The 71,810-nt window shown below is 46.4% G+C and overlaps 1 protein-coding gene across 1 annotated transcript; it reads left to right on the forward strand.

The window, feature by feature from the left end:
- The first annotated feature begins 9,045 nt into the window (after window positions 1-9,045).
- Window positions 9,046-38,608, forward strand: LOC141578290 (uncharacterized). Its single transcript, XM_074367913.1, has 9 exons — window positions 9,046-9,085; window positions 11,171-11,309; window positions 12,677-12,775; window positions 13,461-13,521; window positions 13,634-13,669; window positions 13,745-13,878; window positions 13,996-14,090; window positions 36,251-36,404; window positions 38,548-38,608. The coding sequence occupies exons 1-9, from the start codon at window positions 9,046-9,048 to the stop codon at window positions 38,606-38,608; spliced, it is 819 nt and encodes a 272-aa protein (XP_074224014.1).
- Window positions 38,609-71,810: the final 33,202 nt, after the last annotated feature.

The following is a 71,810-nucleotide window of genomic DNA, read 5'->3' on the forward strand; positions in this document are numbered from 1 at the left end:
ACAAGATATTAAATAGAGTTCCCTGTGCTGTACAGTGTAAACTAGTTGTTGTCTACTTTATAGAGATTAGTATTCATGAATCTCAAACTTCCAATTTTTCCCTTCCCACTCCCTTTCCCTCTGGTAAACATAGTTTGTTTTCTATGCTCTAAGTCTGTTTCTGTTTTGTAAATAAGTTTGTCTTTTTTTTTTTTGATTCCAAATATAAGTGATATCATATGGTATTTTTCTTTTCCTTTATGACTACTTCACTTAGAATGACATTCTCCAGGTCCATCCATTCCCTGTTGCTGCAAATGGCATCATTTTATCATTTTTATGGCTGAGTAGTAGTCTATTCTGTAAAATATACCACAGCTTCTTTTTTTTTTTTTACATTTTTATTGAGTTATAGTCATTTTACAATAGTGTGTCAAATTCTAGTGTAGAGCACAGTTTTTCAGTTATATATGAACATACATATTTTCATTGTCAGAATTATTTCTCTGTGAACTAGCATAAGATCTTGTATATATTTCCCTGTGATATACAGTATAATCTTGATTATCTATTCTGCATATGCCTGTCAGTATCTACAAATTTCAAACTACCAATCTGTCCCTTCCCACCCCTCAGCACCTTGGCAACCGCAAGTTTGTATTCTATGTCTGTGAGTCTGTTTCTGTTTTGTATTTATGCTCTTTTTTATTTATTTTCTTTTGGATTCCACATGTGAGCAAACTCATATGGTATTTTTCTTTCTCTTTTTGGCTTACTTCACTTTGAATGACATTCTCTAGGGACATCCATGTTGCTGCAAATGGCATATTGGTTTTTTATGGCCAAATAGTATTTCATTGTATAAATATACCACCTCTTCTTTATCCAGTCATCTGTTGATGGACATTTAGGCTGTTTCCATGTCTTGGCTATTGTAAATAGTGCTGCTATGAACATTGGGGTGCAGGTGTCTTTTTGAATTAGGGTTCCTTCTGGACATATGCCCAGGAGTGGGATTATTAGGTCATATGGTAAGTCTATTCTTAGTCTTTTGAGGAATCTACAAACTTTTGCACAGTGGCTGCACCAACCTGCATTCCCACCAGCAGTGTAGGAGAGTTCCCTTTTCTCCACAGCCTCTCCAACATTTGTCATTTGTGGACTTTTGTATGATGGCCATTCTGACTTGTGTGAGGTGATACCTCATTGTAGTTTTGATTTGCAATTCTCTGATAATCAGTGATAATGAGCACTTTTTCATGTGCCTGTTAGCCATTTGTATGTCTTCACTGGACAATTGCTTGTTTAGGTCTTCTGCCCATTTTTGGATTGAGTTTTTTTTTTTTTTTCTTATTTAGTTGTATGATTTGTTTCTATATTCTGGCGATTAAGCCCTTGTCAGTTTCATGTTTTGCAAAAATTTTCTCCCATTCTGTAGGTTGTATTTTTGTTTTGCTTATGGTTTCCATTGCTATGCAAAAGCTTCCAAGTTTAATTAGGTCCCATTTGTTTATTTTTGCTTTTATTTTTATTGGACTTCTAGCAAATTCTTAGTTATCCCTTTCCTTTTTATCTTGGAGGCTGCCCCCAGGGACTCTGTGTCCAGCTAGGTTGGTGGGGGAGCCCTGAGAGCCGAGCTGATGTGAAAATCAGTGGCTGCAAACTGCTGTGATGTTTACAGTGAGGAAATGCTCAGGAGGGATGTGACCAGGAGGTGGACGAGTTGTCTTTTTTTTTAGTGACGTGTCCTTGTGAAGAATGTTGATTTCCCCAAAGCAGAAAGTGTCCTTCATGTCTTTAGAATTGTCTAAATATAAAGAAAATTCAGATACATGCTGTGAAATTTTTACTGTGTCAGGATAAATCACCTCCACACCCTAAAAAAGAAAGACTGAGAACACCTCATGGATTTAAGTGGTTTGTTCTGATAGGCTTCCACCAGATTCTTACGGACCTGGAAAAACCGAGTGTCAGGAACAATCTTTGCACTGAAGCAGAATCAATGCCACATGAACACTCCACCCAAAGAAGAGTCTGTTCTGTTTCTTTTGAGTCTACTAAGGAGGGCGTTTCTAGGTCATCTTTGTTGGGATTTTTTCCCTCAAAGGGAATGAGGCTGAGTTCTCACAGGTTAGTCAGCCCTCTTTCCCTACCACATCTTTGAGCATTTGGATAAACTAACTTGTCCTTCTCCACCGTTGTTCATGGCTGCTGACAGAACCTGAGTCCATCGGCCCTGATGGATAGACTTTAGGTAGGAGGCAGCTGCTGACATCAGCACTCAGACAGTGCCCTGTGTAACAAGCATGCCCATGGTGGAGGGGGTTTTACCAGTTAGCGACTAGATGGTGTTTGTTTTTGTGCCATTTATCTGCATGTCTCTCCTTTGTGCTGAGATCCACTGCTCTCTCAGATGGCAGCTATGCAAAGACAGTGCATGTTTTCCACCAGCACACATTTTACTGACCCCAACTGTGAGAGCTGACAATGACAGTGTTACTGATTTCAGAGGCTGCTTTCTAGAGGGGTTTTATTTGCACAAGACTGAAACTTGGTGTCTAGATAAAGTACAAATTACATTGTTCATTTATTCCCTCCTATAATACTTATAAATCTAGTTTTTACAAAACTATGTGTTTGGCTTTTGTTTTGTTGACTGTACATTCCAGAAATACAAATTAATTTTCTTGGTGGCTGTTAATGGACGTAGGTGCAGTACTGTGAAATATGCATGTAAATTATTTGTATTGATTATTTTGAGTTCTCTTTTTATGTAAATTCATTCTTTGAGTAATCTTGTATAATATGATTAAAACTCTATTAAACAAATCCCTATTTATTTCAGAAGTCTGACATTACATGCTCTGGTTCAGAACCAAAGTGAATATTGAAGAAAACCTCCATGGTTTTTAGATAGTTGGGCTAAAATATATCATTAATTTTTGCTGGAATAGTAATTTTGACATTATTCTAAGAGCTGGTCTGCTTTCTTACTCATGTCCAGTCTATAAATGTAGAAATACATCTCTGTACATCTCTCTGTATTTTAACACATACCTTCTTTGCTCTTTCCCCATACATGTTGGGTGTATTTTTGGAGACATTTCATAGGGGTTTGTCCAGGTACTTCATGAACATACAATAGAAGATGGAGGCATCCCATGCCCTGTAGGTTTGTGTTTGCTTATTTTCAATTTCAAGTTGGCTTCTACATTCATAAGTTAAGTTCTGTTAACTTTTTTAAAAATATTTGCAATGTGCCTGTCAGCAAAGTCAAATCTCTAACATTTTGTGTATCAGGTATTTGACGTATGTGTGCAGCAGTGAAACTATTACCAAATCAAGGCAGAAAACATGCCCACACTCCCAAGGGCTCCTTTGAACTCAAGTGTCCCTTCTCGCCTCTCTGTGGAGCTATCTGAGGATGTGGTTGACGGTTTCTAAAGATGATTCTCTGTGACATATACACTGGGAATGTCTTTGAGGTTCCTCATTATATCTAATATCTTTTCAGATCCTTGACACTCTGATTCTCCTTTTCCATCTTGCGTCTGATGTTTATGAACTTCTGTGGAAGCTTATTCTTCTTGCTGCCTCCTGGGGAGTTTCTATTTTTCTCTTGTTCGTCTGGAGGACCGTCCTTGCTGTGAGTATTACTAAAGTACCTGACAGTGTCCTTTTAATCACACCTAATAGGAATTTTTATAGTCACTGGACATTTTATTTGCCTGCCTGGGCCAGAATCCAGGAGTCTTTTCTTTGTTTCCTTTTAGATTATTAACTTGAACACAAATTAGTTTTGAAATGGAAATTTGTTGCAAAATCTTTATAGTAAGAACCCATTGAGCAAGACAACAGTATATTCTCAATGAGACAATGGCAATTTATAAACTCTTCTCTTCAATAACAAAACAGGAAGGTTAAGTATTTGGCGAGTCCATCTATCTCTCCACCTGCCCCTGCCTGTGTGTTGGGTGACAGGGGACAGGGAAGCTCAGTGTTCCTGAGCAAGTGTGAAGTTAAGGGAACATCTGTGGTTTTCTGTTTGCCCTCCGTGGATGCATTCTTCTATTGCCACATTATTGCCACTGGATCTTCGACACTGTGATGATTCTCCAATATCTTGGCAAGGTTAGGGGCTGGCCTCAGTCTCTGATCATCACTTAAAGTTTTGAATGAAGAAATATGTGTTAAGGGTCAGGGAAATGTGTCTTTACATGGTATTACAGTGGAGTCCTGCCTGGGTTTTTCTGGACTATTACTCTTCATACGATGACTTGTATCTGAGTCAAGAAGCACGTTCGCTTCTTGAAAATGGTCGCTGTCCGTCCTGCTGCTGTGTGTGCTTTTACTACAGCCATTACTCACTTTCATTCTCGTCTGATGTCTCATTTGATGTCCGTTTGTTTTTAGTGGTCTTGACAAATCTTACGACCTCATATGTTACAATTGCTTATCAATTCAACAGTCAACTCTGTATAAGATTTCAGAAAACCTTTCATTGAATGAAAGGGGTGCATCTTAATCTTAGTATAAAGATTTTGCCTTTATTTTTCTTTTAGTTTTCTCCTCTCTGTCTCTCTCTCTCTTTTGAAGGTTACACAACTATCCAGGTTCTGGACTTAAGTGTGGATGTTTGGTTTGACAAAAAAATTAGATAAATGATGCATTGCAACAACATATCATGAAAATAATATAGTTCAGTGTTGTTAAATATGAATATGCGTTATGAAAATTGAATAGAGTGATGTTTATTTAATAGAATGTAAGCAGATCTTTTGTTCTAAAATAAGTTATTTACCATTGTGCTATCAGAAATGGTGAGTGAAAGATCATGCCTTAAGTAGGAAATTCTGATTTTTCCTGATTTTTAATCATATTAATTGTTATGCTGAACCAAAGTGATAATTGTGATTTCAATGGATTACTGTTTTGATAGTTTATTAGAAATTATAGATTTACTAATTATATGTTTTGACTTCAAATTTAATGTTTCTTCCTCTCCTAGGTAAAGCCTCCAGTGTGTCAAGGTAAGGTATTAGGGTTTAGTTTCCTTTGTAATATTTTCTCAATACCAGGATTTGATGTGGATTTTAATTCAACTAAGAGTAAACACAATGACTTCTGATGTCTAACTGACTTCTCAACTCTTGAAAATTTTACTCCTGCAATGGTGTCTAAATGACATCGTAGAGGAAGTTGACATCTATTGAGCTAAGAGGCCAGGAGGGTCACAGGAGTAGGGAGACTAGGATGAGTTTAATTATGCATAGCAACCTTGAGGAAGCAGGTGATGAGAAGAGTCTAATGTTCGGAGTGTGTCCCTAATATGAGCTGGCTCTTGGTGAAAATTAAAGATGCTGAAACACTACTTGAGCCTGTCAGGACTCTCCAGGCTGAGGGAGGGATGCAGATGTAGCCAGGCAGTGTGTGTCACAGCAGAGGGGAATCCATGGGCTGTGACTCATAAGTGAAAGGAGCCATTCATGGCAGTGTGGACTTAATGGAAGTGATTCAGCTTGAGGATGATGCTTTCTATGCAGGCTTCACACTCTGCTGACCGAGTGGGGCTGTGCGTGATGGGCAGGGTGGCTGCCCAGCGCTCAGTAGGCCCTCAAGGGCTGCTGTTGGTGATAGTTGATGCAGAAGGGCTGGTGCTGAGAAGAGGGATCTCAGCATCAGAGCATCCCCACTGGGCAGACAGAAGACGCGTGTGCACTGTGTGGTCAGATGAGGGACTTAGATGCCTGAGAGAGGAGTCTGGTTCTGAGGGCTGCGTTCTAGAGCTTCACACGTGGAGTTGCCTGTGACTGGCTGTTTTACATGTGCTGCTATCCTGAAGCAGTGATGGTAACATTCTCATCCTGGCGATAGAAAAGCTTGTCATTTAGGGCCTGTGTGTTATCCAGGTCCTCCAGTGACTAGGTGGGGAAGCCCACATGGTACCAAAGTGTTTAATTCCAGCGACCTTGTCCTTCAGGGCCCCCAACATGGTTTTCATGAAAGACGATCTTCCAGGCAGCAGGAAGACACTGGAGGCCTGTGCAGGCCCAGTCAGGCAACGTTTTGAACTTGCCTTCTGTGGTGTTGCATATAGGGCCTGGCTGTGGGGTGAACCTGCATGGAATAAGGGTTCTATTTTTTTAAGCAGGGGCATGTTTACTTACCTTAGTAATTGAAGGAGAGAATGTTAAGGGGACAGGATGCTTGGTTTTTCTTTTTCATCTCTGGTGATGTCAGAAGTATTTGAATGATTGAATTTTCTAAGAATGGTGCTTATAGCTGGGAGAGAATTTAGGGGAAGACTTTTTATTGTGTTTCTGCATCTTTGAAAAAAATTAAACTAGGAATCTCAATGATCTCACATTTAGAATGCCACTAAGATTTTCTTCCTTTAGGCACAGTAGAAAAGCTAAAAGGCTAATTATACTCGTAGTGCCAGCCAGATATGTCTCTACTGCTAATAAATCATGATAATTCTATTCTACTGGGTTTTCTTGTCAATATGAGAAACTGCTTCATCTCCTTTTAGTTACTTTAAAGCAGATGACTGAGCAGAGCAAGAATTTGGAGAATGAAAACAGAGAACTTGCAGAAAATATATCTGCTTGGGTGCAGAAGGTATCCTTGTCCTATTGCTTTTTTTTTTTTGTGATTTTACCTTCAGTTCCTCCCCACTCTGGCAGTTCAGTTATTTGGCTCTCTTTTCCTTCATCCTACTGTCCTGTTCCATGTGTTCCATAAGAGGTCTAGGTTCAAAGCAAGTGTCCTAGATAAAAAAAAAAAAAACAAAAAAACCCAAAAAACAAATTTCTTCTGTAGAGCACAGGGAACACTACTTGATATCTTGTAATCTATAATGAAAAAGAATGTGAAGACAAACATAGGTGTATATATGTATGTGACTGAAACATGCTGTACACCAGAAAATTGACACATTGTAACTGACTATATATCAGTAAAAAAATAAACAAAACAAGTGTTGTAGATGTAAAGCACCACTTTCTGTATTAGTGGAAGGGGTCACACACAAGATAGGTTCAGCTAGCAGTGTAATTAGTATTTATAATTCTGTTTCCTTCATTATATTTTTGCATAGACCAACAACACAAAGAAATGCTTAGAGGAGGCCATCAGGCAAAAGAAGCTGCCCTCTGAGAAAGCACTGAAGTTTAAGGTACGAACCTCTTGTTAGATTACATTCTGAAAATAGAAATGAAAGTAATGAGTAATTGTTACTAATTCAATGTTTCATTGAATGAGAGCTTGAAAGCCATTGAGAAGGTGAATGAAAATTTGAATGACATCATTCAGATTGTTCGAGCTAAGCTGCAGGCAGTGAGGGACCAGAACGCCAAGAGCCCACACCTGGTAAGAGCTGCCACGTTGACCATAGCTGGGCTTCTGAGGCTTTTTGTGCCCTGGGCGAGCTGCGTGCACCTGCTCCTCCTGCCTTTGACCACAGCAGAGTGTGAGAGCCCAGGAGCGGAAACTCCCTGTGAACAATGACCCAGAATTTCATGGACTAAAACCTCTGTGACTTTTTCTATTTCAGAGACTAGGAAATATGTATTATTTTCACAACCTAGAGAGTTTTCTCACCACTCACACTGCCCTCCAAGATACACAGAAGATGCCAGGAAATACCTGAGAGGTTAAGGAAATTACTAGACTAGGTGCACAGTTCCTTGCCCTGTTGATGTTAAACAGAGAATTTTCCATGTGAATTTGGGTAAACTTTGTTTATATTTCACCAGCAACACTCATTTGTGAGCTCTTTGACATGAGCAGTTTCCCACCCTTTCTTCCTCTTGTCGTCCAGTCGTGCCCTCCATTGTCCAGGGAGGAGGAAGCCTGTGGAGGTGAGGAAAAATCTGTGCCTGGAGGTCTTTTTTCCACATTTCTTTATGGGCTTGACATTTGTCCTGGGCCCAGCCTGGATCAGCTGCCATCACAGGAAACTTAGGGGTAGTTGTGGGTACTGGCTGAGAAGGGACAGGATTCCAAAAGGGTTGAAGAGAAGCAACTGCCCATCAGAACAAACCAAGACTTTCTGGAAGAGATTGGCCGGCTGGCAGTGGAAGAGGACCAGCTGAAGAAGGAAATGCAAGATGCAAAGTGTCAGAATGAGCTGCTAGGATGCCCGGAGCTAGAACTTGAAGGAAGAGGCCCTGTCTGCTGTAAACTCTCAAATGGAGCACTGTCTTCAGCCCCAAACCGAAATTCAGGGAAAGTCTCAGATGCTTTCAAGCATAAGTAAGGGAACATATAACACTTGCTTTCCTTTCTTTATAAAATTTGTATGTTCAGAATCATTTCACTGCCTTAATATCTTCTGGAGAGAATGCTCACCAAAGTCTTTGGACATGTACCAGGGCTAATATATTTATTTTCTATGGTTTGTTTTGCAGTTAACAAAATACTTTGTTTCTGGGAAAAAAAATTACACTTTTTAAACATATCACCCTGAGTTTTCATTGAAATCTTAGTACATACTTTATTTCTGTCCTGTGTGAAGATACTGGAAAAAGGAACATCTCCAGAGAACTTGAAAGGTGCTGTTTCAATGAACACTTCAGGAATTTGAGGTAAATGCCACCAGTTGCAGCAGGATTTCCACTGTACACATTAGCTTTCACAAGGAACAACAATCTCATGTCTTAGAAGATTAAATGTTGATATCTACTCAAATTATTTTTCTTGGGAATTTAGTCACCAATGAGAATGTTTTAAGTTGAAATTGCTCTTAATAAATCTCATGTCTGTGAAGCCACAGTGAAATCTGAAGAAATGCATGTGCAGGAGGACGTTCAGCTCAGCAGCAAGAAGAGAGTAAGGATTGTTACTCACCCCCAGAGATGCTTACCTCAGAGAACCGAGCATCACTGTGTCAGTGTTTAATTGTGCTGTAACACACGGAAAGCAGATGGCCCATCTTAGCTGATTCCAAGCGTATGATTCCTCTCATGTTAAGTATGTGCACATTGCTGTGGATCAGTATTTCTTGAATGTCTTCTCATATCTATGTTACAGCCAGGTGTTTCAAAGACCAGATCTGAGGTTTCGATGCAGCGAGCTGTGACAACAGGGGACTGCAGCCTGCAAGGTATGTTGCTTGTTGGGAAGAACACCTTACATACAGGATTCCTGGGAGATGTTGTGGCTTCAGGTCTAGACCCCTAGAATAAAATAAATATAATAAAGAGAGTCAAATAACTTATTTTTGGGGTTTTTTTTTTTTTGGTTTTCCAGTGCAAAGAACTGTTAAGTTTACACTATACTGTAGTCTATTAAGTGAGCAATACCACTGTGTCTAAAAACCCCAATGTTCATAACTTAATGAAAATACTCTTTATTACTAAAAACTGCTAGCCATCATTGGAGCCTTTAGTGAGGTTTAATCTTTTTGTTGGTGGATGGTCTTTTTTTTTTAACTTTTTTTTTTATTGAGTTACAGTCATTTTGGTGGATGGTCTTGAATTAACATTGGTGGCTGCTGACTGGTCACTGTGGCAGTTGCTGAAGATCAGTGTGGCTTTTGCAATTTCTTAACATAAGACCACAATGAAGTTTGTGACAGGATTCTCTCTTCCTTTCAGGAACAAGTCCTCTTTCACAGGCAATTTGACACATTTTACACACAGTAGAAATTCTTTCCAAATTGGAGTCATTCCTCTCAAACCCTGTGGTAATTTATCAGCTAAGTTCATACGCTCCTCTAAGTCCTTTGTTATTTCAACCTTCTTCACAGCATCTTCACCAGTAGACTCCATCTCAAGAAACCAATTTCTTTGCTTGTCCATAAGAAGCAGCTCCTCATTCATGCACATTTTATCATGAGGTTGCAGCCAATCAATCATATCTTCAGGCTCCACTTGTAACTCTAGTTCTCCTGCTATTTTCAGCACATCTGCAGCTCCTTCCTGCACTGAATTCTTGAGCCCCTCAAAGTCACACATCAGGATTGGAATCAATTCCTTCCAAACCCCAGTTCATGTTGATATTTTGACTTCTTCCCATGAATCACGAATGTTCTTAATGGCATGTAAAATGGTGAATCCTTTCCAGAAAATTTTCCATTCATTTGCCCAGACCCATCATTGGTGTCACTGTCTATGGCAGCTAAAGACTTCCAAAATGTATTTCTTAAATAATAAGACTTGAAAGTCATAATTACTCCTGATTCATGGGCTGCAGAATAGATGTCATGTTAAGCATGGAAACAGCATTCATCTCATGCATCTCCATCAGAGCTCCTGGATGACTTGTGCATTGTCCATGAGCAGTAATATTTTGAAAGAATTTTTTTTGTGTGTTTTGTTTTGTTTTCTGAGCAGTAGGTCTCAACAATGGGCTAAAATATTCATGTTGTAAATAGATGTGCTGTCATTCAGGCTTTGTTCTATTTATAGAGCACAGAGTAGATTTCACTTGATTCTCATGGGACATAGGATTTTCATAATGTTAAATGAATATTGGCTTCGTTAGCCGCTAATGGGAAAATCAGCCTGTCCATTGAAGCCTTGATGCCAGGCACTGAATTCTCTCCAGCTGTGATGGTGCTGGGTGGCCTCCCCTTGCAGTTCTCTGCATTGAAAACCTGTTGTTTAGTGCAGCCACCTTCATTAGCTGCCTTAGCTTCATCTCCTGGAGCACTTGCAGCAGCCTCTGGGTCAGCTCTTCCCGCCTTACCTTGCACAGGTATGCAGTGGAGATGGAATCTTGCCTTAAACTTCATGGGCCAACCCCTGCTGGCTTCACACTTTTCTTCTGAAGCCTCTTCACCTCTCTCAGGGTTTATAGAATTGCTGAGAACTAGGGACTTCCGCTGGATTAGGCTTTGCCTTAAAGGAATGTCATGCCTGTTTTAATTAAAATGATAAAGAACCAAATATTTCAGAAACTACAAAAATGTGACACAGAGATAAGAAATGAGCAAATGCTGCCAGAAAAAAATGTCACCAATGGAATTGCTGTACTCAGGGTTGTTACAAATCTTCAATTGTTTAAAAATATGCATTACCAGGGAGGGCAATAAAATGAAACATGCCTGTAATAACAATGAATTTGCACTGGGAAGGTAAAAAGGGGATTCCTGCCTTCAGAATTCTCTCCTTTCTCCACTCCCCAGCACAGCCAAGCTCTTGAGTGCACATGTGCACACACAAAGCCAGTTGTTTTATGTTTATAGAGGGTAAAAAGAAAATGCAAGACCACCATGCTGCATCGGGATCTCTGAAAGAACGTGAGGAAGACGGTTTCCAAAGGCAGGTGAAGAAAGTACGCGTCCTTGATGAAATCAGTGGACAGAGATCTATGGACACTGAAGGGTAAGACATTCCCGTGTTAATTATGACAATGTGTGAATGAATGTGTGGAGTTATGTGGATATTGTAATACGTTTCAGAATACTTACCACCATATTTTCTTTACCATATTCAATCAGTACAGATGTGCATTTATTTTTCGACCTTGATTTCTGTAATCTGCTGCTTCTGTTCATTCTAACTGGTTACCAGAGTCTTGTTTGTATTTAGTTTGAGATTTTAGCGGGTTCTTGGACCAGATTTAGTCACTTCATTATCTGGATCCCCCTAGGTCCATTTTTATTGTCCTTAGGTTTCAACCACATCAAAGTGTCATGACCTGCCATGTGTCTATCATTTTTAATAAACTCTAGACATTGGGTAGAAAATAGAGAAAATTTGAGGCCTCGTGTGAGGTTAACTTGCTGCAGAGAAGGTGGGCATTACAGCTGGCAGGTGGTCAGGGCGCCAGCAGCGCTACATCCTGTTAACCCGGTTAGCAGCTGAGATCAGTCAGTGCAGCCAGCTTTCGTGAGGCCCGTGTGTCTCCTGTCCACCTTTGTTTCTGGCATGTAGCTCTCATGGATCCCAGCTAAGTCCTGTGGGTCTCTCTAGGGATCACCTTCGCTGACGGACAGTGAGCTCCAGCTGCCTGACTGCGGTGCCTGTGCATAGGGGGCACCGGCTGCCGGGCTGCTCTGCATCTCAGTGGTTTCCTCTGCAGTTACTGGATGACCCCCGGGGAAGGTGGGCCCAGTCCTGGGCTTTCTTCTTCTCCATCTTGGCCTCATGTCCCTTTCTGGCTTGTTAGCAATTTGGTACATTTGATCATGGATTTCATAATTTGTCCAGAGTTTCCTGTCATTCTCAGGGAGAGGTCATGGACATCACACCCATTAACCCGCTTTCAAAAACATTTCCTTATATTTCCTAAAGGATCAGGTTTTGCTCCAGGTTTTGACTGAAATCTGGGCTCTCTGTGGGAGAAATCAAACAAGTCATGAACGCTTGCTTTACCCTAATGTGTTTGGTTGTGATGACTTGGTCAGACCCTGATTCCCACGTTGAAACACAGTGAGCTCGCGCTGTCCCAGGCACAGGAGCCTAAGCCTGGTGGGGGGGGCGCAGAGCACACATCACGTGGGCTTTTCCTGTGTGTTTATGCATAAATGATTAGGGGTGGGGACGCTGAAGGGAAGCCCAGATACCAAACACTTGCCAGAGGCCTGAGTGTAGCTTTTTCATATTTATTAGTGGGGGTACTTTAATTCTTTCCTGTGTATTTATCAGCCTGAGCATTTATGGGGCAGGGCGAAAGGAACATGGAATTCTTCCCTTCCAGTTTCTGGGAGGGAAACTGGCAGAATTTCAGAGTTTCTTTCCCCTCTCAGGAAGGTGGACATGAATGGATGTGAGCTGGTGGGAAAGCAGCAGCTGTTGGCAGCAAAGGAGGAGGCAAAATTGGCTGAAGAGGAGACAAGATGGTACAAGTGAGTTCAGCTCCACTGCACCTGCGGCTCTGAAAACACCTGTTGGATTTTTTGAAAACTTTTCTAAAATGTTTAGACACAATATCATAAACTGACCCAAACAAAAGACATTTGTATACATGGCTTCACACAGGAGGAAAAGTGTTAAGTTTTACATATGTTAAGTTAAACGTTTAACTTTAAAAAGTATTAAGTTACTAAGAATTTCCTGGTCCCAGTGCTGGCCAGACTGAGAGGAGAGACGGTTCACAGAGATGTTTCTGAAGGTGCTATAAACCGTTCTCACCCTGAGGATAGCAGTTTAGTGTAGCGTCAGTCGGACCAATACACATTCCCGTGCTGCTGGGGAGACCCAGGTGTAAGAAGTAGGGTCAGGATGTAAGGAAAGGAAGAATCAAGCTTTGAGATGAAAGATGCTCAGCACAGGACACGTGAGGGAAATGCTGAGAACGGGAGGGGGAAATGTGTCAGCGCAGAACCGGGCAGGCGTTCAGTAACAGTGACGGAAGGAGTGGCTGCAGCGACAGCTTTGCAACTGCTGTGCTTCTGCAGCCGTGTGCAGTGTGTCTTGAGTGGTGAGATGATGTGTGTGAGTGTGCAATGCAGATAACATGGACTGGGGCAGATTATTTAACAGCATACCCAGCATTGTGTCTTCTCTGATGGAACAATTTGTAACTCATAGGATAAGACTTGAAGAATGTCACGGGCAAATGCGGGAAGCAGAGATCATTTGGAGACACCAGGTAACCTGCCTTCCTCCTGACACACCGAGTCCTCAGCACCTGATGCAGACAGTTATTGTGGCCCTGAGAACCCCTAGCCATGGGGTGTTTCTTGATGTGTTGACTTTTTCAGGTCACTCTTGCCGAGAAGAAGGCCCAAGACAGCTCGGTAAGAATTTGTTTCCTTCCTTCCCTTTGTGCACAGTCGGCCACAACTGAAAGTGGATGTGTTTTTCTCACACAGCTCAGGGCTCAGGAGCTGGAGAGGGAAATCTCTGAATTGAGAAGGGAAAACTCTGACCTGAGAAGGGAAAACTCTGACCTGAGAAGGGAAAAATCCTCTGAGCTGAGAAGGGAAGTTGCCCACCTGAAACAGAGGTACAGAATTTTGACACATTTTTACGGGTGTTCTGAGATTTTTAAGGACTGGTTGTTTTGTGCCTAGTAGAGGAATTGGTGGTGTAATTTGTATTGAAGCCATTCTTTATCTTTAAGATTGGATGCAATCTGCAGATGGAGGCAGGCAGAGGAATACATGAGGCAGGAGCCCACCCCAGGAGGACCGTACAGGCTGCAACCTCCCCTGAGAGGTAAGGAGCGCACTGTGAAGTGCGGCAGCTCCATTTCTGCAGCAGGAGCTGCCCAGTGGGCTGCTTTTCCCCATGGGTAGTTGTCGGGTTTCCTGGACACCACACCACACACTCACTGTGGGGAACAGTTTCACAGCTGGGTGACAAGATGCTGTTTTCTTTACATGCCATCAGCCCGCAGGGCTCTGTCCCCTGTGAGCGGCGGAGCTCATGCCCCTCCAGGGACTGCAGGCCGCCCCCCAGTCTCTTGGTTGCCTGGCGTGGCTGGCATGGCTGGTTTCTATGCACTAGAATACATGAGCATCAGCCCTCTCTTCCCGCCTGGACACGGTTTTGAAGGCTGAATTTTCTTCTTATTTCAGGAAAATAACATGGATGACATTTTAGAATGAAGGCAGTATGTCATAACGAGAAAAATATTTTTCTTCATTTGCCTTGGTGGATAAATATTCTATTCAAGATCTGCTTTAAGGCAGCAGGCATTTCTTCACTAATTTTGCAGGTCCCTTCGTTCTTATAAAAAAGCTTGCACAGTGACCTAGAGTAGCCAGTTAGAAAGTGACATGACTACATATCCTCCTTCTCCCAGAGTTAAAGTGTAACTCTAAAGTCTCCCACCAGCTACTCCATGTAACTCACCATTCTTTTGCCGATTATTACAACATGAGTCATTGAGGCTTCTTTCATAAATGTTTACGTGACATCTGGTCAATTATACAAGACATGCGCTGTCAGAGAGAAGTCTTTTAACAGTTTACCAACAGGCTGAGGAGGAAGAGGTGGAGCTCACAGTCAGGGGTTGTTGATACTCTTCCTATGAAAGACCCTTCTTACTTTAATGTATAATCTGTATACAGAATGATTTGCCCTGAAGTGTGATGTGAGTCCACTGTGTAAGTGTTGGTTGACAAGGATCTGGGCCCTGAGACCACATCCAGGGTGATTAGCTATGAAAACACCTGAAACAAGGCCCTGTGGTGTCCTCGTCATGGGACAGGGGTCCAGTCTCCCCTCGTCCTCGTGGACAACTGAGGTGAGAAGGAGACCTGCGGCCTCTGTGAAGAGACAAGGGCGTGGGCGGAAGAGAGAGCTCTTGGAGGAGGGCACGGAGGGCTCGGCTCGTGCTTCCCCCACACGGCATCTGTCAGATAGAATACGCCTTCAGTGCTGTTCTCCCTTTACAGCTTCACAGAGGGATGGCAACCCTGTTAGGAATGGAACCGCCTTTCAGGCTTAGGAGGCAGAGGAAACCAAAGTAAGTAATTTTACTCAGTTGTGTTGTGGTGGTCATTTTGTATTGAATAATCTCTGGAACTAGCATTTTCTTTTTGAACAAACAATTCCTGGCTTTGCCTGTGGATTGGGAATTAGGGGAAATGTATGCCCAGTCATCACAGTGAGGTTTGGTAAAACTATTTTATCGCCAAATTTTACTGAGCAGCCCAGGATGCAGGGAGGCCCAGGGCTGAAGGAGAGTATGCAGCGTAGCTGCCAATTGGGCACAAAGTGCAGGGGAGGGTGCAAGGTGCCGACGAATGCTGCGTTGGGTTTCGGCTATTGTCGGTGTTGGCGCTTTTGTCTGTCATTCAACCAAGCCATCCCTTCTGTCCTGCAGGTAACCCCATGGGCCGGAGGGCCCCAAATTTCCGAGGACCAGCCTGCGTGGCCTGCCCCGGGTGCGGCCCATCGTCACCAAACAGGGCACCTGCACCTGGTCCCCCTTGGTGCCCTGTGCAAACTTGCCCCCCACAGCCAGCTGCTCCGCTCGGTAAGAGGAAAGCATAGTCCTCTGTTTCTTCCTTGAGTCACTGCAGAAGAAGGGCAGATCGCTCTCCGGGGATTCCCCGTGCACGGGCGGCCGTGACTGGGCTCACGGCCGTGTCCCTCTGGTCCCTTAGCAGACGCAATTTATGGACCGCGTCTTCCCCGTCCTGACCTGGAGAGGGAGGTGTCTGTTGTAGAGGGAAAGAGGGTCCTCTGACACAGGGCAGAAGTGTCGGTTCTGCACACGGGCCTTCAACAGACACCACGTTCCGGGCTCCCTGGAGGACAAGCCCGCCCCTGTCACTGTCTGAAGCGAGTGGAGCCCTGGCCTTCCAAAGCCGATGATCGGTTATGGAAGAAACACCCGAACACGGGGCCTGTGGTCTCTCCAGTCAAGGGTCCTGAGACCTGTCTCCCACTCGGTCTGATGTGAGACTTAGTGTGATACGGGGAAGAAGGCCTCAAAGATCTTTTGCGCTTCAGCAAACTAAAATGTTTTGTAAGGCAGTGAACCGTGAAAGAGTGTTTTGTATTTTATTTTATCTATGCCGAAAAGCTAGTTTACTCGGGGAAGGACATAGGTTAGTGGTAAATAGAATGCTTGCTTAGCATGCCGAATTCCGTGTGCTCATTCCTGGTACCTCCATTTAAAATCAGAAGAAAAGAAAAAACAAAAACAAGAGCAAACTTCAAATGTTAGAAATTCATAGTGCGCAAACACAACTTCCATATCCATTCTTTTTACGTGTTTTCCTCTTACTACTTGGTTTGAAATATATCCCAACCGTGACTTAAGCTTTTTTTTCAGAAAATGCTCTAACTCTTTGAAAGTCTTTTCTGCCACTTTTGTTTTGACACACCCACGAACGGAGATAGACGCACATGGTGGTTTTAATATACATTCATGAATATTCTCATTAATGTACATGTAACTACATTTTCAGATGGTGTGTCAGTGCGCCACTTTACAGAAGAGAGAGGAAGAAAATCTTCCTGGGATGAGGTACAGTCTCTTGATGTTAATGTCCTTGTGTGACTATATAAGTCCCAGGGGATTCTGAGACATAAACCGGTGGTTGGTGTGAGTGTGCATTTTCACGTTTGCATCTGCTGATGAGAATTTTTGACTTATGCTTTTAACTTACAGTTTAGGATGTGATTCTGTGCTTAATGCCGTAGGACTGGATAATGCACTTGTGTTCATTTTCCAGACTCAACTAGTGAAATCAGTGTCTGTGTGGGCATTCTTTTTTCAGGGTCTTTCCCTTACAGTTTATTAGAGGATATTGAAAAGAAATACATCGTTGGGAAAGTTAGGTGTATCTTGGAGTTGGTTCTTGTTTTAGCCGTCCTCAATTGAAATTAATTAAGTGATGTTTCATTTTCAAGCCAGCATGTTTTGTCTTCCCATTCCACCGCCAGAAACAGTGGTCTAGTTTCCTTAATGCCTTACGCTGTTTCCCACCTGCTCTTTTACTCAGGCTGCCCTTCCCCAAAGCCCCTCCAAATCCCCCCTCTGCGCTGGAACTCTCTTTTATGAAACAGTGTGGTCTTCCCAGCATTTCCTGAGCTATCCACGTGCAGCGGACTCTCGTGTCCTTTGTGGCGTTATTGTACCCGTTCACCTCAGTTGTAGAGCTGTTGAAACTTTTCTGTGCTGATTTGTTTTCATGGATCCTGTGCCTCTGGCAGAACAGAGAGGAGAATCTGACTTTTACTTGTACCGCCAGCTTCTCCCAGGATAGGGCTTATGTTCTGATAGCTTCGGTAAATTACTGTTATCTACCTGACTGACTAAGCGTATGCACATGATCTGAAGTTCGGTTCTTGATTTATCTTGTTTTGTGTTCCTAGGAAGGGGCGACTAAGCCCGAAATTACAAAACCGGAGTATGCTACTGGGACTGTAGAAGTGGCTCCGCAGGAGCTGACGGATCATAAAACACTGAGCTCTGTTGGTGGAGCACACGGAGCTTATTATACACTGGGTAAGTTAGTGAACGTGGCTGGCATTTTTTTCCTATGTGCCTTGAAACTAGTGTGCTCTTGGGGGAAGGGTATATGTAGCTCAGCTGTAGAGAGAATGCGGGCTTAGCATGCAGGAATTCTGGGGTCAGTATCCAGTTCCTCCAAGAAACGAGTGTGATACGGGGAAGGAAGGAAGGAAGGAAGGCACAAAGGTTTTGTTTCGCTTTAGCAGTGTCTTCGCAGGAAAGCCTAATGCTCCATCCTTTTCTGTGGTTTTTAGCCGACGCGGGACGTGGCGCGGCTCCGGTGTGGCCCGGCAGCGCCCGCCCACATGCGGCGGCCCCGGAGGCCCAGGTAAGTGGGGTGTCAGGCTCTGTTGGACCTCGTCCTGGGAAAGGTGATCTTCCCGTTCTCCCGGCAGCCGTTCCTAGCCTCGTCTGCAGAATGTGTGTCCTGTGATGAGTCTGGCGTGGCGTGTCACTGCCATTTTCAGACTCAAACTCTTGCCCAGGAGCCAGTGGGCTGCTTCTCCCGGGAGGCCGTCGCCTTGGCTGGTGCCTGCAGGAGCCATGAGGGAGTGCTTTGGAGATGGGGCCCGCAGACTTTGACTGTGTGTTTCTCGAAACAGCGTGAGGAGGGTGAGCCCTCGCTCCACACTGACATCTCCTGGCTCGGCTGAATCCTTCCTGACCTCCTGCACCTGGGGTTGCTCCTGGGTCACTGAGACGGATTTCTGTGTCGTCGTTCTTTTGACGGGTTTCCCGGCTCAGGCCAGGTGATTCTCCTGTTTAGAATGTCCATTCAGATCCTGGTAACTGGAAAAGGGGCAAAGCCCTCCTTCCAGCTGTGTACGGTGTGCTTTGTGCAACTTTGAGTCTACCTGGGTGTGGTAAACTTCACAGCCGGTCACTGTCTTTTCTCAGGAGGTAATTGTGTCTTGGCCGCTGCCTCCAGTTGTACTCTGGGCAGAAAAGCCTGGCTCTCAGAGATGGTGCGTTTGTAGTAGGGAATAGAGGCTGGAAGGGTAAGAGCCCTCCGTGAAAATGCCTGCTTCCCTGTGGGGGAATTCCGATGCGCACCAGAGTGCGTACGTTGTGTTTGTCCCCCACCCTGCGCCGGGTCGGGCCTGCCCTGGAAGCTGTCAGAGCTGCTCGTCGGTCTCATGGCACACCGTGGGGTTTTGCACACGAGCTGGTACATTGCCTTTGGTGTCAGGTGTGGGGTTGAGACTCCCCACGTCACTCTCCCGTAGCACGCAGGTAGGGTGCATTCCGTAACGAATATAAAATCCAGACGTCCCTGAGGATAGGGATGATTGTAGCGGAGTCTGAGTCCCATCTGAGGACAGCTTTGTCCGCTCAGGAGACCTTGGCCAGCTCCGCCACTGGACTCCGGGATGCCCAGATCCCCAGGGCTCTTTGCACCCAAGGGCAGCCCCTCCGGGTCGGAGGAAGGCCCTTTGTGAGGAGGGGGCAGAGAGGGCCTGGCAGGGTCCTGCAGGCAGAGCCCTGCAGGCAGAGCGGTGACCCTAGTGCGGCTCTGCTTGCTCGTGTGGAGAATGAGCTCTTCACGTCCGTCCTGTCTCCGTGTTCCTGGTCAGCGCCGGGCAAGCTTGCGTGGAGCTGGGGAAGGTGGCGGGGAGGGCCGTCCCGCCCAGAGCGGCTGGCTTTTGGGAAGGCGCTAGTTTGCCCGTGTGCTGGAAGCTCTGTGTGCAGCCTCTCAGGCAGGACGACCCTTGGATTCCTCCAATTGGAGACAGCGGCTGCGGCGACGTGCGGCATCAGGGTCGTATCCCCGTGTCCCCCTGTGCGGCCCAGGCTGCAGGCAGGCCCCAGAGGGCTGGGCGGAGCCTGTGGCACCGTGCTGCTCTCTCAGCGCCCGGTTGAGGGGAGGGTGCCGGGTGCCGACGGCTGCTGCGCTGGGTTTCGGCTCTTGTCGGTGTTGGCGCTTTTGTCTGTCATCCAACCCAGCCCTCCCTTATGTCCTGCAGGTCACCCCATGGGCCGGAGGGCCCCAAACTTTCTGAGGACCAGCCTGCGTGGCCGGCCCCGGGTGCGGCCCGTCGTCGCCCAGCTGGGCACCTGCACCTGGTCCAACTTGGTGCCCTGTGCAACCTCGCCCCCCACCGCCAGCTGCTCCGCTCGGTAAGAGGAAAGCATAGTCCTCTGTTTCTTCCTTGAGTCACTGCAGAAGAAGGGCAGATCGCTCTTCGGGGCTTCCCCGTACACGGGCGGCCGTGACTGGTCTCACAGCCGTGTCCCTATGGTCCCTTAGCAGACGCACTTGATGGACCGCGTCTTCCCTGTCCTGCACTGGGAAGGGAGGTGTCTGTTGTAGATGGAAAGATGGTCCTCTTACGGAGGGCAGATGTGACGTTTCTGCACACGGGCCTTCAACAGACACCACGGTCCGGGCTCCCTGGAGGACAAGCCCGCCCCTGTCACTGTCTGCAGCGAGTGGAGCCCTGACCTTCCACAGCCGATGTTCGGTTATGGAAGAAACACCCGAACCCGGGGCCTGTGGTCTCTTCAGTCAAGGGTCCTGAGACCTGTCTCCCACTCGGTCTGATGTGAGACTTAGTGTGATACGGGGAAGAAGGCCTCAAAGATCTTTTGCGCTTCAGCAAACTAACATGTTTTGTAAGGCAGTGAACCGTGAAAGAGTGATTTGTATTTTATTTTATCTATGCCGAGAAGCAAGTTGACTCGGGGAAGGACATAGGTTAGTGGTAAATAGAATGCTTGCTTAGCATGCCGAATTCCGTGTGCTCATTCCCGGTACCTTCATTTAAAAACAGAAGAAAAGAAAAAATAAAAACAATAGCAAACTTCAAATGTTAGAAATACATAGTGCGCAAACCCAACTTCCATATCCATTCTTTTTACGTGTTTTCCTCTTACTACTTGGTTTGAAATATATCCCAACCTTGACTTAAGCTTTTTTTTCAGAAAATGGTCTAACTCTTTGAAAGTCTTTTCTGCCACTTTTGTTTTGACACATCCACGAACGGAGATAGACGCACATGGTTGTTTTAATATACATTCGTGAATATTCTCATTAATGTACCAGTAACTACATTTTACAGATGGTGTGTCACTGCGCCACTTTACAGAAGAGAGAGGAAGAGAATCTTCCTGGGATGAGGTACAGTGTCTTGTTTTTAATGACCTTGTGTGACTATATAAGTACCAGGGGATTCTGTGACATAAACCGGGGGTTGGTGTGAGTGTGCATTTTCACGTTTGCATCTGCTGATGAGAATTTTTGACTTATGCTTTTAACTTACAGTTTAGGATATGATTCTGTGCTTAATGCCGTAGGACTGGATAATGCACTTGTGTTCATTTTCCAGACTCACCAAGTGAAACCAGTGTCTGTGTGGGCATTCTTTTTTTCAGGGTCTTTTCCTTAGAGTTTATTAGAGGATATTGAAAAGAATTTCATCCCTAGGAAAGTTAGGTGTATCTTGTTGTTGGTTCTTGTTTTAGCTGTCCTCACTTGAAATTAATTAAGTGATGTTTCATTTCCAAGGCAGCATGTTTTGTTTTCCCATTCCACCGCCAGTAACAGTGGTCTAGTTACCTTAATGCCTTACGCTGTTTCCCACCTGCTCCTTTTACTCAGGCTGCCCTTCCCCAAAGCCCCTCCACATCCCCCCTCTGCGCTGGAACTCTCTTTTATGAAACAGTGTGGTCTTCCCAGCATTCCCTGAGCTATCCACGTGCAGCGGACTCTCCTGTCCTTTGTGGTGTTACTGTACCCGTTCACCTCAGTTGTAGAGCTGTTGAAACTTTTCTGTGCTGATTTGTTTTCATGGATCCTGTGCCTCTGGCAGAACAGAGAGGAGAATCTGCCTGTTATTGTACCGCCAGCTTCTCCCAGGATAGGGCTTATGTTCTGATAGCTTCGGTAAATAACTGTTGTCTACCTGACTGACTAAGCGTATGCACATTATCTGAAGTTCGGTTCCTGATTTGTCTTGTTTTGTGTTCCTAGGAAGGGGCGACTAAGCCCGAAATTGCAAAACCGGAGTATGCTACGGATACTGTAGAAGTGGCTCCGCAGGAGCTGACGGATCATAAAACACTGAGCTCTATTGGTGGAGCACACGGAGCTTATTATACACTGGGTAAGTTAGTGAACGTGGCTGGCATTTCTTGTCCTCTGTGCCTAGAAAAGAGTGTGCTCTGGGGGGAAGGGTATATGTAGCTCAGCAGTAGAGAGAATGCGGGCTTAGCATGCAGGAGTTCCTGGGGTCAGTATCCTGTTCCTCCAAGAAACGAGTGTGATACGTTGAAGGGAGGAAGGAAGGAAGGCGCAAAGGTTTTGTTTCGCTTCAGCAGTGTCTTCGCAGGAAAGCCTAATCCTCCATTCTTTTCTGTGGTTTTTAGCCGACGCGGGACCTGGTGTGGCACCCGTGTGGCCCGGCAGCGACCGCCCACCTGCGGCGGCCCCGGAGGCACAGGTAAGTGGGGTGGTCATGCTCTGTTTTACCTCGACCACGGAAAGGTGATATTCCCGTTCTCCCGGCAGCCGTTCCTGGCCTCGTCTGCAAATTGTGTGTCCTGTGATGAGTCTGGCGTGGCGTGTTGCTGCCTTTTTCAGACTCAAAACTCTTGCCCATGAGCCAGTGGGCTGCTTCTCCCGGGAGGCCGTCGCCTTGGCTGGTGCCTGCAGGAGCCATGAGGGAGTGCTTAGGAGCCGGGGCCCGCAGACTTTGACTGTGGTTTTCTCAAAACAGCATGAGGAGGGTGAGCCCTCGCTCCACACTGACTTCTCCTGGCTCGGCTGACTCCTTCCTGACCTCCTGCACCTGGGGTTGCTCCTGGGTCACTGAGACGGTTTTCTGTGTCGCCTACCTTTTGACGGGTTTCCCGGCTCAGGCCAGGTGATTCTCCTGTTTAGAATGTCCATTGAGATCCTGGTAACAGGAAAAGGGGCAAAGCCCTCCCTCCAGCTTTATACGGTCAGATTTGTGCAACTTTGAGTCTTCCTGGGTATGGTAAACGTCACAGCCGTTCACTGTCTTTTCTCGGGAGTTAATTGTGTCTTGGCCGCTGCCTCCAGTTGTACTCTGGGCAGAAAAGCCTGGCTCTCGGAGATGGTGCGTTTGTAGTAGGGAATAGAGGCTGGAAGGGAAAGAGCCCGCCGTGAAAATGCCTCCTTCACTGCGGGGGAATTCCGATGCTCACCAGAGTGCGTACGTTGTGTTTGTCCCCCACCCTGCGCCGGGTCGGGCCTGCCCTGGAAGCTGTCAGAGCTGCTCGTCGGTCTCATGGCACACCGTGGGGTTTTGCGCACGAGCTGGTACAGTCCCATTGTTGTCAGGTGTGAGGTTGAGATCCGCACGTCACTCTCCCGTAGCACGCAGGTAGGGTGCGTCCCGTAGCGAACGTAAACTCCAGACGTCCCTGAGGATAGGGATGATTGTAGCGGAGCCTGAGTCCCTTCTGAGGACAGCCTTGTCCCCTCAGGAGCCCTTGGCCAGATCCGCCTCTGGACTCCGTGATGCCCAGCTCCCCAGGGCTCTTTGCGCCCAGGGGCAGCCCCTGCGAGGTGGAGGAGGGCCCTTTGTGTGGAGGGGGCAGAGAGGGCCTGGCAGGTTCCTGCAGGCAGAGCCCTGCAGGCAGAGCGGTGACCCTGGTGCGGCTCTGCTTGATCGTGTGGAGAATGAGCTCTTCACGTCCGTCCCGTCTCAGTGTTCTTGGTCCGCGCCGGGCAAGCTTGCGTGGAGCTGGGGAAGGTGGCGGGGAGGGCCGTCCCGCCCAGAGCGGCTGGCTGTTGGGAAGGCGCTAGTTTCCCCGTGTGCTGGAAGCTCTGTGTGCAGCCTCTCGGGCAGGAGGACCCTTGGCTTCCTCCACTTGGAGACAGCGGCTGCGGCGACGTGCGGCATCAGGGTCGTATCCCCGTGTCCCCCTGTGCGGTCCAGGCTGCAGGCAGGCCCCAGAGGCCTGGGCGGAACGTGTTGCACCGTGCTGCTCTCTCTCGGCGCCCGGTAGAGGGGAGGGTGCCCGGTGCCGACAGCTGCTGCGTTGGGTTTCGTCTCTTGTCGGTGTTGGCGTTTTTGTCTGTCATCCAACCCAGCCCTCCCTTCTGTCCTGAAGGACACCCCGTGGGCCGGAGGGCCCCAACCTTTCTGAGGACCAGCCTGCGTGGCCGGCCCCGGGTGCGGCCCGTCGTCGCCCAGCTGGGCCCCTGCACCTGATCCAACTTGGTGCCCTGTGCAACCTCGCCCCCCAACTCGAGCTGCTCCGATCGGTAATAGGAAAGCATAGTCCTCTGTTTCTTCCTTGAGTCACTGCAGAAGAAGGGCAGATCGCTCTCCGGGGCTTCCCCGTACACGGGCGGCCGTGACTGGGCTCACAGCCGTGTCCCTCTGGTCCCTTAGCAGACGCACTTGATGGACCGCGTCTTCCCCGTCCTGCCCTGGGAAGGGAGGTGTCTGTTATAGAGGGAAAGTTGGTCCTCTGACGGAGGGAAGACGTGTCGGTTCTGCACACGGGCCTTCAACAGACACCACGGTCCGGGCTCCCTGGAGGACAAGCCCGCCCCTGTCACTGTCTGCAGCGAGTGGAGCCCTGACATTCCACAGCCGATGTTCGGTTATGGAAGAAACACCAGAACCCGGGGCCTGTGGTCCCTTCAGTTAAGGGACCTGAGACCTGTCTCCCACTCGGTCTGATGTGAGACTTAGTGTGATACGGGGAAGAAGGCCTCAAAGATCTTTTGCGCTTCAGCAAACTAACATGTTTTGTAAGGCAGTGAACCGTGAAAGAGTGATTTGTATTTTATTTTATCTATGCCGAGAAGCAAGTTGACTCGGGGAAGGACATAGTTTAGTGGTAAATAGAATGCTTGCTAAGCATGCCGAATTCCGTGTGCTCATTCCCGGTACCTCCATTTAAAAACAGAAGAAAAGAAAAAATAAAAACAAGAGCAAACTTCAAATGTTAGAAATTCATAGTGCGCAAACCCAACTTCCATATCCATTCTTTTTACGTGTTTTCCTCTTACTACTTGGTTTGAAATATATCCCAACCTTGACTTAAGCTTTTTTTTCAGAAAATGCTCTAACTCTTTGAAAGTCTTTTCTGCCACTTTTGTTTTGACACATCCACGAACGGAGATAGACGCACATGTTAGTTTTAATATACATTCGTGAATATTCTCATTAATGTAAGTGTAACTACATTTTACAGATGGTGTGTCAGTGCGCCAATTTACAGAAAAGAGAGGAAGGGAATCTTCCTGGGATGAGGTACAGTCTCTTGCTGTTAATGTCCTTGTGTGACTATATAAGTACCAGGGGATTCTGAGACATAAACCGGGGGTTGGTGTTTGTGTGCATTTTCATGTTTGCATCTGCTGATGAGAATTTTTGACTTATGCTTTTAACTTACAGTTTAGGATGTGATTCTGTGCTTAATGCCGTAGGACTGGATAATGCACTTGTGTTCATTTTCCAGACTCACCTATTGAAACCAGTGTCTGTGTGGGCATTCTTTTTTCAGGGTCTTTCCCTTAAAGTTTATTAGAGGATATTGAAAAGAAATTCATCCCTAGGAAAGTTAGGTGTATCTTGTTGTTGGTTCTTGTTTTAGCCGTCCTCACATGAAAATAATTAAGTGATGTTTCATTTCCAAGACAGCTAGTTTTGTCTTCCCATTCCACCGACAGTAACAGTGGTCTAGATCACTTAATGCCTTACGCTATTTCCCACCTGCTCCTTTTACTCAGGCTGCCCTTCCCCAAAGCCCCTCCACATCCCCCCTCTGCGCTGGATCTCTCTTTTACGAAACAGTGCGGTCTTCCCAGAATTCCCTGAGCTATCCAAGTGCAGCGGACTCTCCTGTCCTTTGTGGCATTACTGTACCCGTTCACCTCATTTGTAGAGCTGTTGAAACTTTCCTGTGCTGATTTATTTTCATGGATCCTGTTCCTCTGGCAGAACAGAGAGGAGAATCTGCCTTTTACTTGTACCGCCAGCTTCTCCCAGGATAGGGCTTATGTTCTGATAGCTTCGGTAAATAACTGTTGTCTACCTGACTGACTAAGCGTATGCACATGATCTGAAGTTCGGTTCCTGATTTATCTTGTTTTGTGTTCCTAGGAAGGGGCGACTAAGCCCGAAATTACAAAACCGGAGTATGCTACTGGGACTGTAGAAGTGGCTCCGCAGGAGCTGACGGATCATAAAACACTGAGCTCTTTTGGTGGAGCACTCGGAGCTTATTATACACTGGGTAAGTTAGTGAACGTGGCTGGCATTTCTTGTCCTCTGTTCCTAGAAACGAGTGTGCTCTGAGGGGAAGGGTATATGTAGCTCAGCAGTAGAGAGAATGCGGGCTTAGCATGCAGGAGTTCCTGGGGTCAGTATCCAGTTCCTCCAAGAAACGAGTGTGAAACGTGGAAGGTAGGAAGGAAGTAAGGCGCAAAGTTTTTGTTTCGCTTCAGCAGTGTCTTCGCAGGAAAGCCTAATCCTCCATTCTTTTCTGTGGTTTTTAGCCAACGCGGGACCTGGCGCTGCTCCGGTGTGGCCCGGCAGCGCCCGCCCACCTGCGGCGGCCCCGGAGGCCCAGGTAAGTGGGGTGGTCATGCTCTGTTGACCTCGTCCTGGGAAATGTGATACTCCTGTTCTCCCGGCAGCCGTTCCTGGCCTCGTCTGCAAACTGTGTGTCCTGTTATGAGTCTGGCGTGGCGTGTCGCTGCCTTTTTCAGACTCAAATCTCTTGCCCAGGAGCCAGTGGGCTGCTTCTCCCGGGAGCCCATCGCCTTGGCTGGTGCCTGCAGGAGCCATGAGGGAGTGCTTAGGAGCCGGGGCCCTCAGACTTTGACTGTGGGTTTCTCGAAACAGCGTGAGGAGGGTGAGCCCTCGCTCCACACTGACTTCTCCTGGCTCGGCTGACTCCTTCATGACCTCCTGAACCTGGGGTTGCTCCTGGGTCACAGAGACGGATTTCTGTGTCGTCGTTCTTTTGACGGGTTTCCCGGCTCAGGCCAGGTGATTCTCCAGTTTAGAATGGCCATTCAGATCCTGGTAACTAGAAAAGGGGCAAAGCCCTCCCTCCAGCTTTGTACTGTGTGCTTTGTGCAACTTTGAGTCTTCCTGGGTGTGGTAAACGTCACAGCCGGTCACTGTCTTTTCTCGGGAGGTAATTGTGCCTTGGCCGCTGCCTCCAGTTGTACTCTGGGCAGAAAAGCCTGGCTGTCGGAGATGGTGCGTTTGTAGTAGGGAATAGAGGCTGGAAGGGAAAGAGCCCGCCGTGAAAATGCCTCCTTCCCTGTGGGGGAATTCTGATGCGCACCAGAGTGCGTACGTTGTGTTTGTCCCCCAACCTGCGCCGGGTCGGGCCTGCCCTGGAAGCTGTCAGAGCTGCTCGTCGGTCTCATGGCACACCGTGGGGTTTTGCGCACGAGCTGGTACAGTCCCTTTGGTGTCAGGTGTGGGGTTGAGACTCCCCACGTCACTCTCCCGTAGCACGCAGGTAGGGTGCGTTACGTAGCGAAAGTAAACTCCAGAAGTCCCTGAGGATAGGGATGATTGTAGCGGAGCCTGAGTCCCTTCTGAGAACAGCCTTGTCCACTGAGGAGCCCTTGGCCAGCTCCGCCGCAGGACTCCGTGATGCCCAGCTCCCCAGGGCTCTTTGCGCCCAGGGGCAGCCCCTGCATGGCGGAGGAGGGCCCTTTGTGTGGAGGGGGCAGAGAGGGCCTGGCAGGGTTCTGCAGGCAGAGCCCTGCAGGCAGAGCGGTGACCCTGGTGTGGCTCTGATTGCTCGTGTGGAGCATGAGCTCTTCACGTCCGTCCCGTATCCGAGTTCCTGGTCCACGCCGGGCAAGCTTGCGTGGAGCTGGGGAAGGTGGCGTGGAGGGCCGTCCCACCCAGAGCTTCTGGCTGTTGGGAAGGTGCTAGTTTGCCCGGGTGCTGGAAGCTTTGTGTGCAGCCTATCGGACAGGAATATCCTTGGCTTCCTCCACTTGGAGACAGCGGCGGCGGCGACGTGCGGCTTCAGGGTCGTATCCCCGTGACCCCTGTGCGGCCCAGGCTTCAGGCAGGCCCCAGAGGGCTGGGCGTAGCGTGTGGCACCGTGCTGCTCTCTGGGCACCAGGTGGGGGGGGTGCCCGGTGCCGACGGCTGCTGCGTTGGGTTTCGGCTCTTGGTGTTGGCGCTTTTATCTGTCATCCAACCCAGCCCTCCCTTCTGTCCTGCAGGTCACCCCGTGGGCCAGAGGGCCCCAACCTTTCCGAGGACCAGCCTGCGTGGCCTGCCCCTGGTGCGGCCCGTCGTCGTCCAGCTGGGCACCTGCACCTGGTCCCCCTTGGTGCCCTGTGCAACCTCGCCCCCCAACGCCAGCTGCTCCTCTCGGTAAGAGGAAAGCATAGTCCTCTGTTTCTTCCTTGTGTCACTGCAGAAGATGAGCAGATCGCTCTCCGGGACTTCCCAGTGCACGGGCGGCCGTGACTGTGCTCACGGCCGTGTTCCTCTGGTCCCTTAGCAGACGCACTTGATGGACCGCGTCTTCCCCTTCCTGCCCTGGGGAGGGAGGTGTCTGTTGTAGAGGGAAAGAGGGCCCTCTGATGGAGGGCAGACGTGTCGGTTCTGCACACGGGCGTTCAACAAACACCACGTTCCGGGCTCCCTGGGAGACAAGCCCGCCCCTGTCACTGTCTGCAGCGAGTGGAGCCCTGAAATTCCACAGCCGATGTTCGGTTATGGAAGAAACACCTGAACCCGGGGCCTGTGGTCTCTTCAGTCAAGGGTCCTGAGACCTGTCTCCCACTCGGTCTGATGTGAGACTTAGTGTGGTACGGGGAAGAAGGCCTCAAAATTCTTTGGCTCTTGAGCAAACTAACATGTTTTGTAAGGCAGTGAACCGTGAAAGAGTGATTTGTATTTTATTTTATCTATGCCGAGAAGCTAGTTGACTCGGGGAAGGACATAGGTTAGTGGTAAATAGAATGCTTGCTTAGCATGCCGAATTCCGTGTGCTCATACCCGGTACCTCCATTTAAAAACAGAAGAAACGAAAAAAATAAAACAAGAGCAAACTTCAAATGTTAGAAATACATAGTGCGCAAACCCAAATTCCATATCCATTCTTTTTACGTGTTTTCCTCATACTACTTGGTTTGAAATTTATCCCAACCGTGACTTAAGCATTTTTTTTCAGAAAATGCTCTAACTCTTTGAAAGTCTTTTCTGCCACTTTTGTTTTGACACATCCACGAACGGAGATAGACGCACATGTTGGTTTTAATATACATTCGTGAATATTCTCATTAATGTACTTTAACTACATTTTACAGTTGGTGTGTCAGTGCGCCACTTTACAGAAGAGAGAGGAAGAGAATCTTCCTGGGATGAGGTACAGTCTCTTATTGTTAATGTCCTTGTGTGACTATATAAGTACCAGGGGATTCTGAGACATAAACCGGGGGTTGGTGTTTGTGTGCATTTTCACGTTTGCATCTGCTGATGAGAATTTTTGACTTATGCTTTTAACTTACAGTTTAGGATGTGATTCTGTGCTTAATGCCGTAGGACTGGATAATGCACTTTTGTTCATTTTCCAGACTCACTTAGTGAAACCAGTGTCTGTGTTGGCATTCTTTTTTTCAGGGTCTTTCCCTTACATTTTATTAGAGGATATTGAAAAGAAATTCATCCCTGGGAAAGTTAGGTGTTTCTTGGAGTTGGTTCTTGTTTTAGCCGTCCTCACTTGAAATTAATTAAGTGATGTTTCTTTAACAAGGCAGCATGTTTTGTCTTCCCTTTCCACCGCCAGTAACAGTGGTCTAGTTCCCTTAATGCCTTACGTTGTTTCCCACCTGCTCCTTTTACTCAGGCTGCCCTTCCCAAAAGCCCCTCCACATCCCCCCTCTGCACTGGATCTCTCTGTTACGAAACAGTGCGGTCTTCCCAGCATTCCCTGAGCTATCCACGTGCAGCGGACTCTCCTGTCCTTTGTGGCGTTACTGTACCCGTTCACCTCAGTTGTAGAGCTGTTGAAACTTTCCTGTGCTGATTTATTTTCATGGATCCTGTGCCTCTGGCAGAACAGAGAGGAGAATCTGACTTTTACTTGTACCGCCAGCTTCTCCCAGGATAGGGCTTATGTTCTGATAGCTTCGGTAAATAACTGTTGTCTACCTGACTGACTAAGCGTATGCACATGATCTGAAGTTCGGTTCCTGATTTATCTTGTTTTGTGTTCCTAGGAAGGGGCGACTAAGCCCGAAATTACAAAACCGGAGTATGCTACTGGGACTGTAGAAGTGGCTCCGCAGGAGCTGACGGATCATAAAACACTGAGCTCTGTTGGTGGAGCACACGGATCTTATTATACACTGGGTAAGTTAGTGAACGTGGCTGGCATTTCTTGTCCTCTGTTCCTAGAAACGAGTGTGCTCTGAGGGGAAGTGTATATGTAGCTCAGCAGTAGAGAGAATGCGGGCTTAGCATGCAGGAGTTCCTGGGGTCAGTATCCAGTTCCTCCAAGAAACGAGTGTGAAACGTGGAAGGTAGGAAGGAAGTAAGGCGCAAAGTTTTTGTTTCGCTTCAGCAGTGTCTTCGCAGGAAAGCCTAATCCTCCATTCTTTTCTGTGGTTTTTAGCCAACGCGGGACCTGGCGCTGCTCCGGTGTGGCCCGGCAGCGCCCGCCAACCTGCGGCGGCCCCGGAGGCCCAGGTAAGTGGGGTGGTCATGCTCTGTTGACCTCGTCCTGGGAAATGTGATACTCCTGTTCTCCCGGCAGCCGTTCCTGGCCTCGTCTGCAAACTGTGTGTCCTGTGATGAGTCTGGCGTGGCGTGTCGCTGCCTTTTTCAGACTCAAATCTCTTGCCCAGGAGCCAGTGGGCTGCTTCTCCCGGGAGCCCATCGCCTTGGCTGGTGCCTGCAGGAGCCATGAGGGAGTGCTTAGGAGCCGGGGCCCTCAGACTTTGACTGTGGGTTTCTCGAAACAGCGTGAGGAGGGTGAGCCCTCGCTCCACACTGACTTCTCCTGGCTCGGCTGACTCCTTCATGACCTCCTGAACCTGGGGTTGCTCCTGGGTCACAGAGACGGATTTCTGTGTCGTCGTTCTTTTGACGGGTTTCCCGGCTCAGGCCAGGTGATTCTCCAGTTTAGAATGGCCATTCAGATCCTGGTAACTAGAAAAGGGGCAAAGCCCTCCCTCCAGCTTTGTACTGTGTGCTTTGTGCAACTTTGAGTCTTCCTGGGTGTGGTAAACGTCACAGCCGGTCACTGTCTTTTCTCGGGAGGTAATTGTGCCTTGGCCGCTGCCTCCAGTTGTACTCTGGGCAGAAAAGCCTGGCTGTCGGAGATGGTGCGTTTGTAGTAGGGAATAGAGGCTGGAAGGGAAAGAGCCCGCCGTGAAAATGCCTCCTTCCCTGTGGGGGAATTCTGATGCGCACCAGAGTGCGTACGTTGTGTTTGTCCCCCAACCTGCGCCGGGTCGGGCCTGCCCTGGAAGCTGTCAGAGCTGCTCGTCGGTCTCATGGCACACCGTGGGGTTTTGCGCACGAGCTGGTACAGTCCCTTTGGTGTCAGGTGTGGGGTTGAGACTCCCCACGTCACTCTCCCGTAGCACGCAGGTAGGGTGCGTTACGTAGCGAAAGTAAACTCCAGAAGTCCCTGAGGATAGGGATGATTGTAGCGGAGCCTGAGTCCCTTCTGAGAACAGCCTTGTCCACTGAGGAGCCCTTGGCCAGCTCCGCCGCAGGACTCCGTGATGCCCAGCTCCCCAGGGCTCTTTGCGCCCAGGGGCAGCCCCTGCATGGCGGAGGAGGGCCCTTTGTGTGGAGGGGGCAGAGAGGGCCTGGCAGGGTTCTGCAGGCAGAGCCCTGCAGGCAGAGCGGTGACCCTGGTGTGGCTCTGATTGCTCGTGTGGAGCATGAGCTCTTCACGTCCGTCCCGTATCCGAGTTCCTGGTCCACGCCGGGCAAGCTTGCGTGGAGCTGGGGAAGGTGGCGTGGAGGGCCGTCCCACCCAGAGCTTCTGGCTGTTGGGAAGGTGCTAGTTTGCCCGGGTGCTGGAAGCTTTGTGTGCAGCCTATCGGACAGGAATATCCTTGGCTTCCTCCACTTGGAGACAGCGGCGGCGGCGACGTGCGGCTTCAGGGTCGTATCCCCGTGACCCCTGTGCGGCCCAGGCTTCAGGCAGGCCCCAGAGGGCTGGGCGTAGCGTGTGGCACCGTGCTGCTCTCTGGGCACCAGGTGGGGGGGGTGCCCGGTGCCGACGGCTGCTGCGTTGGGTTTCGGCTCTTGGTGTTGGCGCTTTTATCTGTCATCCAACCCAGCCCTCCCTTCTGTCCTGCAGGTCACCCCGTGGGCCAGAGGGCCCCAACCTTTCCGAGGACCAGCCTGCGTGGCCTGCCCCTGGTGCGGCCCGTCGTCGTCCAGCTGGGCACCTGCACCTGGTCCCCCTTGGTGCCCTGTGCAACCTCGCCCCCCAACGCCAGCTGCTCCTCTCGGTAAGAGGAAAGCATAGTCCTCTGTTTCTTCCTTGTGTCACTGCAGAAGATGAGCAGATCGCTCTCCGGGACTTCCCAGTGCACGGGCGGCCGTGACTGTGCTCACGGCCGTGTTCCTCTGGTCCCTTAGCAGACGCACTTGATGGACCGCGTCTTCCCCTTCCTGCCCTGGGGAGGGAGGTGTCTGTTGTAGAGGGAAAGAGGGCCCTCTGATGGAGGGCAGACGTGTCGGTTCTGCACACGGGCGTTCAACAAACACCACGTTCCGGGCTCCCTGGGAGACAAGCCCGCCCCTGTCACTGTCTGCAGCGAGTGGAGCCCTGAAATTCCACAGCCGATGTTCGGTTATGGAAGAAACACCTGAACCCGGGGCCTGTGGTCTCTTCAGTCAAGGGTCCTGAGACCTGTCTCCCACTCGGTCTGATGTGAGACTTAGTGTGGTACGGGGAAGAAGGCCTCAAAATTCTTTGGCTCTTGAGCAAACTAACATGTTTTGTAAGGCAGTGAACCGTGAAAGAGTGATTTGTATTTTATTTTATCTATGCCGAGAAGCTAGTTGACTCGGGGAAGGACATAGGTTAGTGGTAAATAGAATGCTTGCTTAGCATGCCGAATTCCGTGTGCTCATACCCGGTACCTCCATTTAAAAACAGAAGAAACGAAAAAAATAAAACAAGAGCAAACTTCAAATGTTAGAAATACATAGTGCGCAAACCCAAATTCCATATCCATTCTTTTTACGTGTTTTCCTCATACTACTTGGTTTGAAATTTATCCCAACCGTGACTTAAGCATTTTTTTTCAGAAAATGCTCTAACTCTTTGAAAGTCTTTTCTGCCACTTTTGTTTTGACACATCCACGAACGGAGATAGACGCACATGTTGGTTTTAATATACATTCGTGAATATTCTCATTAATGTACTTTAACTACATTTTACAGTTGGTGTGTCAGTGCGCCACTTTACAGAAGAGAGAGGAAGAGAATCTTCCTGGGATGAGGTACAGTCTCTTATTGTTAATGTCCTTGTGTGACTATATAAGTACCAGGGGATTCTGAGACATAAACCGGGGGTTGGTGTTTGTGTGCATTTTCACGTTTGCATCTGCTGATGAGAATTTTTGACTTATGCTTTTAACTTACAGTTTAGGATGTGATTCTGTGCTTAATGCCGTAGGACTGGATAATGCACTTTTGTTCATTTTCCAGACTCACCTATTGAAACCAGTGTCTGTGTGGGCATTCTTTTTTTCAGGGTCTTTCCCTTACATTTTATTAGAGGATATTGAAAAGAAATTCATCCCTGGGAAAGTTAGGTGTTTCTTGGAGTTGGTTCTTGTTTTAGCCGTCCTCACTTGAAATTAATTAAGTGATGTTTCTTTAACAAGGCAGCATGTTTTGTCTTCCCTTTCCACCGCCAGTAACAGTGGTCTAGTTCCCTTAATGCCTTACGTTGTTTCCCACCTGCTCCTTTTACTCAGGCTGCCCTTCCCAAAAGCCCCTCCACATCCCCCCTCTGCACTGGATCTCTCTGTTACGAAACAGTGCGGTCTTCCCAGCATTCCCTGAGCTATCCACGTGCAGCGGACTCTCCTGTCCTTTGTGGCGTTACTGTACCCGTTCACCTCAGTTGTAGAGCTGTTGAAACTTTCCTGTGCTGATTTATTTTCATGGATCCTGTGCCTCTGGCAGAACAGAGAGGAGAATCTGACTTTTACTTGTACCGCCAGCTTCTCCCAGGATAGGGCTTATGTTCTGATAGCTTCGGTAAATAACTGTTGTCTACCTGACTGACTAAGCGTATGCACATGATCTGAAGTTCGGTTCCTGATTTATCTTGTTTTGTGTTCCTAGGAAGGGGCGACTAAGCCCGAAATTACAAAACCGGAGTATGCTACTGGGACTGTAGAAGTGGCTCCGCAGGAGCTGACGGATCATAAAACACTGAGCTCTGTTGGTGGAGCACACGGATCTTATTATACACTGGGTAAGTTAGTGAACGTGGCTGGCATTTCTTGTCCTCTGTTCCTAGAAACGAGTGTGCTCTGAGGGGAAGTGTATATGTAGCTCAGCAGTAGAGAGAATGCGGGCTTAGCATGCAGGAGTTCCTGGGGTCAGTATCCAGTTCCTCCAAGAAACGAGTGTGATACGTGGAAGGAATGAAGGAAGGAAGGCGCAAAAGTTTTGTTTCGCTTCAGCAGTGTCTTCGCAGGAAAGCCTAATCCTCCATCCTTTTCTGTGGTTTTTAGCCGACGCGGGACCTGGCGCGGCTCCGGTGTTGCCCGGCAGCGCCCGCCCGCATGCGTCGGCCCCGGAGGCCCAGGTAAGTGGGGTGGTCATGCTCTGTTGGACCTCGTCCTTAGAATGGTGATATTCCCATTCTCCCGGCAGCCTTTCCTGGCCTCGTCTGCAGACTGTGTGTCCTGTGATGGGTCTGGCGTGGCCTGTCGCTGCCTTTTTCAGATTCAAAACTCTTGCCCAGGAGCCAGTGGGCTGCTTCTCCCGGGAGCCCGTCACCTTGGCTGGTGCCTGCAGGAGCCATGAGGGAGTGCTTAGGAGCCGGAGCCCGCAGATTTTGACTGTGGGTTTCTCGAAACAGCGTGAGAAGTGTGAGCCCTCGCTCCACACTGACTTCTCCTGGCTCGGCTGACTCATTCCTGACCTCATGCACCTGGGGTTGCTCCTGGGTCACTGAGACGGATTTCTGTGTCGTCTTTCTTTTGACGGGTTTCCCGGCTCAGGCCAGGTGATTCTCCTGTTTACAATGTCCATTCAGATCCTGGTAACCTGAAAAGGGGCAAAGACCTTCCTCCAGCTTTGTACGGTGTGCTTTGTGCAACTTTGAGTCTTCCTGGGTGTGGTAAACGTCACAGCCCGTCACTGTCTTTTCTCGGGAGGTAAGTGTGTCTTGGCCGCTGCCTCCAGTTGTACTCTGGGCAGAAAAGCCTGGCTCTTGGAGATGGTGCGATTGTAGTAGGGAATAGAGGCTGGAAGGGAAAGAGCCCGCCCTGAAAATGCCTCCTTCCCTGCGGGGGAATTCCGATGCGCACCAGATTGCGTACGTTGTGTATTTTCCCCAAACCTGTGCCGGGTCGGGCCTGCCCTGGAAGCTGTCAGAGCTGCTCGTCGGTCTCATGGCACACCGTGGGATTTTGCGCACGTGGTTGTACAGTCCCTTTGGTGTCAGGTGTGGGGTTGAGACTCCCCACGTCACTCTCCCATTGCACGCAGGTAGGGTGCGTTCCATAGCGAACGTAAAATCCATACGTCCCTGAGGATAGGGATGATTGTAGTGGAGCCTGAGTCCCTTCTGAGGAGAGCCTTGTCCCCTCAGGAGCCCTTGGCCAGCTCCGCCACAGGACTCCGGGATGCCCAGCTCCCCAGTGCTCTTTGAGCCCAGGGGAGCCCCTGCGGGGCGGAGGAGGGCCCTTTGTGAGGAGGGGGCATAGAGGGCCTGGCAGGGTCCTGCAGGCAGAGTCCTGCAGGCACAGCGGTGACCCTGGTTCGGCTCTGCTTGCTCGTGTGGAGAATGAGCTCTTCACGTTCTTCCCATCTCCGTGTTCCTGGTCCACGCCGGGCAAGCTTGCGTGTAGCTGGGGAAGGTGGCAGGGAGGGCCGTCCCACCCAGAGAGGCTGGCTGTTGGGAAGGCGCTAGTTTGCCCGTGTGCTGGAAGCTCTGTGTGCAGCCTCTCGTGCAGGAGGACCCTTGGCTTCCTCCACTTGGAGACAGCGGCGGCGGCGACGTGCGGCGTCAGGGTCATATCCCCGTGTCCCCCTGTGCGGCCCAGGCTGCAGGCAGGCCCCAGAGGGCTGGGTTGAGCGTGTGTCACCGTGCTGCTTTCTGGGCACCCGGTGGAGGGGAGGGTGCCCGGTGCCGACGGCTGCTGCTTTGTCTTTCGGCTCTTGTCGGTGTTGTCGCTTTTGTCTGTCATCCAACCCAGCCCTCCCTTCTGTCCTGCAGGTCACCCCGTGGGCCGGAGTGCCCCAACCTTTCCAATGACCAGCCGTTATGTCCTGCCCCTGGTGCGGCCCGTCGTCGCCCAGCTGGGCACCTGCATCTGGTCCCCCTTGTTGCCCTGTGCAACCTCGCCCCCCAACACCAGCTGCTCCGCTGGGTAAGAGGAAAGCATAGTCCTTTTTCTTCCTTGAGTCACTGCAGAAGAAGGGCAGATCGCTCTCCAGGGCTTCCCCGTGCACGGGCGGCCGTGACTGGGCTCACGGCCTTGTCCCTCTGGTCCCTTAGCAGACGCACTTGATGGACCGCGTCTTCCCCATCCTGCCCTGGGGATGGAGGTGTCTGTTGTAGAGGGAAAGAGGGTCCTCTGACGGAGGGCAGACTTGTCGGTTCTGCACACGGGCCTTCAACAGACACCACGTTCTGGGCTCCCTGGAGGACAAGCCCGCCCCTGTCACTGTCTGCAGTGAGTGGAGCCCTGACCTTCCACAGCCGATGATCGGTTATGGAAGGAACACCTGAACCTGGGGCCTGTGGTCTCTTCAGTCAAGGGTCCTGAGTCCTGTCTCCCACTCGGTGTGATATGAGAGTGATTGTCATATGGGAAAGAAGGCTCAAATTTTTTTTCCTTGAATATAGTCTGCTCTGATTAGCCTAATCCTCCATCCTTTCTGTGTTTTTTTTTCCGATTCAGTACGTCGTGTGTCTCCTGTGTTCCCCGGTAACTCCCACCCTCCTTAGGTGACCACGGAGGCCTAGATTAATTGGGAGGTCTTTTTCGGTGGATGTGTTTCTGGGATATTTATTCTTTTTGTTTTTTCAGCAGCCTCTTGTGGCCTCGTCTGTAGACTGTGTGTTCTGTTATGAGTCTGTCATGTCTTTTTTTTTCAAATTCAAACTCTTGCCCAGTTTCCATTGGCTTTTCCTCTCCCCCTGTCACCTTGAGTGTTACTTGCAGAAGCCATCAGCGAGGGAGTGCATGAGGGCTGAAGACCTCAATTTTTGACTCTGTTTTTCTTAAAATAGCATAAGAATGGTGAGCCCTTTCTCCATACTGACTTCTCCTGGCTCGGCTAATTCCTTTTTTCCTCCTTCTCTTGGGATTGCTCCTGTTTCACTGAGACCGGTTCCTGTTGTCATTCTTTGAATGCTTTCCAGTCTCAAACTGTGGGATTCTCCTTTGTATAATGCCCATTCAATTCCTTGTAACTGAAAACTGATCTAAGCCACCCCTCCAGCCTTACACCGTGGTGTTTGTGCAACTTTGAGTCTTCCTGTGTGTGGTAATATCACAGGCCATCACTGTCTCTTCTGGGGAGGTAAAGGTGCCTTCCCCGCTGCCTCCAGTTGTACTCTTGGGCAGAAAAGCCTGACTCTCAGAGATGGTGCATTTGTAGTAGGGAATTGAGGCTAGAAGGGCAAGTGCCCGCCATGAAAATGCCTACTTCCCTGCAGGACCAATTTGCACTACAGTCCTGGCATCATGTTCTCCATCCCGCGGTGGGTCGGTTCTGCCCTGGAAGCTGTCAGAGCTTCTTCTCTGTCTCATCACACACCGTGGGATTTTCCACCTGAGCTAAAATCCTGTTGGTGTTATTTGCAGGATTGAGACTTCCCCCTTCCCTTTCCCATATGACAAACGTATTGTGCTTTTCCTAGCGAACTTAAAATCCAGACATCCCTTTGAATAAGGATGTTTGTAGTGGAGACTGACTCCCTTCTGAGGACAGCCTTGTCCCCTCAGAATCACTTTGCCAGCTCCCCCACAGGACTGCAGGATGCCCAGCTCCTCAGAGCTCATTGCACCCAGGGGAAGCTCCTGCTGGTGGAGGAGGGCCCTTTGTGATCAGGGAGTAGAGAGGGTCTGGCAGGGTCCTGCAGATAGAGCAAGTACCCAGGTGCGGCTCTGATTCTATGTGGAAAACCAGGCCTTCACTTCCTTTCTTTCTCTGTGTTTCTGGTTCATGCAGACCATGCTTCTGTGGAGCTGGGGAAGGTGTCAGGGTGGGTTGTCCTGCACAGAGAGGCTTCCAGTTTGGGAGGTCCTACTTTATCAATTTGCTGGAACCTCTGTACATCATCTCAGGCAGGACTATCACCTTCCTCCACTTACAGACACCGGTGGTGTCATGTGGCAACAGTGTTTTATCCCCAAGGTCGAGTGTGTGGCCCTGTGCTGCTGTCTGGGCACCCGGTGGAGGGGAGGGTGCCCGGTGCTGATAGCTGCTGCATTGGGTTTCAGGTTCTGTAGGTGTTGTTCCTTTTGTCTGTCATCCAACACAGCTCTCTCTTCTGTTCTGCAGGTCACTGTGGATTCCCGATGTCCTGGTAATTGTGCAGGACCACTTGGTGTGCCTCACCTGATGGGACACCCAGCATCACTTCTCAGAGGCTATTCATCACCACCACCCCCACCTCTGTTGTGGCCTATGCGGTCTCACCCACTGCCACCCCCACCACCACCGGTTACAGCACTCGGTAAGATGAGAGCATGTGCTTCTGCTCCCTTGTCGAGTCTTTGCAGAAGGGGAGATGGCACTCCAGGGCCTTGCGATGCCTGAGGAAATCTGACTTGGGACATTGTGACGTCTGTCTAGCTTCCCAGCACACACATCTGATGGACTGTGTCATTTCCCCATCCTGACCTGGGAAGCAGATGTCTCTTGTATAGAACAGAATAGACTTTTGACAGAATATCAAATGAATTTGAAGTCCCAGTTTGGCAGATGTGCCTCTTGCATGGACCATGTGATGTGCTCTGTGAGGGGTGAAGCACACCCCTAACTTCAGGGGCTCATGGGGTTGCCTTGAGGGGTAAGGGAGCGAGTGAGGGAGAGAGACATTCACAGCAGACAGCTTGTCACCATAGCAGATGTGCCCGTGCAGGGCCTCAGAATGCAGAAGAGGGACACGTGAGCCACACAGGAGTGAATAAGAGGGTGTGGAGGGGAAGAAAGAAATTGAAGGGCTGCCCAGTGGGCATTTGTTGGGTTCACTCAGATGGAGCTGGAAGGTCACTCCTGGCAGGGCGGGCAGCTCAGGCGGGCCGTGTGAATGCAGTGTGAGGTCCACTCAGAGCCACTTGTGTGTGCAGGGGACTCAGTGCAGCCATGCACGTATCCCCTTCAGAACCCAGTGCCTTCAGAAGGCCCTCAGTTCACAACCTCATATAAAGATGATTGTTCTCTTGGGTTTATGAAAGTTCTGGGTCTGGATGAAATCTCTGGATATCAGAGAAACTGAAATTTAGCTTGTTTTTTTCAGGGTAATTTGTGTGGCTGAAGTTTTCTTTTGCCCCAGTGATTTGAAAAGTGCAGGCAGGATTTAGATCAGCTGAGCAGGTGCCTTGCCCTTCAGCATGAGGCAGGTTCTTTGGGGGAAGTCAGGGGTGATCAGGAGACACCCTGTAGGACCCCTGTCCCTACACCCCTGCTCCCTCCTGTCACCATGCCCACTGTCAGCTTGGCATCTCCACATTTATATCACAAGATCCAATTTCTGATTCTTTGAGTTCTTGCAGTTCATCCCCTAACACCAAGACTCAGTGGGGCCCCCACAGGGTCTCATTGTTGTTCTCTGTGAGCCGGGGGGTAATGCTGGTCCCTGACATCATTGTGAGGAGGGTTGGGTCAAGCACACACATTGTTTTGCAAAATGACTGGGACATATTTCTCACTCAGCATTCTCATAGTTTAAAAGAAAGTGTCTGCACACAGAATTATCAAAAGAGACCTTAGGAAGTACATTAAATTAAACTGAAGATATAAGAGCTCAGGCCCAGAGCTTACCATTCTCTGCTTTAAACATATGCAAAAGGTCCCTTTCTTCTATTAAATATTAGGTCTTACTAGTTAAAGAAGGAAATATAATAATGAGAATGTGCACATTTTGAGATCTGTGTCTGAGATGTGAAAATAATTATTTTCATTCTGTATAGACACGGAGATGCACACACAGACTACAGTGTCTGTCAGAGGCCATACATACATTAGAGAAGACAAAATCAGGAAAAAATAAGATCCTATTAAAATAAATAACTCCTTTTGCCTTACAGCACAGTCCATTTGCCAACTGAAGGGGCCCCTCAGCTGTGGCAATTATGTGTTTAGAGAAGATGTCAGAGGTGCATTACGGCCCGAATGTTTCCCTGCTCCAACCTGCCCCCTCTGCTGTTCTCTCCTATTGTCACCCCTAATGAAATTGTCACAGTTCTCTCTGTGTCAGTGTCTGCTTCCTGGAGGACTAGTGGTCACACCCTCTTGAGGGCATGCAGTGATTCACGGGCACACAACTCACAAACCAGCAGGAACTAAGATGACAGGGCAGATGCAAGGTTACCCCTTCAGGGCAGCAGTGACCACAGGGGCCCCGGGGCTCCTCCTGGGTGGTGGGTACAGCCTGTGTCTAGATCTAGTGATGGCTGTGCTGCTTCAGTCGGTAAACACTCACTGGGCATGTGGGGCCTGTCAGTCACAGGGGTGTCCGGTCATGAGCTAGATGACCAGAATGAAGTGGCCGTGTCTCATGGTGAGGAACGGATGAGGTGCAGGGAGGCCATGGGCATCCAGCGAGAGGCCCTGCACTGACCAGGCCCGTGCCCCCGCCCTGCATCAGCTGCACAGCAGCCCCGGCTCCAGGCAGACCCTGAGGGGGGCTGAGGGCGGTAGTGCTCTCAGTGGGCCCCATGAGAGCCCTTCATCCTCCCACAGCCTCACGACTCTGAGGTGGGAGGGGCAGGGTCAGTGGTTGGGGTGCCACCACTGCCAGGGAGAAGGTGTTGGGCATAAAAAGAGTCCACTCCACTCTGCACCAGCTGTCCCTGGAGCCCACGGGGCCCTCCCTCCTTCCAGGTGGGGGAGGCAGCCAGCCCTGCAGCAGCTCTGGGGTCCAGGCTGGGCCACAAACAGGTCAAGGTGAGACTGCTGCGCTGCCCGGGAAGTGGGGGGGATCAGCGATGCAGCAGCAAATGCCAGCAGGAGCAGCTCTGTAACCGGGCTCCTCCACTGTGAGCAGAGCTGGGGCTGGAACATCGCTGTGAGGGTGGGAGTGCTGGGAGAGATGTGGCCCTGTGGCTCTGTGGCCCTGGACAGGGCTAGACCTGAGCTCAGGGCCTGAGGGCCTGGGGGAGAGGCAGAGAAAGACACACGCAGGGAGAGACAGTGTGTGAGTGAGAGAGAGAAAGGTGGGGGTCAAGTCCTAGAGAGGGACAGGAGGTGACAAGAGAGGGACACCAGGTGGGGGGAAGCAGAGACAAGAGGAGGCAGGAAGGAAAGAGGGAGCCACCCCAGGGTGCATGGTGGGGGACGATGGGCCAGGGTGCCTGGGAAGGGGAGTTGGCCCATCCTTCACTAAGCCGTGTAGCTGCCACTGTCAGGGCCGCAGGGACCAGCAGCCTGCCCAGCTAGACAGGCACCATCGGCCCTCAGGAAGGGCCCTCCGGCCACTTCCAAGGTAAGGAGGACCAGGAGGGCTCTCCCCAGCACCACAGCAGCACCATCTCTAGCTTCACAGAGACCCTGTGAGCAGGCGCCGTCCCGTCCCCTGTTCCACAGAGGGGAAACTGAGGCTCGGCCAGCCAGCCAACTTGGCCCTGTCTGCAGGGTTATTCACTTACCCGATGCTTCTTTCCCAGGCAGGCCTGTGCCCCTTTCCTAAGAAGGGGGCCTGTGACAAGCCCGAAGTCCTGGGTCCCACCCGACTGCCCTCCTGTGCTGGGTGACCTGGGCAGGTCTCTTCCCCTCCTTGGGCCTCGACTGTATGACCAGCGGCCCTTCTCCCCATCTTCCTGGGTAGTGGGACCCCAGCAGGGCCATCACTCCAGTACTCCCAGGCCCCTGGGTGGGTGTGGGGTGAGCTCTGGCTCTCGGGGGAATTCCTTTCTGGGCGAGGCGATGGCTCATGTGCGCTCACCACTTTTTACGGGGTCACATCCTGCTATTTCAGTCTGGAATGGGACTTATCTACCATGGAGCCTGAAACTTGGTTTTCCACATTTTTTAAAAATTGGCCCTTGTGCAGAAGAGTGGCTCCCTTGGCCGGGGTGACAAACTCAGTCCTGGTGAGGAGGCCCTTCTTACTCCCCTCACCTCACTGCTGATGGTCACCCACAAACTCCAGAGCCATGCTCAACCCTTTGGATTCCCTGCTCCCCCCTCCCCATGCCAAGCCCAGCCACCTCCTCCTGCCCCAGAGACCCCTCCTCCTGAGGGAAGTTGTGGGGCCCTTAGGGTCAGGACTCCAAGCCCTGTGTCATGGCAAGGGACACCCCAGCTGATTGGTGACAGGCCTGGAAGCAAGGGTGGGGCCCTGGGCCCCAAGATGGGCTGTGTGGCCTTTGTCAGTTCACAGCCTCTCAGCCCAGCATCACAGCCTCGCACACCCCTCCAGGCCCACGTGCCTGAGATGTCAGTCACACACACAGGCTCCAGCCCCACTCCCCACCCCCATGCAGGCACATGGAGGGCACACATGTACACACAGGGACATGTACACACATACAGGAACATACACACATGCACAGGGACACACACACAGGCTCATCCCCCAGCCACCAGGATGCCACTTTTTCATTCTTACATGTTGCTGCTGCAATAAAATAATTAAAGCATGAATATTCAAATGGTAAATGCTAGAGAGGGTGTGGAAAACAGTGAACCCTTGTACACTGTCGGTGGGAATGTAGTTTGGTACAGCAGTTATGGAAAATGGTATGGAGAGTCCTCAAAAAACTAAAAATACACTTACTATAAGATACAATAATCCCAATCCTGGGCATATATCCAAAGGAAGCATTAATACAGAAAGATACCAGCACCCTAATGTTCATAGCACTATTTACAATAGCCAAGACATGGAGACAGCTTAAATGTCCAGCAACAGATGACTGGATACAGAAGCCGTGTCATGTATACAATGGAATACTACTCAGCCATAAAAAATAATATCATGCCATTTGGAGCAACATGGATGGCCCTGGAAAACATCATTCTAAGTGAAGTAAGCCAGAAAGAAAGAAAAACACCATATGACAACACTCATGTGGAATCTAAAATTAAACAGGCTTAGAAATCAAACTCATGGTTATCAGAGGGGAACAGGGTGGGAAAGGGTAGACTGGGAGTTCAAGATTTGCAGACAGTGAGTGGTAAATATAAAATAAAGCAACAAGTTTATACCACACAGCACAGGGAACCATAGTCAAAATCTTGTAGTAGCTCATGGTGAGAAAGGACATGAAAATGAATATACGAATGTTATTGTATGACTGAAGCATTGAGCTGTACACCAGAAATTGACACAAAATTGTAAACTGACTATAATTCCATAAAATAAAAATTTAAAAATCTGAATATTTAAAACGACCCTTGAGAGAAATGGCCCCATCTCACCAAAGGAAGGAAAACGCTGAGACACTATGGGGAGGAGGAGGGGAGATGGCGCTGAGAGGCCGGGAGAGCGGGAGGGCAGATATAGAGGGGCACCAGGCAGGGGGCAAACGCGGAGAAGAGGGGATAGATGTTCTACCCCAAGGAACGCTTGCCAGCCAGATGTATGACAGGGCCATATGGCATTTGGACAGGCCAGGGTGGAGCAGGGCTGAAAATGGGCCACAGGCTGACCTGGGCATCTTTCAGGCTTCCAGCTGAGCTGGGAAAGCAGGGAAAAGTGTGACCCAGCCTCCCCTAGCCTCAAAGCAGGAGTCTTCGGACAAAACCTCGGACCATGGCTGTATAGAAAACGGAGCAAAACAAACATCCAATTTCTGTGAATTATATGTGGAAAGTGTTGATTTACCGATGCCCAGTAGGCAGAGAACCAGTGCAAACTGCTCTCACTCGCTCCCATACACAGAGCATTGTAAACATCCACTCACCCAGCCCTTGGCACAGGACACTTGACGAAGAGTGGTCTGTTATTCCAAAGACAGGATGAGGCCTCAGAAAACCTGGAAGAAGGAGAAGGCAAAGTAGAGAATGGAAACCAGTGCAAGATCTGTCCTCTGGTAATGGAGCATCAAAGGTGAAACACTGTTTATCTTGGAAGCACACTCTCAAGAAGGCAGCAAGCATGGGAATGAAGGTGATGTGCTGAGTGTTAGAAGAGTGCACCGCAGATGCTTGGCTGACAGAAATCAAAAAATTAGCACAAAATATCCCCACAATTGAATCTGAGACCAAGATCCGAGCTGCAAAATCTGAGCTAGCAGAGGTAGCGGAAAAAAAGGGATAGGGCTACGGATGATGGCCCACGCAGAACTCAGGGATCTAGAGTGTGTTGTGGGTATTGGTGGGTACATTCAAGAGAGCAAATAGAACTGTGACCTCAGTGAGACAGCAACCACACTGGCGCGTGAGGTTGAGTTTATCGATATGTCCTATGGCCACATCCACTGCATCTGCAGGACCAGGGACCAATTTGATATTTTGCCAATACAGAACGTGTGGGAATCAATTAGAGATATCATGCATCTGGTCTTGGGGTTCCAGGGGGCGTTGGGTTTGAAATCAGTATTAAAAGATTTAGGATCTGCTATATTCGTAACCTAGACTTGGATAACGATCTGGTTTGAGGCAGAGGATACGGAACAGCTCTGTGTTTGCTTTCGTGAACCCATGACTCAAGGATGAGAGAACAAGGAAGAGTGGTCAAAGTCCACAGCATGAGAAGATGAAGCATTTCTTACAGCATTATCTCCCAAATGCAGATGCTAAATTTTGGACGACACTGACAGGGTACTGCACCGAGGACACATAGGTCGGTCTGCGGGATCATCCCAGCAGGCCCTGAAGTATGACATCCATACATATGCTTCCACTGGTGTTTCTGTAGACAGAGAAGCTCTGGGAAGAACTGGTAACATTGGGACATTCCCATGGCAGTAGAAAGTACAAGCGCACTCTCTGTAGGCACTTTTGGAGACACTCCAAAATGACATACAGAGGAATGCAGACCAGAAAACATATAGAAGCTTCATTTCCAGTAGAGGAAGTGCCTTGTGCCCTTTCAGAACTGTGAGATTAGCGTAATAAAAATGAGGTTCTACTAACTGAAATAGTATGGTGTGTTCATCACAACAAAGGGAACACCAGCAATTTGAGATATACCAGACAACACACACAGGAACAGGGCATGGCATCAAGGTCTAGGGAAAATTGTCCTCTCAGAAATGCCATGGAATTGCTTACACCAAATACACTAAAGTTTTCATAAATCCTATCCCTATAATTCTATACTACATACCTGCTAGTACTTGAAGTGTAGAGAAAAAGAAGTATAGAAAAAAACAACAGGAAGTGCCATTTTCTGTTCCAAAGTGATTGAAGGCCCAAAAAATAAGCTTTCAAACAACTAGACGGCAAAACGCTACCAGAGAAAGCACTGAAAATGGAAGTGAGGAAAACACTGATGAACAGCAGGGCCTCTGAATAACAAAAGGCAGAATACCAGAAAAGGGGAAGAGAAAGTCTAAAGAAGAACCCAATAATGACAGAAAACTCAATGGGTGAGATAATAACTTGGTTAAAGTCAGTCCTAAGCAGACTACAAAATGCAGAGGGACTCGTGAATGACTGTGATGACAGGGGAACAGAAATCAATCTATCAGAAGAAGACACAGAAAAGCAAGTGCAAACCAATGCAAACATCGCTGTTGAATCATGGGTTAAGACAAAGCAGGAAAGAATAGGACTCATAGAATTCCCAAATGGAAAAGCAAGAGAAAAAATAAAAATTCTGAAAAGGAATTTGTACAAAAATCAGAATGAAACTTGCTGAAAGCCAAGAAAGGATCATCTATACGAATTCAGGAAGTACACAGCGTCCAAATGATGTGGAATACATATAGACCAACAAGGAGCTGTAGAATTCAAATAAACAAATTTCATGATCATCCCAGTGATGTAAAATGCACCTCGAGGAAAGCAAATTAGTCACAACAGAACCTCCAGAGGGGTTTAAGCTGATATCTCGGCAGAAATTTTGCTGCACGGGGAGAAGTGCGAGGACATAGACCATATCCTGAATGAGAAAAAGCTGCAATCTAGGGTAGCCTATGCCAAATGACCGCCGTTTATAACAACGGCAGAGCTAGGGAATTTCACTGACCGTCAAACCTTAAAATAATTCAGCAGTTTGAGACTGATCCTAAAACAAAAATTGAGAATCCTTCCCCGAGTAGAAAAGTAGCATGATGAAATGGAAATAACAAAACCATTATTGCAAATGAAAGAAGAGCCTGAGTTGCAAAGAAGTAAGAAGAAGAAGGCAAGGAGGACATCAAAATCCTAAAGATGGGAGAGGGTAGCAGGAAATCATAGGTGATTTTAAGCACTATCTTAAGTGAATCAGCTTACATGACTGTCTGTCTGAAGCAAAAGGAGAGATGCATGGCCTAATGTGTTTGCAAAATAAACAAACAATCAGACAAACAAACAAACACCAAAACGTTACAGTTGGCTGACATATACCAAACAACCATGATTATTAAAAACAAAATACTCAAAGTGATGTCAAGGATCATTCAGCACGCAATGACCCAGTATCGCGGCTAGCATGTACTCAAAACACTTGTATTCAGAACACAGACGCATGCATTAGTATTCATAGATACTGATCCAGAAGTGCATATCTTGACCCAAACCAAATGACGGTTTTCAACAACAGTGGGTCATAGAAAGGGATATAGACTTTCAAGAATTCCAACAGGATGAATGAATGACATATTCTACGCTTCGTAGGGATGAAATGGCATAAGCCTTTAACAAAGATAAGTAGCTTTGCGAAATTGTACTAAGTGCAAAAGAGACAGACAGGAAAGTGCACGTTGGGATTGGTTAAAATTCTAGGAATTTCAGCCCCCATGAAACAAATGGATCCATGTTCTGAGAGTGTGGGTGTTTCAGCAGAAAGCAACAGACGGATATGTAATCTGGGTGAATGGATATTACACAAACATGAGTTTCCTTGAGTGAGTCTCTGTGTACTGTGAACTGTTAGAAAGTTTAAAGAGGTGTGAATCCATAAACTGAACATGGACACACTTCCCTCCATTTGTAATGTGTATACAGATCTGAACAAAAGGAAACAGGGAAGAGAAAAGGACCATGGGACCCTTCTGGATAGAATCACATTTCCCTTAGGAAACTCTCGTCTAATGCAGCATCACCCCCAACACGGACTTGATGCATCAAACCCTGGGGATGGCAGTTACCTGTTGGATTCCAGGTGGAATGTTGGTGTGAACCACAAGGCTTATTGCGGCTGGTGGATCCAAGGAAACTGGGCAGAATTCTGTGGGTGGATCAGTTTGATGGTGGGTCTGCTGCCCTATGTGGAGACTGGCTTAGCTCTTTTGTTCGGGTAGCTGAGTAAGTTCGAGATACTGCTGCTGCCCAAATACCTGAGTTCACGGGTCAGTTTCCAGAATCTGAAAGGGCAGACAGTGGAAGAACTGCCTGTCATCAGCTTACTGTTGAGGCTCCGAGGTGTTTTCAGAATTGCCCAGTCCTGTTGACGTCGACTTTATGGGAGACACGAAGAGAAGCTGGCAGAAAAAATGGCTGCATGGATTGAGGAGATGTGCGAACACATTGATGAGAGTTCTTCTGCTACAGTGGAGAATATCGGCATGCAGACATCTCTAGAGCATACCAGGCTCGAAAGACCTTCATGAGAGCTACTGAACCTCTGTGATACTGGCAGAACCATTCGGAGTGTCAACGTGCACTTTAGAAAGTCACTCAATTCTCTGCTCCAAGAACGGGTCCAAGATTCCTGACGTCTAAAAAAGAAGAGATGGCAGAGATGATAAAAGCGCTCATGTTCTTGGAAGAGGTCGTGAGAATCCACACATCCCAAGGGGCATTTACGAATCATTCAGACCGAAATGCACCTAGCCCAGGTAAGCATATTCCCACGTTTGTACCTAGCTATCAATCACATGCTCTTCCCTCCACTGCACTCAGGCATCCATTTCAAAGTATCAGAACCTGAGCTGCAATGAATCCAGTAGGAGGAGAGCAAGCCCCTACTAGAATCAGAGTTCCTCCTCCTTCACACTCGGTGAACAACAGGGAACTCATTAAAGGTCAAATACTCTCGACTAAAATAGATAGGAATTGAATACTTAGCTCACACAATGAAATGATTACCTTCCCCTAGATTCAGCCAATTCTGGTTTTATGTATTCTTAGGGCTGAAAGGAGTGTGGGAAGTTTGAGGAATCTTTGACTGAACTTGTATATGTATTAGGCCTCAGTTTCTCAAGACAGTACATGAAAATATTAGAAGTCAGATAGTGAACTGAACTGTAAAAGTCGCCAAACACATTAAAGACACAAGTTTTGTGGACCGTCTTTCCCTTCCTTCTAGCCCCGTGTTCAATATAACTTGGAGGTGCAGACATGGTTGTGTTAAATTGCTTTACCCAACATGATCGGATGATTAAGTCTTCTCAGCACTGATAGAAGAACACCTGGTTCTCAATAGCCTAGCATAGCTGCAGCAGGTTTCTCATAGTTAAATGCCTCTAGGTGCTTTTGGAATCAAGCCTAAATTTGTATATTCTATTTAGATATTCTTGTATAATCCTAGAGAATAATGTTACCCCTTGAAATGCCAACATTGCCTAGTATGTGTCATTGGGAATAAAGGGAACCACATGCACAAGGGAAACCCAGGTTGGGGGTTATTTCATGGTTCCAATAGTTATTTCATTGTTCCTTTTGTTGTTGGAGGCTTCAAGAGAAAAGTGTTGGCATGTCCCCTTCAAACTTTTGGACTGCTATTTTACATTGAATCTGTCTGTTTTCCCCTTAGAGCTGACAAAATGTAACAGATATTGTCAAGTCTGGCTTCTACATTGATTTGGTAATTTTCAAAAACTAACTTCAATTTCATATAAATCCCAAAACACATAAATCGATACTATTAATCTTCTTAAAGACTGCAACTGCCTTATCAACATAATGTCAATGCTGGTGTCTTCGGACAAACTTTCCGACCATGGCTGTAAAGAAAACGAAGCAATACAAATATCCAATTTCTGTGAATTATTTGTGAAAAGTGTTGATTTATCGGTGCCCATTAGGCAGAGAACCATTGCAAACAGTTCTCACTAGCTACCATATACAAACCATTGTAAACATTCAATCATCCTTCCCTTGGCACAGGACACTTTCCTAAGAGTGGTCTGTTACTTCCAAAGACAGGATGAGGCCTCAGAAAAACCGGAAGCAGGAAAAGGCAAAGTAGAGAATGGAAACCAGTGCAGGATCAGACCTCTGGTAATGGAGCATCAAAGGTGAAACTCTGTTTTACTTGGAAGCACACTCTCAAGCGGGCAGCAGGCATGGGATTGAAGGTGATGCGCTGAGTGTTAGAAGAGTGCACAGCAGATGCTAGGCTGACAGAACTCAAAGAAATCAGCTCAAAATATCCCCACAATTGAATCTGAGACCAAGATCCGAGCTGCCAAATCTGATCTAGCAAAGACAGCGGAAAAAGTGGGATAGGGCTACGGATGATGGCCCTCGCAGAACTTAGGGATCTAGAGTGTATTGTGGGTTTTGGTGGGTACTTTCAAGAGAGCAAAGAGAACTGTGACCTCAGGGAGACAGCAAAAGCACTGGCGCGTTAGGATGAGTTTATCGATATGTCCTATGGCCACATCCACTGCATCTGCAGGACCAGAGTCCAATTTGATATTTTGCCAATAGAGCACCTGTGGGGCTCAATCAGAGGTATCATTCATCTAGACTGAGTGTTCCAGGGGGTATTGGGTTTGAAATCTGTATTAGAAGATTTATAATCGGATATATTCAAAACCTGGATTGGGATTACAGTCTGGATTGAGGCAGAGGATGTGGAACAGTTCTGCGTTTGCCTTCGTGAACCCATTAATCAAGAATGAGAGAACCAAGAAGAGTGGTCAAAGTCCACAGCATGAGAAGATGAAGCATTTCTTACAGCATTATCACCCAAATGCAGATGCTAAATTTTGGACGGCACTGACAGGGTACTGCACCGACGACACATAGGTCGGTTTTCGGGATCATCCCAGCAGGCCCTGAAGTATGACATTAATACATATACTTCAACTGGTGTTTCTGTAGACAGAGAAGCTCTGGGAAGAACTGGTAACTTTGGGACATTCCCATGGCAGTAGAAAGTAAAAGCGCACTCTATGTTGGCTGTTTTGGAGACATTTCAAAATGTCATACAGAAGAATGCAGAGCTGAAAACCTATAGAAGCTTCATTTCCACTAGAGGAAGTGCCCTGTGCCCTTTCAGAATTGTGAGATTAGTGTAATAAAAATGAGGTTCTACTAACTGAAACACTATGGTGTGTTCATCACAACAAAGGCAACACCAGGATTTAGAGATATACCAGACAACACACATAGGAACAGGGCATGGCATCAAGGTCTAGGGAAAATTGTCTTCACAAAAATAACTTGGAATTGCGTACACCAAAGAGTCTAAAGTTTGCACTTAACCAAGCCCTATAAGTCTATATTAGATACATGATAGTACCTGAACTGTAGAGTAAAAGAAGTACAGTAAAAGAAACAGGAAGTACCATTTTCAGTTCCAAAGAGATTGAAGGCCCAAAAAATAAGCTTTCAAACAACTCGACGGCAAAATGTTACCACAGCAAGCTCTGAAAATGGAGATGAGGAAAACAATGATGAACCAGAGTGCCTCAGAATCACATAAGGCAGAATACCAGGAAAGGGGAAGAGAAACTCTAAAGAAGAACGCAATAGTATCAGAAAACTCAATGCATGAGATAATAACTGGGCTAAAGTCAATCCTAAGCAGACTACATAATGCAGAGGGACTCGTGAATGACTGTGAGGACAGGGGAACAGAAATCCCTCCATCAGAAGAAGACACAGAAAAGCAAGTGCAAACCAATGCAAACATCGCTGTTGAATCCTTTGTTAAGAAATAGCAGGTAAGAATAGGAATCATAGGATTCCCAAATGGAAAAGCAAGAGATAAAATAATAAATTCTGAAAAGGAATTTGTAGAAAAATCAGAATAAAACTTGCTGAGAGCCAAGAAAGTATCATCTATACGAATTCAGGAAGTACACAGCGTCCAAAAGGGGTGGAATACCAATAGACCAACAAGCAGCTGTAGAATTCAAATAAACAAATTTCATGAACATCCCAGTGATGTAAAATGCACCTTGAGGAAAGAAATTTAGTCACAACAGTACCTCCAGAGGTGTTTCAGCAGATATCTCGGCAGAAATTTTGCAGCACGAGGAGGAGTACCAGGACATAGACCATAACCTGAACGAGAAAAAGCTGCAATCTAGGGTAGCCTATGCCAAATGACCGCCGTTTATAACAACGGCAGAGACAGGGAAATTCACTGACTGGCAAACCTGAAAAGAATTCAGCAGTTTGAGACTGATCCTAAAACAAAAATTGAGAATCCTACCCTGAGTAGAAAAGTAGCAAGATGAAATGGAAATAACAAAACCATTATTGCAAATGCAAGAAGAGCCTGATTTGCAAAGAAGTAAGAAGGAGAAGGTAAGGAGGACATCAAAATCCTAATGAAGGGAGAGGGTAGCAGGAAATCATAGGTGATTTTAAGCACTATCTTATGTGAATCAGCTTACATGACTGTCTGCTTGAAGCAAAAGTATTGATGCATGGCCTAATGTGTTTGCAAAACAATCAGACAAACAAACAAAAACCAAAAGGTTACAGTTGGCTGACATATACCAAAAAACCATGATTATTCCAGACAAAATACTCAAAGTGATGTCAAGGATCATTCAGCACGCATCGACCCAGTATCGCTTTTAGCATGTACTCAACACACTTGTATTCAGAAAACAGACGCGTGCATTAATATTCATAGATACTGATCCAGAAGTACATATCGTGAGCCAAACCTAATGACGGTTTTGAAAAAGTGTGGGTCATAGAACGGTATATAGAATTACAAGTCTTCCAACAGGATGAACGAATGCCTAATTCTACCCTATGTAGAGAAGAATTGGCATAAGCCTATAACAAAGACAAGTTCCTCTGCAAAACTGAACTAAGTGCAAAAGAGACAGAAAGGAAATTGCACGTTGGGTTTGGTTCCATTTCTAGGAATTTCAGCCCCATGAAAAAAATGGATCCATGTTCTGAGAGGGTGGGTGTTTCAGCAGAAAGCAACAGACGGATATGTAATCTGGGTGAATGGATATTACACAAACATGAGATTCCTAGAGTGGGTCTCTGAGTTCTGTGAAATGTTAGAAAGTTTAAATAGGTGTGAATCCATAAACTGATCATGGACACTCTTCCCTCCGTTTTTACTGTGTGTACAGATCTGAACAAAAGGAAAGAGGGAAGAGAAAAGGAACATGGGACCCTTCTGGATAGAATCACATTTCCCTAAGGAAACTCTCGTCTAATGCAGCATCACCCCCAACATGGACTTGATGCATCAAACACTGGGGATGGCAGTTACCAGTTGGATTCCTGGTGGAATGTTGCTCTGTACCATGAGGCTTGTTGCGGCTGGTGGATCCAAGGAATCTGGGCAGAATTCTGTGGGTGGATCAGTTTGATGGTGGGTCTGCTGCCCTATGTGGAGATTGGCTTAGGTCTTTTGTTCGGGAAGCTGAGTAAGTTCGAGATACTGCTGCTGCCCAAAGACCTGTGTTCACGGGTCAGTTTCCAGAATCTGAAAGGGCAGACAGTGGAGGAACTGCCTGTCTTCAGCTTACTGGTGAGGCTCCAAGGTATTTTCAGACTTGCCCAATGCTATTGACGTCGACTTTATGGGAGACACGAATATAAGCTGGCAAGAAAACTGGCTGAATGGATTGAGGAGTTGTGCGAACACATTGATGAAAGTTGTTCCGCTAAAGTGGAGAATATCGGCATGGAGACATCTCTAGAGCATACCAGGCTAGAAAGACATTCATGAGACCTACTGAACCTCGTTGATCCTGGCAGAAACTTACGGAGAGTAAACGTGCCCTTGAGAAAGTTACACGATTCTCAGCTCCAAGAACGGGTCCAAGATTCCTGACGTCTAAAAGAGAAGAGATGGCAGAGATGATAAAAGCGCTCATGTTCTTGGAAGAGGTCGTAAGACTCCACACATTCCAAGGGGCATTTACGAATCATTCAGACCGAAATGAACCAAGCCCAGGTAAGCCTATTCCCACGTTTGTGCCTAGCTATCAATCACATGCTCTTCCCTCCACTCCACTCAGGCATCCATTTCAAAGGATCAGAACCTGAGCTGCAATGAATCCAGTAGGAGGAGAGCAAGCCCCTACTAGAATCAGAGTTCCTCCTCCTTCACACTCGGTGAACAACAGTGAAGTCCTTAAAGGTCAAATACTCTCGACTGAATTAGATAGTAATTGAATACTTAGCTCACACAAAGAAATGATGACCTTCCCCTAGATTAAGAAAATGCTGGGGTTATTTATTCTTTGGGCTGAAAGGAGTGTGGGAAGTGAGGGGAATATTTGAATGAAATTGAATATGTATTAGGCCTCAGATTTTCAAGACAATACAGGAAAATATTAGAAGTCAGATAGTGAACTGAACTGTAAAAGTCACCAAACACATTAAAGACACAGTTTATGTGGACAGTCATTCATTTCCGTCAAGCCCGGGGTGCACTATATCATGGAGGTGCAGACTGGGTTGTGTTGAATTGCTTTAACCAACATTATCGGATGATTAAGCCTTCTCAGCACTGATAGAAGAGCACCTGTTTCTCAATAGCCTAGCATAGCTGCAGCAGGTTTCTTATAGTTAAATGCCTCTAGGTGCTTTTGGAATCAAGCCTAAATGTGTATATTCTGTTTAGATTTTCTTGTATATTCCTAGAGAGGAATGTTACCCCTTGAAATGCCAACATTGCCTAGTATGTGTCATTGGGAATAAAGAGCACCAGGTGCAGAAGGGAAACCCAGGATGGGGGTTATTTCATGGTTCCAATAGTTATTTCATTGTTCCTTTTGTTGTTGGAGGCTTCAAGAGAAAAGAGTTGGCATGTCCCTTGAAATTTTTGCACTGCTATTTTACATTGAGTCTGTCTGTTTTTTCTTAGATCTGACAAAATCTTACAGAAATTGTCAAGTCTGGCTTCTAGGTTGATTTGGTAATTTTCAAAAACTAACTTCACTTTCATATAAATCCCAAAACATGTAAATCGATACTGTTAAATTTCTTAAAGACTGCAACTGCCTTGTCAACATAAATTCAATGCTGGAGTCTTCGGAAAAATAATCCGACCATGGCTGTAAAAAAACGGAGCGAAACAAATATCCAATTTCTGTGAATTATTTGTGAATAGTGTTGATTTGTCAATGCCCAGTAGGAAGAGAACAAGTGCAAACTGCTCTCACTAGCTACCATACACAAAACATTCTAAACACCCACTCAACCAGCCCTTGGCAACGACACTTTCCTAAGAGTGGTCTGTTACTTCCAAAGACAGGATGAGGCCTCAGAAAAACCGGAAGCAGGAAAAGGCAAAGTAGAAAATGGAAACCAGTGCAGGATATGACCTCTGGTAATGGAGCATCAAAGGTGAAACTCTGATTCCCTTGGAAGCACACTCTCAAGCGGGCAGCAGGCATGGGATTGAAGGTGATGCGCAGAGTATTAGCAGAGTGTACAGTAGATGCTTGGCTGACAGAACTCAAAGAAATCAGCTCAAAATATCCCCACAATTGAATCTGAGACCAAGATCCGAGCTGCCAAATCTGAGCTAGCAGAGGCAGCGGAAAAAGTGGGATAGGGCTACGGATGATGGCCCTCTCAGAACTCAGGGATCTAGAGTGTGTTGTGGGTTTTGGTGGGTACTTTCAAGAGAGCAAAGAGAACTGTGACCTCAGGGAGACAGCAACAGCACTGGCGCTTTAGGTTGAGTTTATCGATATGTCCAATTGCCACATCCACTGCATCTGCAGGACCAGGGTCCAATTTGACATTTTGCCAACAGAGCACATGTGGGGCTCAATCAGAGGTATCATGCAACTGGACTGAGGGTTCCTATGGCAGTTGGGTTTGAAATCAGTATTAAAAGTTTTAGGATATGCTACATTCATAAACAGGATTGGGATTACAGTCTGGTTTGAGGCAGACGATGCGGAACAGTTCTGTGATTGCCTTCGTGAACCCATTAATCGAGAATGAAAGAACTAGGAAGAGTGGTCAAAGTCCACAGCATGAGAAGATGAAGCATTTCTTACAGCATTATCACCCAAAAGCAGATGCTACATTTTGGACGGCACTGACATGTTACTGCACCGAGGAAAAATAGGTCGGTCTGCGGGATCATCCCAGCAAGCCCTGAAGTATGACATCCATACATAAGCTTCCACTGGTGTTTCTGTAGACAGAGAAGCTCTGGGAAGAACTGGTAACTTTGGGACATTCCCATGGCAGTAGAAAGTACAAGCGCACTCTATGTTGGCTGTTTCGGAGACACTTGAAAATGACATACAGAAGAATGCAGAGCTGAAAACCTATACAAGCTTCATTTCCACTAGAGGAAGTACCCTGTGCCCTTTCAGAATTGTGAGATTAGTGTAATAAAAATGAGGTTCTACTAACTGAAACAGTATGGTGTGTTCATCACATCAAAGGCAACACCAGGATTTAGAGATACACCAGACAACACACACAGGAACAGGGCATGGCATATAGGTCTAGGGAAAATTGTAATCACAGAAATACCATGGAATTGCATACACCAAAGTGTCTAAATTTGCACTTAACCAAGCCCTATAAGTCTATATTAGATACATGATAGTACCTGAAATGTAGAGTAAAAGAAGTATTGTAAAAGAAACAGGAAGTACCATTTTCAGTTCCAAGGAGATTGAAGGCCCAAAAAATAATCTATCAAACAACTAGACGGCAAAACGATACCAGAGCAAGCTCTGAAAATAGAGGTGAGGAAAACACTGAAGAACCACAGTGCCTCAGAATCACAAAAGGCTGAATACCACAAAAGGGGAAGAGAAACTCTAAAGAAAAACCCAATATTATCAGAAAACTCAATGGATGAGATAAAAACTGGGCTAAAGTCAATCCTAAGCAGACTACATAATGCAGAGGGACTCGTGAATGACTGTGAGGACAGGGGAACAGAAATCCCTCCATCAGAAGAAGACACAGAAAAGCAAGTGCAAACCAACGCTAACATAACTCTTGAATCCTTCGTTAAGGAAAAGCAGGTAAGAATAGGATTCATAGCAATCCCAAATGGAAAAGCAAGAGATAAAATAATAAATTCTTAAAAGGAATTTGTAGAAAAATCACAATGAAACTTGCTGAGAGCCAAGAAATTATCATCTATACGAATTCAGGAAGTACACAGTGTCCAAAAGAGGTGGAAAACAAAAAGACCAACAAGCAGCTGTAGAATTCAAATAAACAAAGTTCATGATCATCCCAGTGATGTAAAATGCACCTCGAGGAAAGCATCTTAGTCACAACAGTACCTCCAGAGGGGTTTCAGCTGATATCTCGGCAAAAATTTTCAGCACGGGGTAGAGTGCCCGGACATAGCCCATAACATGAATGAGAAAAAAATGAAATCTAGGGTAGCCTATGCCAAATGCCCGCCATTTATAACAACGGCAGAGCTAGGGAATTTCACTGACCGAAAAACCTGAAAAGAATTCAGCGGTTTGAGACTGATCCTAAAACAAAAATTGAGAATCCTACCCTGAGAAGAAAAGTAGCAAGATGAAATTGAAATAACAAAACCATTATTGCAAATGCAAAAAGAGCCTGATTTGCAAAGAAGTAAGAAGAAGAAGGCAAGGAGGACATCAAAATCCTAAAGATGGGAGAGGGTAGCAGGAAATCATAGGTGATTTTAAGCAGTGTCTTTAGTGAATCAGCTTACATTGTTGTCTGTCTGAAGCAAAAGGAGAGATGCATTGCCTAATGTGTTTGCAAAACAAACAATCAGACAAACAAACAAACACCAAAAGTTTACAGTTTGCTGACATATACCAAACAACCATGAATATCAAAACAATATACTCAAAGTGATGTCAAGGATCATTCAGCACACAGCAAACTATTATCGCTGTTAGCATGTACTCAACACACTTGTATTCAGAAAACAGACGCGTGCATTACTATTCATAGACACTGATCCAGAAGTGCATATCATGAGCCAACACAAATGACGGTTTTGAATAAGAGTGGGTCATAGAACGGGATATAGTATTATAAGTCTTCCAACAGGATGAACAAATGCCTTATTCTACCCTACGTAGAGAAGAAATGGCATAAGCCTATAACAAAGACAAATAGCTCTGCAAAACTGTACTAAGAGAAAAAGAGACAGACAGGAAAGTGCACGTTGGGATTGGTTTCATTTCTAGGGATTTCAGCACCCATGAAACAAATGGATCCATTTTCTGAAAGTGTGGGTGTTTCAGCAGAAAGCAACAGACGGATATGTAATCTGGGTGAATGGATACTACACAAACATGAGTTTCCTTGAGTGGGTCTCTGTGTACTGTGAACTGTTAGAAAGTTTAAATAAGTGTGAATCCATAAACTGAACATGGACATACTTCCCTCTGTTTTTTACTGTGTATACAGAACTGAACAAAAGGAAAGAGGGAAGAGAAAAGGACCATGGGACCCTTGTGGATAGAATCACATTTCCCTTAGGAAACTCTCGTCTAATGCAGCATCACCCCCAACAAGGAATTGATGCATAAACCACTGGGGATGGCAGTTACCGGTTGGATTCCAGGTGGAATGTTGGTGTGCACCACGAGGCTTGTTGCGGCTGGTGGATCCAAGGTAACTGGGCAGAATTCTGTGGGTGGATCACTTTGATGGTGGGTTTGATGCCCTATGTGGGGATTGGCTTAGGTCTTTTTTTCGGGAACATGAGTAAGTTCGAGATAATGCTGCTGCCCAAAAACCTGAGTTCACGGGTCAGTTTCCAGAATCTGAAAGGGCAGACAGTGGAAGATCTGCCTGTCATCAGCTTACTGGTGAGGCTCCGAGGTATTTTCAGACTTGCCCAGTCCTGTTGATGTCGACTTTATGGGAGACACGAAGAGAAGCTGGCAGAAAAACTGGCTGCATGGATTGAGGAGATGTGAGAACACATTGATGGGAGTTGTTCTGCTACAGTGGGGAATAAAGGCATGGAGACATCTATAGAGATTTCCAGGCTAGAAAGACATTCATGAAACCTACTGAACCTCGCTGAAACGGGCAGAAACATACGGAAAATAAAGGTTCCTTTGAGAAAGTTACTCGATTCCCTGCTCCAAGATCGGGTCCAAGATTCCTTACGTCTAAAAGAGAAGAGATGGCAGAGATGATAAAAGCGCTCATGTTCTTGGAAGACATCGTGAGAATCCACAAATCCCAAGGGGCATTTACGAATCATTCTGACCGAAATTCACCAAGCCCAGGTAAGCCTATTCCCAGGTTTGTGCCTAGCTATCAATCACATTCTCTTCTCTCCACTCCACTCAGGCATCCATTTCAAAGTATCAGAACCTGAGCTGCAAGGAATCCAGTAGGAGGAGAGCAAGCCCCTACTAGAATCAGAGTTCCTACACCTTAACAATCGGTGAACAGCAGTGAACTCCTAAAAGTTCAAATACTCTCGACTAAAATATATAGGAATTGTATACTTAGCTCACTCAATGAAATGATGACTTTCCCCTAGATTCAGGAAATTTTGGGGTTATGTATTCTTTGGACTGAAAGGAGTGTGGGAAGTAAGGGAAATATTTGAAGGAAATTGAATATGTATTAGGCCTCAGTTTTACAAGACAGTACAGGAAAATATTAAAAGTCAGATAGTGAACTGAACTGTAAAATTCGGCAAAAACATTAAAGACACACTTTATGTGGACAGTCATTCACTTCCGTCAAGCCCCGGGTGCACTATATCTTGGAGGTGCAGACTTGGTTGTTAAATTGCTTTCCCCAACATGATCGGATGATTAAGCCTTCTCAGCACTGATAGAAGAGCACCTGGTTCTCAATAGCCTAGCATAGCTGCAGCAGGTTTCTCATAGTTAAATGCCTCTAGGTGCTTTTGGAATCAAGCCTAAAATTATATATTCTGTTTAGATTTTCTTGTATATTCCTAGAGAGTATTGTTACACCTTGAAATGCCAACATTGCCTAGTATGTGTCATTGGGAGTAAAGGGCACCAGGTGCACAAGGGAAACACAGGATGGGGGTTATTTCATGGTTCCAATAAGTATTTCATGGTTCCTTTTGTTGTTGGAGGCTTCAAGAGAAAAGGGTTGGCATGTCCCCTTCAAAGTTTTGGACTGCTATTTTACATTGAGACTGTCTGTTTTTTCCTTAGAGCTGACAAAATCTTACTGAAATTGACAACTCTTGATTCTAGGTTGATTTGGTAATTTTCAAAAACTAACTTCACTTTCATATAAATCCCAAAACACGTAAATCGATACTGTTAACTTTCCTAAAGTCTGCAACTGCCTTGTCAACATAAGGTCAAAGCTGGAGTCTTCAGACAAACACTCCGACAATGGCTGTAAAAAATCAGAGTGAAACAAATATCCAATTTTTGTGAATTATATGTGGAAAATTTTGATTTATCAATGCCCAGTAGGAAGAGAAACAGTGCAAACTGCTCTCACTAGCTACCATACACAAAATATTGTAAACACACACTCACCCAGCCCTTGGCAAGGACACTTTCCTAAGAGTGGTCTGTTACTTCCAAAGACAGGATGAGGCCTCAGAAAACCTGGTAGCAGGAAATTGCAAATTAGAGAATGGAAACCAGTGCAGGATCTGACCTCTGGTAATGGAGCATCAAAGGTGAAAGTCTGTTTTCCTTGGAAGCACACTCTCAAGCCAGCAGCAGGCATGGGATTGAAGGTGATGCGCTGAGTGTTAGCAGAGAGAACAGCAGATGCTTGGCTGACAGAACTCAAAGAAATCAGCTCAAAATATCCCCAAAATTGAATCTGAGACCAAGATCCGAGCTGCCAAATCTGAGCTAGCAGAGGCAGCGGAAAAGAGGGGTAGGGCTACGGATGATGGCTCTCGCAGGACTCAGGGATCTAGAGTGCGTTGTGGGTTTTGGTGGGTACTTTCAAGAGAGCAAAGAGAACTGTGACCTCAGTGAGACAGCAACCGCACTGGCGTGTGAGATTTAGTTTATCGATATGTCCTATGGCCACATCCACTGCATCTACAGGACCAGGTTCCAATTTGATATTTTGCCATTAGAGCACGTGTGGGGCTCAATCAGAGGTATCATGCAACTGGACTGAGGGTTCCTGGGGGCGTTGGGTTTGAAATCAGTATTAAAAGATTTAGGATCTGCTACATTCATAACCTGGATTGGGATTACAGTCTGGTTTGAGGCAGAGGATGCGGAACACCTCTGTGGTTGCCTTCGTGAACCCATTAATCAAGAATGAGAGAACTAGGAAGAGTGGTCAATGTCCACAGCATGAGAAGATGAAGCATTTCTTACAGCATTATCACCCAAATGCAGATGCTACATATTGGATGGCACTGACAGGGTACTGCACCGAGGACACATAGGTCTGTCGGTGGGATCATCCCAGCAGGCGCTGAAGTATGACATCCATACATATGCTTCCACTGGTGTTTCTGTAGACAGAGAAGCTCTGGGAAGGACTGGTAACATTGGGACATTACCATGGCAGTAGAAAGTACAAGCACACTCTATGTTGGCTGTTTCGGAGACACTTCAAAATGACATACAGAAGAATGCAGAGCTGAAAACCTATAGAAGCTTCATTTCCACTAGAGGAAGTGCCCTGTGCCCTTTCAGAATTGTGAGATTAGTGTAATAAAAATGAGGTTCTACTAACTGAAACACTATGGTGTGTTCATCACAACAAAGGCAACACCAGGATTTAGAGATATACCAGACAACACACACAGGAACAGGGCATGGCATCAACGTCTAGGGAAAATTGTCTTCACAGAAATAACTTGGAATTGCGTACACCAAAGAGTCTAAAGTTTGCACTTAACTAAGCCCTATAAGTCTATATTAGATACATGATAGTACCTGAAATGTAGAGTAAAAGAAGTATAGAAAAAGAAACAGGAAGTACCATTTTCAGTTCCAAAGAGATTGAAGGCCCAAAAAATAAGCTTTCAAACAACTAGACGGCAAAACGATAACAGAGCAAGCTCTGAAAATGGAGGTGAGGAAAACACTGATGAACCACAGTGCCTCAGAATCACAAAAGGCTGAATACCACAAAAGGGGAAGAGAAACTCTAAAGAAGAACACAATAGTATCAGAAAACTCATTGGATGAGATAAAAACTGGGCTAAAGTCAATCCTAAGCAGACTACATAATGCAGAGGGACTCGTGAATGACTGTGAGGACAGGGGAACAGAAATCCCTCCATCAGAAAAAGACACAGAAAAGCAAGTGCAAAACAACGCTAACATCACTGTTGAATCCTTCGTTAAGGAAAAGCAGGTAAGAATAGGACTCATAGGATTCCCAAATGGAAAAGCAAGAGATAAAATAATAAATTCTTCAAAGGAATTTGTAGAAAAATCAGAATGAAACTTGCTGAGAGCCAAGAAAATATCATCTATACGAATTCAGGGAGTACACAGTGTCCAAAAGAGGTGGAAAACAAAAAGACCAACAAGCAGCTGTAGAATTCAAATAAACAAAGTTCATGATCATCCCAGTGATGTAAAATGCACCTCGAGGAAAGCAACTTAGTCACAACAGTACCTCCAGAGGGGTTTCAGCTGATATCTCGGCAGAAATTTTCAGCACGGGGAAGAGTGCCCGGACATAGCCCATAACATGAATGAGAAAAAAATGAAATCTAGGGTAGCCTATGCCAAATACCCGCCATTTATAACAACGGCAGAGCTAGGGAATTTCACTGACCGGCAAACCTGAAAAGAATTCAGCGGTTTGAGACTGATCCTAAAACAAAAATTGAGAATCCTACCCTGAGAAGAAAAGTAGCAAGATGAAATTGAAATAACAAAACCATTATTGCAAATGCAAAAACAGCCTGATTTGCAAAGAAGTAAGAAGAAGAAGGCAAGGAGGACATCAAAATCCTAAAGATGGGAGAGGGTAGCAGGAAATCATAGGTGATTTTAAGCAGTGTCTTAAGTGAATCAGCTTACATTGTTGTCTGTCTGAAGCAAAAGGAGAGATGCATTGCCTAATGTGTTTGCAAAACAAACAATCAGACAAACAAACAAACACCAAAAGTTTACACTTTGCTGACATATACCAAACAACCATGAATATTCAAGACAATATACTCAAAGTGATGTCAAGGATCATTCAGCACGCAGCAACCTATTATCGCTGTTAGCATGTACTCAACACACTTGTATTCAGAAAACAGACGCGTGCATTACTATTCATAGACACTGATCCAGAAGTGCATATCATGAGCCAACACAAATGACGGTTTTGAATAAGAGTGGGTCATAGAACGGGATATAGTATTATAAGTCTTCCAACAGGATGAACAAATGCCTTATTCTACCCTACATAGAGAAGAAATGGCATAAGTCTATAACAAAGACAAGTAGCTCTGCAAAACTGTACTAAGAGCAAAAGAGACAGACAGGAAAGTGCACGTTGGGATTGGTTTCATTTCTAGGGATTTCAGCACCCATGAAACAAATGGATCCATTTTCTGAAAGTGTGGGTGTTTCAGCAGAAAGCAACAGACGGATATGTAATCTGGGTGAATGGATACTACATACTACACAAACATGAGTTTCCTTGAGTGGGTCTCTGTGTACTGTGAACTGTTAGAAAGTTTAAATAAGTGTGAATCCATAAACTGAACATGGACATACTTCCCTCTGTTTTTTACTGTGTATACAGATCTGAACAAAAGGAAAGAGGGAAGAGAAAAGGAACATGGGACCCTTGTGAATAGAATCACATTTCCCTTAGGAAACTCTCGTCTAATGCAGCATCACCCCCAAAAATAATTGATGCATCAACCACTGGGGATGGCAGTTACCGGTTGGATTCCAGGTGGAATGTTGGTGTGCACCACGAGGCTTGTTGCGGCTGGTGGATCCAAGGTAACTGGGCAGAATTCTGTGGGTGGATCAGTTTGATGATGGGTCTGCTGCCCTATGTGGGGATTGGCTTAGGTCTTTTTTTCAGGAACCTGAGTAAGTTCGAGATACTGCTGCTGCCCAAAGACCTGAGTTCACGGGTCAGTTTCCAGAATCTGAAAGGGCAGACAGTGGAAGATCTGCCTGTCATCAGCTTACTGGTGAGGCTCCGAGGTATTTTCAGACTTACCCAGTCCTGTTGACGTCGACTTTATGGGAGACACGAAGAGAAGCTGGCAGAAAAACTGGCTGCATGGATTGAGGAGATGTGCGAACACATTGATGGGAGTTGTTCTGCTACAGTGGGGAATAAAGGCATGGAGACATCTCTAGAGAATACCAGGCTAGAAAGACATTCATGAGACCTACTGATCCTCGCTGAAACGAGCAGAAACATACGGAAAGTCAAGGTTCCCTTGAGAAAGTTACTCGATTCCCTGCTCCAAGAACGGGTCCAAGATTCCTGACGCTTAAAAGAGAAGAGATGGCAGAGATGATAAAAGCGCTCATGTTCTTGGAAGACGTCGTGAGAATCCACACATCCCAAGGGACATTTATGAATCATTCAGACCGAAATTCACCAAGCCCAGGTAAGCCTATTCCCAGGTTTGTGCCTAGCTATCAATCACATGCTCTTCTCTCCACTCCACTCAGGCATGCATTTCAAAGTATCAGAACCTGAGCTGCAAGGAATCCAGTAGGAGGAGAGCAAGCCCCTACTAGAATCAGAGTTCCTACTCCTTCACAATCGGTGAACAACAGTGAACTCCTTAAAGTTCAAATACTCTCGACTAAAATATATAGGAATTGAATACTTAGCTCACTCAATGAAATGATGACTTTCCCCTAGATTCAGGAAATTATGGGGTTATGTATTCTTTGGACTGAAAGGAGTGTGGGAAGTGAGGGAAATATTTGAAGGAAATTGAATATGTATTAGGCCTCAGTTTTACAAGACAGTACAGGAAAATATTAAAAGTCAGATAGTGAACTGAACTGTAAAATTCGGCAAACACATTAAAGACACACTTTATGTGGACAGTCATTCACTTCCGTCAAGCCCCGGGTGCACTATATCTTGGAGGTGCAGACTTGGTTGTTAAATTGCTTTCCCCAACATGATCGGATGATTAAGCCTTCTCAGCACTGATAGAAGAGCACCTGGTTCTCAATAGCCTAGCATAGCTGCAGCAGGTTTCTCATAGTTAAATGCCTCTAGGTGCTTTTGGAATCAAACCTAAAAGTATATATTCTGTTTAGATTTTCTTGTATATACCTAGAGAGGATTGTTACACCTTGAAATGCCAACATTGCCTAGTATGTGTCATTGGGAGTAAAGGGCACCAGGTGCACAAGGGAAACACAGGATGGGGGTTATTTCATGGTTCCAATAAGTATTTCATGGTTCCTTTTGTTGTTGGAGGCTTCAAGAGAAAAGGGTTGGCATGTCCCCTTCAAAGTTTTGGACTGCTATTTTACATTGAGACTGTCTGTTTTTTCCTTAGAGCTGACAAAATCTTACTGAAATTGACAACTCTTGATTCTAGGTTGATTTGGTAATTTTCAAAAACTAACTTCACTTTCATATAAATCCCAAAACACGTAAATCGATACTGTTAACTTTCCTAAAGTCTGCAACTGCCTTGTCAACATAAGGTCAAAGCTGGAGTCTTCGGACAAACACTCCGACGATGGCTGTAAAAAATCAGAGTGAAACAAATATCCAATTTTTGTGAATTATATGTGGAAAATGTTGATTTATCAATGCCCAGTAGGAAGAGAAACAGTGCAAACTGCTCTCACTAGCTACCATACACAAAATATTGTAAACACACACTCACCCAGCGCTTGGCAAGGACACTTTCCTAAGAGTGGTCTGTTACTTCCAAAGACAGGATGAGGCCTCAGAAAACCTGGTAGCAGGAAAATGCAAATTAGAGAATGGAAACCAGTGCAGGATCTGACCTCTGGTAATGGAGCATCAAAAGTGAAAGTCTGTTTTCCTTGGAAGCACACTCTCAAGCCGGCAGCAGGCATGGGATTGAAGGTGATGCGCTGAGTGTTAGCAGAGAGAACAGCAGATGCTTGGCTGACAGAACTCAAAGAAATCAGCTCAAAATATCCCCAAAATTGAATCTGAGACCAAGATCCGAGCTGCCAAATCTGAGCTAGCAGAGGCAGCGGAAAAGAGGGGTAGGGCTACGGATGATGGCTCTCGCAGGACTCAGGGATCTAGAGTGCGTTGTGGGTTTTGGTGGGTACTTTCAAGAGAGCAAAGAGAACTGTGACCTCAGTGAGACAGCAACCGCACTGGCGTGTGAGATTTAGTTTATCGATATGTCCTATGGCCACATCCACTGCATATACAGGACCAGGGTCCAATTTGACATTTTGCCATTAGAGCACGTGTGGGGCTCAATCAGAGGTATCATGCAACTGGACTGAGGGTTCCTGGGGGCGTTGGGTTTGAAATCAGTATTAAAAGATTTAGGATCTGCTACATTCATAACCTGGATTGGGATTACAGTCTGGTTTGAGGCAGAGGATGCGGAACACCTCTGTGGTTGCCTTCGTGAACCCATTACTCAAGAATGAGAGAACTAGGAAGAGTGGTCAATGTCCACAGCATGAGAAGATGAAGCATTTCTTACAGCATTATCACCCAAATGCAGATGCTACATATTGGATGGCACTGACAGGGTACTGCACCGAGGACACATAGGTCTGTCGGCGGGATCATCCCAGCAGGCGCTGAAGTATGACATCCATACATATGCTTCCACTGGTGTTTCTGTAGACAGAGAAGCTCTGGGAAGGACTGGTAACATTGGGACATTACCATGGCAGTAGAAAGTACAAGCACACTCTATGTTGGCTGTTTCGGAGACACTTCAAAATGACATACAGAAGAATGCAGAGCTGAAAACCTATAGAAGCTTCATTTCCACTAGAGGAAGTGCCCTGTGCCCTTTCAGAATTGTGAGATTAGTGTAATAAAAATGAGGTTCTACTAACTGAAACACTATGGTGTGTTCATCACAACAAAGGCAACACCAGGATTTAGAGATATACCAGACAACACACACAGGAACAGGGCATGGCATCAACGTCTAGGGAAAATTGTCTTCACAGAAATAACTTGGAATTGCGTACACCAAAGAGTCTAACGTTTGCACTTAACTAAGCCCTATAAGTCTATATTAGATACATGATAGTACCTGAAATGTAGAGTAAAAGAAGTATAGAAAAAGAAACAGGAAGTACCATTTTCAGTTCCAAAGAGATTGAAGGCCCCAAAAATAAGCTTTCAAACAACTAGACGGCAAAACGATACCAGAGCAAGCTCTGAAAATGGAGGTGAGGAAAACACTGATGAACCACAGTGCCTCAGAATCACAAAAGGCTGAATACCACAAAAGGGGAAGAGAAACTCTAAAGAAGAACACAATAGTATCAGAAAACTCAATGGATGAGATAAAAACTGGGCTAAAGTCAATCCTAAGCAGACTACATAATGCAGAGGGACTCGTGAATGACTGTGAGGACAGGGGAACAGAAATCCCTCCATCAGAAAAAGACACAGAAAAGCAAGTGCAAAACAACGCTAACATCACTGTTGAATCCTTCGTTAAGGAAAAGCAGGTAAGAATAGGACTCATAGGATTCCCAAATGGAAAAGCAAGAGATAAAATAATAAATTCTTCAAAGGAATTTGTAGAAAAATCAGAATGAAACTTGCTGAGAGCCAAGAAAATATCATCTATACGAATTCAGGGAGTACACAGTGTCCAAAAGAGGTGGAAAACAAAAAGACCAACAAGCAGCTGTAGAATTCAAATAAACAAAGTTCATGATCATCCCAGTGATGTAAAATGCACCTCGAGGAAAGCAACTTAGTCACAACAGTACCTCCAGAGGGGTTTCAGCTGATATCTCGGCAGAAATTTTCAGCACGGGGAAGAGTGCCCGGACATAGCCCATAACATGAATGAGAAAAAAATGAAATCTAGGGTAGCCTATGCCAAATACCCGCCATTTATAACAACGGCAGAGCTAGGGAATTTCACTGACCGCCAAACCTGAAAAGAATTCAGCGGTTTGAGACTGATCCTAAAACAAAAATTGAGAATCCTACCCTGAGAAGAAAAGTAGCAAGATGAAATTGAAATAACAAAACCATTATTGCAAATGCAAAAACAGCCTGATTTGCAAAGAAGTAAGAAGAAGAAGGCAAGGAGGACATCAAAATCCTAAAGATGGGAGAGGGTAGCAGGAAATCATAGGTGATTTTAAGCAGTGTCTTAAGTGAATCAGCTTACATTGTTGTCTGTCTGAAGCAAAAGGAGAGATGCATTGCCTAATGTGTTTGCAAAACAAACAATCAGACAAACAAACAAACACCAAAAGTTTACACTTTGCTGACATATACCAAACAACCATGAATATTCAAGACAATATACTCAAAGTGATGTCAAGGGTCATTCAGCACGCAGCAAACTATTATCGCTGTTAGCATGTACTCAAAACACTTGTATTCAGAAAACAGACGCGTGCATTACTATTCATAGACACTGATCCAGAAGTGCATATCATGAGCCAACACAAATGACGGTTTTGAATAAGAGTGGGTCATAGAACGGGATATAGTATTATAAGTCTTCCAACAGGATGAACAAATGCCTTATTCTACCCTACGTAGAGAAGAAATGGCATAAGTCTATAACAAAGACAAGTAGCTCTGCAAAACTGTACTAAGAGCAAAAGAGACAGACAGGAAAGTGCACGTTGGGATTGGTTTCATTTCTAGGGATTTCAGCACCCATGAAACAAATGGATCCATTTTCTGAAAGTGTGGGTGTTTCAGCAGAAAGCAACAGACGGATATGTAATCTGGGTGAATGGATACTACACAAACATGAGTTTCCTTGAGTGGGTCTCTGTGTACTGTGAACTGTTAGAAAGTTTAAATAAGTGTGAATCCATAAACTGAACATGGACATACTTCCCTCTGTTTTTTACTGTGTATACAGATCTGAACAAAAGGAAAGAGGGAAGAGAAAAGGAACATGGGACCCTTGTGAATAGAATCACATTTCCCTTAGGAAACTCTCGTCTAATGCAGCATCACCCCCAAAAATAATTGATGCATCAACCACTGGGGATGGCAGTTACCGGTTGGATTCCAGGTGGAATGTTGGTGTGCACCACGAGGCTTGTTGCGGCTGGTGGATCCAAGGTAACTGGGCAGAATTCTGTGGGTGGATCAGTTTGATGGTGGGTCTGCTGCCCTATGTGGGGATTGGCTTAGGTCTTTTTTTCAGGAACCTGAGTAAGTTCGAGATACTGCTGCTGCCCAAAGACCTGAGTTCACGGGTCAGTTTCCAGAATCTGAAAGGGCAGACAGTGGAAGATCTGCCTGTCATCAGCTTACTGGTGAGGCTCCGAGGTATTTTCAGACTTACCCAGTCCTGTTGACGTCGACTTTATGGGAGACACGAAGAGAAGCTGGCAGAAAAACTGGCTGCATGGATTGAGGAGATGTGCGAACACATTGATGGGAGTTGTTCTGCTACAGTGGGGAATAAAGGCATGGAGACATCTCTAGAGAATACCAGGCTAGAAAGACATTCATGAGACCTACTGATCCTCGCTGAAACGAGCAGAAACATACGGAAAGTCAAGGTTCCCTTGAGAAAGTTACTCGATTCCCTGCTCCAAGAACGGGTCCAAGATTCCTGACGCTTAAAAGAGAAGAGATGGCAGAGATGATAAAAGCGCTCATGTTCTTGGAAGACGTCGTGAGAATCCACACATCCCAAGGGACATTTATGAATCATTCAGACCGAAATTCACCAAGCCCAGGTAAGCCTATTCCCAGGTTTGTGCCTAGCTAACAATCACATGCTCTTCTCTCCACTCCACTCAGGCATGCATTTCAAAGTATCAGAACCTGAGCTGCAAGGAATCCAGTAGGAGGAGAGCAAGCCCCTACTAGAATCAGAGTTCCTACTCCTTCACAATCGGTGAACAACAGTGAACTCCTTAAAGTTCAAATACTCTCGACTAAAATATATAGGAATTGAATACTTAGCTCACTCAATGAAATGATGACTTTCCCCTAGATTCAGGAAATTATGGGGTTATGTATTCTTTGGACTGAAAGGAGTGTGGGAAGTGAGGGAAATATTTGAAGGAAATTGAATATGTATTAGGCCTCAGTTTTACAAGACAGTACAGGAAAATATTAAAAGTCAGATAGTGAACTGAACTGTAAAATTCGGCAAACACATTAAAGACACACTTTATGTGGACAGTCATTCACTTCCGTCAAGCCCCGGGTGCACTATATCTTGGAGGTGCAGACTTGGTTGTTAAATTGCTTTCCCCAACATGATCGGATGATTAAGCCTTCTCAGCACTGATAGAAGAGCACCTGGTTCTCAATAGCCTAGCATAGCTGCAGCAGGTTTCTCATAGTTAAATGCCTCTAGGTGCTTTTGGAATCAAACCTAAAAGTATATATTCTGTTTAGATTTTCTTGTATATACCTAGAGAGGATTGTTACACCTTGAAATGCCAACATTGCCTAGTATGTGTCATTGGGAGTAAAGGGCACCAGGTGCACAAGGGAAACACAGGATGGGGGTTATTTCATGGTTCCAATAAGTATTTCATGGTTCCTTTTGTTGTTGGAGGCTTCAAGAGAAAAGGGTTGGCATGTCCCCTTCAAAGTTTTGGACTGCTATTTTACATTGAGACTGTCTGTTTTTTCCTTAGAGCTGACAAAATCTTACTGAAATTGACAACTCTTGATTCTAGGTTGATTTGGTAATTTTCAAAAACTAACTTCACTTTCATATAAATCCCAAAACACGTAAATCGATACTGTTAACTTTCCTAAAGTCTGCAACTGCCTTGTCAACATAAGGTCAAAGCTGGAGTCTTCGGACAAACACTACGACGATGGCTGTAAAAAAACAGAGCGAATCAAATATCCAATTTCTGTGAATTATATGTGGAAAATGTTGATTTATCAATGCCCAGTAGGAAGAGAACCAGTGCAAACTGCTCTCACTAGCTACCATACACAAAATATTGTAAACACACACTCACCCAGCGCTTGGCAAGGACACTTTCCTAAGAGTGGTCTGTTACTTCCAAAGACAGGATGAGGCCACAGAAAACCTGGTAGCAGGAAAATGCAAATTAGAGAATGGAAACCAGTGCAGGATCTGACCTCTGGTAATGGAGCATCAAAGGTGAAAGTCTGTTTTCCTTGGAAGCACACTCTCAAGCCGGCAGCAGGCATGGGATTGAAGGTGATGCGCTGAGTGTTAGCAGAGAGAACAGCAGATGCTTGGCTGACAGAACTCAAAGAAATCAGCTCAAAATATCCCCAAAATTGAATCTGAGACCAAGATCCGAGCTGCCAAATCTGAGCTAGCAGAGGCAGCGGAAAAGAGGGGTAGGGCTACGGATGATGGCTCTCGCAGGACTCAGGGATCTAGAGTGCGTTGTGGGTTTTGGTGGGTACTTTCAAGAGAGCAAAGAGAACTGTGACCTCAGTGAGACAGCAACCGCACTGGCGTGTGAGATTTAGTTTATCGATATGTCCTATGGCCACATCCACTGCATATACAGGACCAGGGTCCAATTTGACATTTTGCCATTAGAGCACGTGTGGGGCTCAATCAGAGGTATCATGCAACTGGACTGAGGGTTCCTGGGGGCGTTGGGTTTGAAATCAGTATTAAAAGATTTAGGATCTGCTACATTCATAACCTGGATTGGGATTACAGTCTGGTTTGAGGCAGAGGATGCGGAACACCTCTGTGGTTGCCTTCGTGAACCCATTACTCAAGAATGAGAGAACTAGGAAGAGTGGTCAATGTCCACAGCATGAGAAGATGAAGCATTTCTTACAGCATTATCACCCAAATGCAGATGCTACATATTGGATGGCACTGACAGGGTACTGCACCGAGGACACATAGGTCTGTCGGCGGGATCATCCCAGCAGGCGCTGAAGTATGACATCCATACATATGCTTCCACTGGTGTTTCTGTAGACAGAGAAGCTCTGGGAAGAACTGGTAACATTGGGAAATTCACATGGCAGTAGAAAGTACAAGCACACTCTATGTTGGCTGCTTTGGAGACACTTCAAAATGACATACAGAAGAATGCAGAGCTGAAAACCTATAGAAGCTTCATTTCCACTAGAGGAAGTGCCCTGTGCCCTTTCAGAATTGTGAGATTAGTGTAATAAAAATGAGGTTCTACTAACTGAAACACTATGGTATGTTCATCACAACAAAGGCAACACCAGGATTTAGAGATATACCAGACAACACACACAGGAACAGGGCATGGCATCAACGTCTAGGGAAAATTGTCTTCACAGAAATAACTTGGAATTGCGTACACCAAAGT

Source organism: Camelus bactrianus, chromosome 8, assembly GCF_048773025.1.
Source record: "Camelus bactrianus isolate YW-2024 breed Bactrian camel chromosome 8, ASM4877302v1, whole genome shotgun sequence".
Lineage (NCBI taxonomy): Eukaryota > Metazoa > Chordata > Mammalia > Artiodactyla > Camelidae > Camelus > Camelus bactrianus.

What these genes read in the sequence shown, in the direction of transcription:
- LOC141578290 (XM_074367913.1), top strand. Translation starts at nt 9,046, where the DNA reads ATGCAGCGAGCTGTGACAACAGGGGACTGCAGCCTGCAAG. An exon ending in AGATCATTTGGAGACACCAG is followed by an intron (nt 13,522 to 13,633) that starts GTAACCTGCCTT and finishes TGACTTTTTCAG; the next exon opens with GTCACTCTTGCCGAGAAGAA. An exon ending in GCTGCAACCTCCCCTGAGAG is followed by an intron (nt 14,091 to 36,250) that starts GTAAGGAGCGCA and finishes TCTGTCCTGCAG; the next exon opens with GTCACCCCGTGGGCCGGAGT.